The 72,089-nt window shown below is 31.1% G+C and overlaps 6 protein-coding genes and 1 pseudogene across 6 annotated transcripts in view; 3 read left to right on the forward strand and 4 right to left on the reverse strand.

Annotated features, from left to right (window-relative positions):
• The first annotated feature begins 2,366 nt into the window (after window positions 1–2,366).
• LOC105140526 (probable cinnamyl alcohol dehydrogenase 9) lies at window positions 2,367–6,431 on the forward strand. The gene is made up of 5 exons (XM_011047395.1): window positions 2,367–2,521; window positions 3,435–3,548; window positions 4,514–5,027; window positions 5,530–5,683; window positions 5,969–6,431. The coding sequence occupies exons 1-5, from the start codon at window positions 2,424–2,426 to the stop codon at window positions 6,175–6,177; spliced, it is 1,089 nt and encodes a 362-aa protein (XP_011045697.1). The 5' UTR covers window positions 2,367–2,423; the 3' UTR covers window positions 6,178–6,431.
• Window positions 6,432–25,227: 18,796 nt separating this feature from the next.
• On the forward strand, window positions 25,228–32,151 carry LOC105140527 (protein transport protein SEC23-like). The gene is made up of 12 exons (XM_011047396.1): window positions 25,228–26,164; window positions 26,412–26,585; window positions 27,463–27,624; window positions 27,960–28,102; window positions 28,281–28,356; window positions 28,508–28,680; window positions 28,796–28,877; window positions 29,259–29,336; window positions 29,763–29,924; window positions 30,052–30,315; window positions 31,215–31,319; window positions 31,515–32,151. Exons 1-12 carry the CDS (start codon window positions 25,403–25,405, stop codon window positions 31,659–31,661), a joined length of 2,328 nt encoding a protein of 775 aa, XP_011045698.1. The 5' UTR covers window positions 25,228–25,402; the 3' UTR covers window positions 31,662–32,151.
• Window positions 32,152–33,927: 1,776 nt separating this feature from the next.
• Window positions 33,928–34,493, reverse strand: LOC105140562 (uncharacterized; the record flags this gene model as incomplete). Its single annotated transcript, XM_011047434.1, has 1 exon — window positions 33,928–34,493. A coding segment is annotated over one exon (372 nt), but the record flags the coding sequence as incomplete, so codon positions are not given.
• Window positions 34,471–35,651, reverse strand: LOC105140563 (uncharacterized; annotated as a pseudogene).
• A 1,158-nt stretch (window positions 35,652–36,809) lies between these two features.
• On the reverse strand, window positions 36,810–38,537 carry LOC105140565 (zeaxanthin epoxidase, chloroplastic-like). Its single transcript, XM_011047435.1, has 3 exons — window positions 38,317–38,537; window positions 37,748–38,196; window positions 36,810–37,636 (listed from the first exon to the last, which is right to left on the reverse strand). Exons 1-3 carry the CDS (start codon window positions 38,535–38,537, stop codon window positions 37,086–37,088), a joined length of 1,221 nt encoding a protein of 406 aa, XP_011045737.1. The 3' UTR covers window positions 36,810–37,085.
• A 24,711-nt stretch (window positions 38,538–63,248) lies between these two features.
• LOC105140528 (Transcription elongation factor (TFIIS) family protein) lies at window positions 63,249–66,521 on the forward strand. The gene is made up of 9 exons (XM_011047397.1): window positions 63,249–64,133; window positions 64,216–64,284; window positions 64,386–64,468; window positions 64,587–64,660; window positions 64,806–64,855; window positions 64,949–64,982; window positions 65,092–65,228; window positions 65,322–65,421; window positions 65,528–66,521. Exons 1-9 carry the CDS (start codon window positions 63,714–63,716, stop codon window positions 65,644–65,646), a joined length of 1,086 nt encoding a protein of 361 aa, XP_011045699.1. The 5' UTR covers window positions 63,249–63,713; the 3' UTR covers window positions 65,647–66,521.
• Window positions 66,522–68,222: 1,701 nt separating this feature from the next.
• LOC105140529 (Putative endonuclease or glycosyl hydrolase) overlaps window positions 68,223–72,089 on the reverse strand; it is a 5,375-nt gene continuing 1,508 nt past the window's right edge. Inside the window, exons 2-3 of the mRNA XM_011047398.1 lie at window positions 70,959–72,089; window positions 68,223–69,758 (exon numbers count right to left, since the gene is read on the reverse strand). The exon at window positions 70,959–72,089 is cut by the window's right edge and continues 373 nt beyond it. Of these exons, the coding sequence (XP_011045700.1) occupies window positions 68,621–69,758; window positions 70,959–72,089 (2,269 nt within the window). The 3' untranslated portion in view covers window positions 68,223–68,620. The remainder of the gene's footprint in view (window positions 69,759–70,958) is intronic.

Genomic DNA, 72,089 nt, shown 5'->3' on the forward strand with positions numbered 1-72,089 from the left:
AAATTAAATTAAATTAAATTTTATAGGATAAAATTAAAAAAAAATTAAAATAAAATATATAATAATAGAAAGTTTGAGAACTAAATTTGATATAAATAATAAATAACATGATATTTTTATTTTTTTAATTTGTGAAAAATATTTTCCTTCTAAAATAAAAAAAATCTTGAAAATCAAACTAAATTATTTTTAAGTAAAAATATTATTCTTTTGGTTAAGTTTTTTTAATAGCATTCAAATAAAAATAATTAAAAATAATTTTTAATAAACCACTTTTTTCCAAGAACAAACAGGGGGTTCCTGATCATCAAACACGAAATTTGACAATGGTGATGTCGTTATGCTCTATGAGACATAATAATATGTACATGTTGGCTATCTTATCATTTTATCTTAGAAATTAACATTTATATAGCGTCGCAAAGTTAACATTATTTTGCAAAGTTAATAATATTATAACCGAATTAAAAAAAAAATTGCTATCAACATTTAATGATGCACTCGAAGGTAAAAATATCATTATTTAGTGTATAACTAGTTTATTGGCTATGCTTTTGGCTTGATTTTGTTTTTTAAACATAAAAAAAAAATATATAGGTTAAGAAACTTGGTATAATAATTTAAATTTAAAAATCACCATCCAACTATTTTTTTAACTTAAATTTTAAATTAAATTATATAACAGTTTTCAATGTAATTTTATTTATTGAATAAGTTCAATGAATAAAATCAAATTAATATTAAAATTGAAATAAAAAAATAAAAATAAAGAGTTAAAAAGTCTCAAGAAAGTAAAAAATTTATATTAAATGATGAAATTAAAAAAATAAATAAAAAACTTTGTTATATAATAAAAAATATATAAATTGATTTACCATCAATATAATACTAAAAAATAAAATAAAATAAAATATTATATTAAAAATTAAAATTAAAAGTAAAAGTAAAAAATTCAAAAATAATAAAAATCTTATATTTAAAATTAAAATTAAAAAAAATCCCAAATGACTAACTCTCACACGCGTGAGCTTGAGAAAAGCCCATGATATAAACTATTTTTCTTTGCTTTTTATAAGTGTCCAACCTCATATTTTATAGCTATATTGATAATAAAAATAAAAAAACTAGATTTTTTATTACTTTATTTCTCTCATTAAATTCAAATCATTAAATTAAAAATTAATGATGAGATTGGAAACTGTTTCCAAATAATGCAAATCATTCAATTAAAATAATGTTTCCATTTTTATCATATTTTAAAATTGATTATCATTCTATTTAAATTTAATAAAATTTAATTATAAACTAACTAGAAAAAACTATCTAGTCCATTTTATAAAACTAGAAAAATTAATTTATAATTTATTCAATTTAATATATATAACAATATAGTGAAATTATTTTAAACCACAGATTTTAAAACTTATTTAGATGAACTTGTAAAAGAATTTAAAAAACTTTATTTTTTTGAATAAAAGAAATTCAAGAAAAAGTCAAATGATCTAATTTTAACCGGATCTCATAATGAATCGGTCAATCAGGTTTTTGAATGAGTTTTTAATTAAGGTTTAAAAACGTGAAAAAATCAATTGGAATAAAAAAAGGAGTAATAATTCAAATTTAAAAACAAAACATATTATAATCAATTAATTCTTAAAAATAAAAAAGGACTGCTAACTAGACTCACGTCTCTATCATCTTTAAGAAAAAGCAACAAAAACCGTAAAAAGCGAAAATGTGGCTTTCTCCACTTGTACGATTAGTGGCCTCTTTATTTTTTTTATTTTTTTTATTTTAAATGTTTTTAATTTTTTAATATTTTTTAATCAATTTTAATATATTAAGAGTATCTCGAATATAAAATGTTATTTGGAAAAGTATATTTTTTAATCAATTTTAATATATTAAAATGCTATTTGGAAAAATTAAATTAATAAATTAACATTTTAAATAGTATAAATATATTTTTTATCATATTTATTTTAATAAAAAAATTATTAATAAAGTCAATTATATTAAAGTAGAAAAAAAATATTTTATTATTTTTTAATAAATTTAATGTTATTTTTTTATATAGTTACATTTAATTGATTTATTTTTTAATCACCCTACTTCTTTTATTTTGACTTAATTGGTTTATTTTTTGGTAGCCTTGCTTTATTTTTTTTATATTTTGCTTCTTTAAAGAATAATATTTTTGGAATAGAAAAAATATTTTAGCATTTTGTTTAAATATGTAAAATAAATATAAAAAAATAAAATAATATTTTTTAATATTTAACTTTTTATTTATACTCTAATATAATAAATAATTTTTAAATAAAAATACTTTAAAAGTCACCAACCTCAAAAATCCAGAAATCCAAAAATCCTCTATATAAGTATACGAGATCACTGGGTTAAGGAAGTGAAAAGCAGAGAGAATGGCAAAATCACCCGAGGAAGAACATCCACATAAGGCTTTTGGCTGGGCTGCCAAAGATAGTTCTGGGGTCTTTTCTCCCTTTCATTTCTCAAGAAGGTTATTGCTTTCTCTTTGTTTACGGTCTTTTTTCTTCTTCTATTTCCTTTTCTTTTTGTATATGGTTCTTGGTTTTCTTGATTGTATGTAGATATGTGAGTGAAAAAGATGGTAACTTTGATGGGTTATAGAGGATGTTCAACGTTTTGTGATAATGCCAAGATGAAAAAGATTGTATCTTTAGCATTTAGCACAAAGAGGGTACTGAGATTTTGTAGCTTTGGTTAATCATTAGGTGAATAAGAATTTTAAATTGTAAAAGTGTTAAGTAAATAAGTAAGTACATAGAGAGAGAGAGATTTAGAATTTAAGGGGTTGAGGTGTTAATTAAAAACTATTTCTTTTTTGGAAGTGATGAATAAATATTGTTTGAAGAATATCTTTCTGTGAAGAGTGATAGTATATGATGGATCTATTCTAAGTGGTATGTTTTCTTTATTTTTCTCTTCTTTTTTTAAGTTTGATGCGATCCTTTCGAGGGAAAGCTTATTTTAGCTGGTTGTTTTCATCGCAAAAGACAAATAATGGGGTGCCATGTCATCTTTCGAAGGGGTGATTCCATGATTTTGGTGGAAAAATCTAACAAATGATGTTGCAGATGCTGATAAAACATGATGTAATGTAATATATATTGAATGTCGTGTTTATTCTAATCAAATGGTAATTTCTTTTTGTTAGATTGTATTATGGTGTCCCAACTAGAGGGTACCTTTTTAATTTTTCACTGAATTTGGTGCAACAGATTATTTTACTGAAATTGCTGAACTAACCAGCTTATATTGATACCTGGTTCTTTACCAGCTTTGTTTTGTACTGCTTCTAGACTTATACCAGACGAATTTTGGGCACAAAATTTTTCATGAGCAATCCTGTTATTGTTGTTATTTCAAGTTCTTGCTTGTATTATTGGCAGGGACAATGGAGTTGAAGATGTGACCATAAAAATCCTGTACTGTGGAGTTTGCCATTCGGACTTGCACGCTGCCAAGAATGAATGGGGGTTTTCCAGATATCCTTTGGTTCCTGGGTATGATCTTCATATCACATTCACAAAATAGGATCTACTCGTTCTACCAGCCAAAGCTGATAATTGATTTTGTTGATTTTGTGCATTGAGAGTATGATGCAATATTCATTCCCTTTTCAAAATTTTTATTCTTATCGTTATTTGCTGAATCATGCCTGCCCATAATTACTGTTATTTGCACGTAAGCCACAAATGCAAAGCCAGGTCCTTTTTGTTGTCAAAGTTCTACTGTATTAAGGACGGCCTTTATGAAGTTCCAAAGAAAATAGCACTTCTGTTGCTTACCATCTGAAACTGCCTCGAGGCTGTCTTCTGCATCTCTACATTGAGAAATGCTGAAACACACTGCATGTGAGCATATGCCGAACATTAATTAGCATTGATTGCTTCTAAATGTGTAATGCCCTGGACATGATATTGAACTATTTTGTTACTTGAGAGTTTGTACCTTCAGATATCAGATTTGTGGCTGGCTGCAGAGAAGGTGCTTAAACAACATTTAGTCTTTATCTATACACTAGCAATGCCATTGTTCTGTCAGCTGATAGATGATTTTACTTTGATGCTGTCCCCAAGAATGCCACACCTAGATTTATAATTGCTGAAATTGAATTCTTTGTTTACCTCATTTTTAGTTCTTTCCATTGAATACATACAGACAAAGAAATGTTCTGCTGAGTGTTGGATGATTGGCTAAGATATAGTGTGCTGTAAGGATTTTATTCCTAGGTTTATGATTGCAGATACTGAACTTACGCTTAACTTATGTGCAAAATACTCTTGGGACTTAGTAATTTCCTTGTGATACAAATGGAGTGAAGGATTAAAATCTGACCTTTTATGTATGTGGTGCCTGATGCACTTTGTGTTGGACATGATGGAGGTATAGCAAATTTTGAATTTCTTCTTGTGCGATTGCTTGTTAAGTAATGTGGAAGATAATAAATGCCATTGCTTTTCTGCAGGCATGAAATTGTTGGTATTGTGACAAAAATTGGAAGCAATGTGAAGAAGTTCAAAGTGGACGATCAGGTTGGTGTTGGAGTAATGGTGAACTCTTGTAAGTCATGCGAGTATTGCGACCAGGACTTGGAGAATTACTGCCCTAAAATGATATTTACATACAATGCCCAAAACTATGATGGGACAAAAACTTATGGTGGTTATTCTGATACAATTGTGGTTGACCAGCACTTTGTACTCCGTATTCCTGATAGCTTGCCTGCTGATGGGGCTGCACCACTATTATGTGCTGGGATCACAGTGTACAGCCCAATGAAATATTATGGAATGTCTGAACCAGGGAAGCATTTGGGAATCGTAGGACTGGGGGGGCTTGGTCATGTTGCTGTGAAGATTGGTAAGGCCTTTGGTTTGAAAGTTACAGTCATCAGTTCATCATCAAGAAAGGAGAGGGAAGCGCTTGATAGACTTGGTGCTGATACATTCCTTGTGAGCAGTGACCTTGAGAAAATGAAGGTATGCGATATCACTCAAATTAATAACAGATTGAACCGCTAAATAATAACACTGTAAAAAAGGTTTTGGGTGGCTAATTAATATGACTTGTGTCCTTGTAGTTCTTATTTGCAGTTGTTAAAAGGTTCTAAAATTTTATTGATGTTTGGTACGCAGTGGATATATATTAACAAATCGGGGCTTGTGTTCAATTTGAGTGCAAGTCTAGTTCCACCTTTTGAAATTCATTCCCTCACTGAAGAAAGAAGACCTGTATGAGGATATGAATTTTGTTTATTACTTTGTTTAAATTACCCTCAACATGTCCGTGTTAACATGTGTAGAGGCACACTTGTATTTGTTATTTATAAATTGAACTGTTCCAGCTTACCCTAATAGCTTAAGATTTTAGAGAAGATACCGGTTGTAACTCAAATCTTTCACGAAGTTTAGACTGATATGTTTACTGCATGGCATTACCATTTACCAGAGATCCTGATGATTTGTGATGCTTTTTTTGCAGGCAGCATTTGGCACTATGGATTACATCATTGACACTGTGTCTGCAGTTCATGCCTTGGCTCCACTTCTTAGTCTGCTGAAGACAAATGGAAAACTTGTTACTTTGGGCTTGCCTGAGAAGCCCCTTGAGCTGCCTATCTTTCCTTTGGTCTTGGGTAAGTTTCTCAATTCCTGATCCCCAAATTCAGGGTGCTAGCAATAAGGGTTACATGAGAAGGGGTGTAGAGAAATGTTTGCAAGATCGCATGTTGATGAATCAACCTGGTCTGTGCTTTCTGAATTCAGTTCAAGTACTTTTAAGAAATGGAACTTAAGCTATAACAAACCGCCTACAAACCTCATTGTATTTCTCAGTCACCATAACCTCTAAAACGTAGCCTTTCAAACATGACATTGGCTTGAAAATCTGTATTATACCATTGACAATCTACTTCTTGCAGGGCGAAAGCTAGTTGGTGGAAGTGATGTTGGAGGGATAAAAGAGACTCAAGAGATGTTGGACTTCTGTGCGAAGCACAATATTACCTCAGATGTTGAGGTGATCCGAATGGATCAAATCAACACAGCCATGGATAGGCTTGCCAAATCGGATGTCAGGTACCGGTTTGTGATTGATGTGGCCAACTCCTTGTCACAATCTCAGTTATGAAGCCCTCGATTCCTCTCTTGGTCCTTCAGCCTAAACCAAGTCACGATATGCTTCATGTACTGTTCCTTCTCTGTTCCGAGGCATGGATAATGGAATAAGGATTACTAAGGTTTAATAAGGTTTTTAGCACCAGATCTTTTTACATTTCGTGCTCCTTGGGAGCGATAGAACATTTGAAGTTTTGTTGTCTTGGACTCGTGTTTCTATTTGTTTTAATTATATCTGATCGCCTAGTAATGTTTCGATAACAAGCACAAAAAGGTTTTTTTTTCTTAGATACAGTTGGCCATGCAGGTTTTTTTATCATCATAGTAATGGCATGGCATCCAAAGACACAAAATGGGAAGCTTTGCCCTTAATCGAAGCAGAATCGAACAAGTTTATGGTCAGCCTCTCTATTGTCTAACGGTAAAAAACAACAAATTGTCAATAAATAAATTAAAATAATGGGAATCGAACATGTTTTAAGAAGCTTCTTGGGTTTTTTCACTTTTTTTTTTACCCTTTTTTTAATTTTTATCAAGCTTCTTGGGTTTTTTCACTTTTTTTTTACCCTTTTTTTAATTTTTAAACTAATTATCATATTTTTTTCCCCAAACATTACATCTAGTTAAAATAGTTAAAAACATCACATCATTTTAAAAAAAATGACTTCAAATTTTTTGTTAAATGTCTTTATATCCTGTAGATGTTAAAATTTACAAGTTTTTATTTGTATTGTCATATTATCGAGTAAAAAAATTTTTTTAAAAAATTATTAAATCTAATAAAATCTATAATCTTGATTGTGAGTTTAATGAGTGAAGTTATGACGTCTAGATATCTTGATTGTGAGTTTAATGAGTGAAGTCATGATGTCTAGATTAATTTAATATGTCATCATTTTAATATTAAAAAAAACTAATTTTTTTTTATATTTTTATCTTAAATCCTATGTTATCATTTTAATATTAAAAAAAACTAAATTTTTCTTTTTTATATTTTTATCTTAAATTCCATTTTTCTTAATTTGAATCCCTTTCCTAAAAGAGATCCTTTCTTTTTTGGATTGGATCTATTTCCTTAATTAATTTTATATAGTATGTCAAAACACACACTATATGAATTCTTTCTTCTTTTTGTTAAAAAAAAAATAAAATGTGAATTTTTAATCATAAAAATTAAAATTTAGGATAAATTAGAATAGTTAATTATTGACTTAAAATTGAAAATTTAAAAATTAAAATTTAGGATAAATTAGAACAGTTAACTACTTAAAATTGAAAACTTCTCAATATTATACCTTGAAGATGCATCTTGAAATTTGCTTAAGGTCAAAACAAGCTTTTTATTAATCACCCGGGTTGTTTCTGGACCCTTCAAGATTACTAAGTCACTTTAAAACAATTCTTATCTAATTAAATTTAAGACTAGGATTAGATAAATAGTCAAGTTAAGATTTTTTTTTTAAAATAATTTGATTGTCGAACTTAGTTTTTGCATAATTGAACCCTTTTGAGCCTAAATTGACTCCGATTGCTTATTTATTTACAATAGTCAAGTTAAGATTTTTTTTTTAAAAAAATTTGATTATCGAACTTAGTTTTTGCAACCCTTTTAAGCCCAAATTGACTCCGATTGCTTATTTATTTATAGAAAGGATTGAATTGAAAAATATAGAACCAAAATAAAAAAGATATGGAAATAAGTTGCAACTTTGAATTTTTGCAAAAAGTCTATTTTGGTCCTTTTGTTTTTGTTTTACATATGACCGGTCTTTTAAGTTATTAAAATTTCTGCCCAATATCATTTCCCTCGAAGATAGAAAATTCAAAAACAGTTAAAGTATAGTAGACATGAATCTCTATCTTTTTATGTTTTGAAAAGACAGAAGTTTATTTTAAAAATAGATTTATTTTATATTTTTGCCTATCTTTCCAACCAAATATTTTTTAATATTTGATGTATTTGTTCTTTTTTTCATATGACAGTAACGAAACGCATCCAAATTCTCTGGAAGGAAGAGGACGGAAGGGAAAGATGAAGACGACTCAGAAAGACCACTTGCTTTTGAAGATTGACATGATGAGGACTCTAAATTTCATTAGGAGCCGCCAAGGAAAAGGGTGAGAAAGACTGAGGAGGACGTAGTGACATTCAACAATAATGAGCATGAGCTTCAGCTGTCAGCTTGCTCCACCTTCGGAAACAAGTGTTCTGGTGATCCTATAGGAATTGAAGGGTTTACAACATGTGCGAATGAAAATGATTTGTTGAGGTCGCCTCAACCTCACATACAATCCACCCCCTAAGCTAAAGCAAACAAATTCAAGATATAATAATTTTATTTTATTATTATGTAATGAAAATGATTTGTTTTTTTATATTTGTTTTATAAAAAATAATTTTTTAAATTTTTTTGTGTTTGTTTATTGCTAGTAAAATTGATTAATAAAAAATACTTTCCGGTCATAAATAAAAAAAATTGGCTTGATTTATAGAAAAGTATTTTCTTTTTATATTTGGTGGAAAACACTTTTCAGAAGTTGTGAAAAATTTAGAAATGATATGTTATTTACTGATTATATCATATTTGATCATCAAACTTTTGATTGCTATATATTTTGTTTTGATTTTTTTTTTAATTTTATCCCTTAAAATTTGATGTAATTTGATTTTTATATCAACTTTGATATTTATTTTTATGATTATTATTTATTTTTATTTTATCATTTTCCTAATTGAAATTCTTTATCTATCAGTTTTGGTTTTTACTATTTTGATTACTATTTATGTTTTTAAAAATAATTTATGAAATTATATTTTTATTTAAATTTCATCATCATTCAACTTTTTTATCTATTAAATTTGATCTCTATTACTTTAATTGTTATTTATTTTATTTGAGATAATTTATAAAATAATTTATTTTTTAATTTTATTCTCATTCAAATTTTGAATTTGTAATATTTATTTCTTATTATTTTAATAAACTTGAAAAAAATATTAACAATTTATTTTTTAGCTCTTTTTTCATGACATAATAAAACATTGAAAATTGTTTTTTAGTTTATTTTTCATGATACTATCAAAAATAAAAAAATAATTCACTTTTCAGGAATTTGTTTTTTAAAATAATTACTTAAAAAAATATTTTTTAGTAAATAAACAGGATATAAATAAGCTTTTGATTATAATTAGAAAAAAAAAAACAATATTAGACATTGCAAAACAAATGCAGTAGCCGAACAAAAAATTCACCCATGTACAGAGGCATTGGTCCAACCAATAAGGAGCCATGGAAAGATCCAATTGAACAACTTTAAAAATTGAATGCTGTTGTTACCTTATCATTTTCCATGAAAAACACTCTTAAAAATAAATAATAAAACTAAAACGTATTATATTTTGTTTAGCAAATGCTAGTTTTGTAGTCAAGCTGTGGGTGGAGTTTTAAGTTATTTCTTAACACAAGAAAAGAAAACAATGGTGCTAGGGAAGTGTTCTCATGTATCATATATTTTTTTTAAATTAAAAAATATTTTTTATACTTTATAGGATAAATTAAAAAATATATGGATTGATAAATAAAAAAAGAGTTGTTAAAAATAATTAAATATAAATATAAAAATTTAATTTTCATAATAGAAACATAAAATAGATGTAAATGAATATGTTTTACACTAATTGTCATTTTATTTTTATTATATGTGATTTCATTTTAGAGGTTAATTGTTATTGATAATAACAAACAACTAATTTATATAGAATATAAAAGGAAGTAAACTAATTTATATATAGAATATAAAAGGAAGTAAATTAAAGATAAATTAAACTAATTTCATGGAAACATTTTAAACTAAAAAGAGAAAGAATTAATTAATATTTAAATAAAAAATTCTATTAAAAAAAATAGACACTAATAGGCCTGACAAAACAAGTCAACCCATATATTTGTGTAGCATTATTTTGTATTTTTTTTCAAGAGTGAATGACATATCATGCATTGAATGTTTTTTATTTTTATTTTTTAATGATAGGTAGTTGGTTAATTTCTCAGGTCACTAATGATAATTAGAAATATCTTTGAGAGAGTGTGATTGTGATTATTTAAAAAAAAATATTAAAATATTTTTTTAAAAATTATTTTTTAATATTAACACAAAAAAATATTAATTTAAAAAAACACTTATATACAAACAAACAGTGCTTAGATTAGGGCACTTTCTCTATCCAAATCCAGTGCTAGGGATATGATGTTTAAGATCGTCCCTTTAAATGCCAATTCTTCGGTTATTCAATGAAGAACTTATAAATTACATGTTGTATGAACTTGAACAACTTTTTAATGCCTCTACGACATCTCTTAAAGATCATAAATTGCTGATGCCGAATGGTTTTTTAATGAATGAAATTACAAACAAGCTTATAAGAGGAGCTTAACTATGATATGACAGAACTTAATTAGAAACAATCATTGATCTTCTATTCCTCAGCTAAACCAATGCCAAAAGAGAATCTGTGATTTTGCTGTAGAATATGTAATTGCTAAGAAACAAGCTCTCATACTGTCATACTGTCCATGAACATGGGGGTCAAAGAAAACTTTTTCATGGCATACAACTATTAATCGTATTAGATCAGAAGGGTTACTTGAGCTTCTTGTTGCTTCATCTGGCATTGCTTCTCTTTTATTTCCTGGTGGGCTCACAACTCATTCAAGGTTTAAAATTTTTACCAGATCCTTCCTGTCATCCCAAGGGGAACAAAAGAAAATATTATAAATGCTGCTTAAAAGAGCCCAACACTTCGGCTAAGTTTTACAATTCTCCTGCTTGAAGAAAATATGTGATTATCAGCACATGGGCTGAATCCTTTGGAAAAAGAACAGGCGGACCAATTTGCTCGATGTATATTAATGATTGGTTATGGAAAATATGTGATTTTCCAATTCCTGATGATGAAGATGCAGTTCTTATCAAAATTCCTCTACTTCTTCAGCTTGATCATTTAGGTAATCTAATTGCATTTATGGTTTCAGCCATTTATCCAAATATTGAAAAAACTCATCTTGACACAAACCATTTTATAGAAAAGGCCATAGTAACATAAAAAAAGATTACACTTACTGAAATCAATGATTTCATCCTTAATATTACACAGGGTGATTATCATATTTATTTCAGCTCCAATTCTGTTGGAATATCATCTGCTGAAAAGGACGAGACAGATTTATTGTATTCAACTGAATTTATAAATCAGCTTGAGTTTAATCGTGTCCCATCTCATCCCATTAGTTTAAAAGCAGACACACCAGTTGTGTTGCTTAGGAATGTTAACCTGTCTGCTGGTTTATGTAATCGTACAACGCTCAACTTGCTGAGCAACTCAAATTATAACATTGGGAATTGGGTTTTTATTCCATGGATTATATTTCCCATAAATGATGAAAAATGTCATTCATTAATAATAATAAAAAAGACAGTTTCTTTGAAGAGTCTTTTTGAAAGAGTAAGTATTCGCACATGGACAATTGCATGTTGTTATCCAAAGGGTTACATCAAACAAGGGCCTTCAAATCATACCATGCGACCAAGAAGGGAAGGCATTAAGTTATGCTAAGAATAATTCTTGTCTATTAAGACATGCATGCTGTGTTGTCTTTGGAAGATAAAATCAATCAAATAAATTCTATGCATGGATCCATTTGAGCATAAAGTCTCTCCTTAATTTCTTTATTCTTCCTTTCTTATTATCCTACTTAAATCAATATTTCCTTCCTTGCAAACTCATCAGCTTCAACAATTTAATGCTTTTCATCTATGCCTGCAGAACACACGTTTTACATGCAAGGCTTCTATTGCTGACTATGACCTTTTCAATGGTTGGTGGTTCGAGAATTGTCGAAGTTGCAACAAATCACTCTCAAGAACCAGTAACAATCTAAAATGCATAGAACGTAGCTCTCCAAGCTCCACTCCTATTTGATGCAAATGAAAGGGGCCAAGATTCCAGCAAGAGTTGCAGCAGCTACAGATTTCATAGTTTTGGTAAAGGGGGCATCCAAGCCGAAATCAGGAGCAGTCTGGCTACAAGGTTCTGAAATCCATCATCTTAATGCTCAACTTTATACGGATTAAGGTGAACATTACTTGCCTGAGGCAAGTTACTGGGGAAGAGAGGAAATTGATACAAATGAAAGGGACCAAGATTCCAGCGAAAGGGACCAAGATTCCAGCAAGGAGCAATGTGTTGCAGCAGCTACAGATTTTGCAGATTCCAGAGGATTGAAATATTCTGTGCAAGCCAAAATTCCAACAATGCATATTGACGTGAATGTTCCAGCAAGGCAGGTTGACAAGGAGGCAGTTAATTAATAATCGATGAAGATCATCTTATATTTCCAAGTGGCAGGAGAAGCTAACTATAACTGTTTGTTCTTATCTTAGTTGGTAGTTATCTAGTAAATAACTGTAATATGTATTTCTATTTAATGAAGAATGCAAGTCTGGATTGAATAGATTGTAATTAAAGTTCTTTGTCTTTGGTGTGATTTCAAAATGAGAGTGATTCTTTTGAGTGGTGTGAGGCTACTTGTTTTCTTTTCCTTGTAATCTTTATTTTCTGCAGTAAAACATCAGACTTCTTCCCTTTTGTTAATTCTTTCTTTCTGCTATCTTCTCTGCTGAATTCCAAAATTAGTAAACCTGGTCATTCTTGATTTTGTTTAACATTACTATTCCATGGTGAATACTAAACACCAACCTTTTGGATTTCAGGTGCAAAATTAATTGTGTTGTGACAAATGGAAAAGATGTCACAAACTTTTTGCTTTCTGACAAACCTGCTGAAAATTTCTTTAAAGCCGCGGCTCATCACTTTGTCTATGATAGAAAGTTTAGCAATCCTTATACCGTCCCCCCATAAATGCTTGAAGTCCTCAACAAAACCAAAATTCTTCAGATGCGTTTTGGAGCCTATATATCAGCACTAAATAGGTGTGACATCTATGTAAAAAATGTGTTTGACGACAGCTCAGACCTGTCACCAACCAACCCCGCTGGACAAGCTGAAGAAGGACCTTCAGAGGTTTCCCTTCCCATAACATCAGTTGATACATTGTGTTCAACACCTCCAACACCTACTGTGATAGTTCCTTTCAATGCTAGCTTTGTTCAAATGCACCCATCTTCTTCACCTCAGATCATAACATCACTTCTTGCCATAAAAAAACTAGACAGCTCTCTACCACAAGCAAAGAGAGCTCTGACCTTCACTGATCCACCTGCACAAAACATGTAAGCCTACCTTTCTTACCTAAATTACGATGAAACATCAGGAAAAAAAGAACTAAACATACTATATAGCTTTCTAACCCTTGGCAAAAGATGTCTAAGGATTTGTACTTTTTACACCTTCAATTCCTAGAAATTTAAGCAAGAATGCTTTAGATATATCATTGCTTGCTTCATAAAACTCTAATGATCTTTAATTGCATGCATTTATCATTATTCGCTTTCAGGTTCTTCAGTTTCTTTCTCTGTATAGTTAAGACTTGTCTATCACGCTAGAACTAATAATAAGCGATCCTTGTGATTACAAAGTGTTATATTGCAATGCTATAAATCGCACCATGTGTATTAACTTTTATTACTACATGATAACATTTTTTATTATATTAACAAAAAATAGAATTAAATTAATGCATTTTATTTTTTCCATCATATTGATCAAGGAGATGATGTTACATGGCTTTATCAACAATACTTTCTAGTTCACACACAACCATCTTATTGAATTCATTTTAGTAAAGCAGTTGAACATTTACCAAATCACTTGGCAGTTGCTAAGCTTGCGTACAGGAATATATGGCTAAATAATAAGAAAATATTTAGCATATGATATATGACAATGACTTGACAGGACCTTTCATTTCACTATATATGAACTATATATTTTGCACCATCTTACGCCAGTTCATACAAGATTGCAAAAGACCCCCACAAACTCTACGACGTTGGGTTCAATATTTTAGATTGTTAAGACTGGTTTTTTGACCCTGTAAATTAACAACCACACATCAGACTCGATGCATGGTACTAGATGTAAAGACATCTGGGCACGATTAGTGTTGCCTTATTCAATAAATGTGGGCACTAATGGGTGCCACTTACAACAGCAATTAATGCCATTTAATTTTTTTTGAAAGATAAAGGGATTGATGTTTATTTATAAATGCATAGTCCTAGGATACATCATAAAAAAAAATAAAAGAGGGAAATTGATCTCATAAAATTACGAGGAATAGTGATAGAGTAAATAAGATATTTTTTTATTAATAGAGAGATTTCAGTTATTTTTCTATTAATAGAGAGAAGTTATAATTTTTACATTACTTAGTAAAATTTTTCTCTACTTTCCCGTGAAAATAATCTAATTGGGTGAATCATGTAAATTCTTGAATATCACTTCTCATGTTATTTTATCCTTTGCCTTTTGCCTTATTGAGTTTGTATATCAATATCCTGACAGTGGTATCAGAGCTTTCGGATTGGTGTTGTTAACACACAAAAGTTATTTGTGTATACGGTTACTATTCACATCTATGACATTATTCACCTATATAACACTATTTATCCATATGGTACTGTTCACATACGTTACTGTTGGCGTATAAAGAAAGTCAGTGCGGTGACTAAATACAGTATAGGAAGTTCTATCTAAGAAGATTGGATTTTAAGCGGAACCGTTTGCAACCCATCCAATCTTTCCTGCGAACTTACTTAGTGAAGTATTATTCACATGATATTATTTTTATATATGTTATAGATCAATGAAACATTGATAGTTAAATAGATCACGATGAATAAAATGATAGTAAAGTACGAGATTGAGAGGTTCAAGGAAAGTAATTTCTTATTATGGAAAATGAGAATGAAAGCACGCTTAAGGAAAGACAATTTTTTGACAGTAATTGGAGATAAATTTGCGAAGATCACTGATAATGCAGAATGGAATGAGATACTCTAATAAAACTATACGAGTTTAAGTCTTTGCATAATAAGATTTTCTTACAGCGGAGACTTTATATCCTTCGAATGACATAAATCACGTCGATGATTGACCACATCAACATAATAAGAACTCTATTTTCACAACTCACCATGCTGGGTCAATAGATGGAGGAAAATGAACATACAGAGCTTCTAATTCAAAGTCTTCCTGATTCGTCAGCTTATTATCAACTTGACCAATAATATCCTCTCAGAATATTTAGTCTTCGATGATGTTGTGGTTGCTATTTTAGAAAAAAAAAATAGGCGCAAAAACAAAGGAGACAGAAATAGCTCAAACCAAATAGAGATGTTGTTGGTGTCAAGAAGACGATCAACGGAGTGTGGCTCCAGTAGGAGTCAAATGTAAGAGAGGTTCAAATCAAGAAGAATGTGAAATGCTATAATTATGGCAGAAAAGGGCATTTAAAAAGGGATTGTTGGTTTAAAAAAGGTATAGAGAACATCATAGAGTCATCAAAACCTCAAGGAAGTGTTGCAAGCACCTTAGAAGATGGGGAGATTTTATATAGTGAAGCAGCGACAATCTCTATATATAGAAAAGAGCTCACAGAGATTTGATTAATGGATTTAGAAGCAATATAACATATGACTCCTAATCGAGATTGGTTTCATATGTATGAACCCATCTCTGAAGGCTTAGAGTTTAGGGGTAATGATCATGCTCTAGAAATTATTGGCATTGACACCATCAAATTAAAGATGTATGATGACTCAATTTGCATTATTTCAGAAGTGCGACATGTGAAAGGCTTAAAGAAGAATCTTTTATTTGTAGGACAATTTGATAGTCTTGGTTGTAAGATTCAACCAAACAATGAAATCATGAAAATTATCAAAGGAGCGCTAGTGGTTTTAAAGGCAAGAAAGATAGTTAAAAACTTATTTGTGTTAATGAGAGAAACACATTATGAGGCAGAGACGTTAATCATATAAGCCAATCCTGCAAAAGAGAAGACGATGATGTGGCATAGAAAACTAGGCCACGTGTCAGAAAAACGTTTGAAAATTCTCTCTGATCAGAAGTCATTTCCCGGGCTTACAAAGGCTACTTTACCTTTTTATGAACATTGTGTTACAAGTAAACTATACGTGTTAAAGTTTGACACATCAACAAATAAAAGCAAATGCATTTTAGACTAGATTCACTCTGATGTTTAGCAAACACTAGTTATATCATTGGGAGGAGCAAGATACTTTGTATCATTTATAGATGACTTCTTTAGAAGATGTTGTGTATATCCAATTAAAAGAAAGGTATATGTACCCGCAATCTTTAAAATCTGCAAAGTGCGAGTAGAACTTGAATCTAAAAAAAAAGATCAAGTGTTTGAGGATTGATAATAAAGAAGAATATACTAGTGATGAATTTGATAACTTTTATTAACATGAAGGTATCAAAAGACCATTCACAACGATATACACTTCATAATAAAATGGAGTGGTTTAACGGATGAACAAAACTTTGTTATATAGAACAAAAGCAATGTTGAAAGCTATAGTTTTAGAAAAATCATTCTGGGTAGAAACAATCAATATCACATGTTATATGATAAATCAATCTCCATCAACAATAATTGAGTTGAAGACACTGATAGAGATGTGGACTAGAAAGTCAGCTGATTATTCTTGATTGCATATATTTGGAAGTTCTCTATACGTGATGTACAATACTCAAAAAGGTAGTAAGTTGGATTTAAAATCCAAAAAATATATATTCTTAGGATATGTTGATGGAGTAAAGGGGTATTGCTTGTGAGATCCCACTACCTACAAGGTAGTCATTAGCAGAGATGTTATATTTGTAGAAGATAAAATGCAAATGAAAGAAAATAATAGCATTTTAAAGGAGACTATAGTAATCCTGATAGAAAATACTCAGAATCATATTTCTTCTAAAGCTGAACCAGAGCATGAAGAAGAATAACAAATAGAGTTTGAAACTCCTAAAGTTTGATGGTTAACTCGTGAAAGAAGACCATCAACTTAACACTTAAAATATGTTACTAAATGCAACATTGCATACTATCTTCTAACAGAGGATGGAAAGCAATCAACTTTCCATGAAGCTATCAAAAGCACATATATATCTATATGGATGATAACAATGCAAGAAGAGATTGAAGCTTTATACAAGAATAACACTTGGGATCTTGTTTCGCTACCATAAGAAAGGAATGTTATTGACAACAAATGGGTTTAGAAGATAAAAGGTGATGATAATGATCAAATGAAGCAGTAACGTGTAAGATTGGTAGTGAAAGGATATGCTCAGAAAAAAGAAAAAAGGGATAGACTTCAATGAGATATTTTTCCTAGTGGTACGACTTACTACAATTAGAGTAGTCTTAGAGCTCGTTTGGCTCTGCGGCTGCGGCAGCGTTTTTATTTAAAACGCAGTTGTAGCTGTTTGGTTAGAAAAAATGGAGGGATACTATTCACTGGTCCCATATTTTTTCTGCGTTGAAAACGCAGAATTTGAAAAGCAAGAATTACTTGCTTTTTTTCACTGTTCACGCAATTGCACTGTTCATTATATGTTAAAAAATTATATGTTAAAAAATTATAAAAATTGTAGTTCTTGTCGGATGTATGTAATAACAATAGTTAAATTCATAATATTAAATTAAAAATCATTAATATTAATATATATATTTTTAAATTATTTTATAACCTCAATTTCAAAAGCATTTTTAATCAAATACATTAAATTATTTTTTTTTCAACCTCAATTTTAACCACAGTTTTAACCAAACACCTATTTTTTCAAATCAACCTCAATTAAAAGTACTTTTTATAAAACAACTTTTTTCAAACCACAACCACAACAGCTACCGCAATACCAAACACACTCTTAGTGATGTGTGCTATATTTGATCTTCATTTAAAGTAGTTAGATCTAAAAACTGTATTTTTTCATAGAGAACCTAAATAAGAAATTTATATGATATAAACAGAAGGTTTTACTGAAACAAGTAAGGAGAACTTGGTTTGCAAGTTCAACAAATCTCTATACGGTCTCAAACAGGTGTTAAGGTGTTGGTATAAGATATTTGATTTTTTTATAATTAGTTTTGAGTACAACAAACTTAGTTCAGACCAATATACGTATTATAAGAGGTTTGAAGAAGATGATAATTTCATCATTCTGTTGTTGTACATGAATGACATGTTGGTAATAGGCCTTAACAAAATTCGAGTCTAAGAAATAAGGGCATAGTTGGCTTAGGACTTTGATATGAAAAACTTAGGACCAACAAACAAGATTTTAGAAATGTAAATTCATCAAGATAAAAGTAAAAGCAAGATTTGGCTTTCTCAGAAGAATTATTTGAAGAAAATTTTGCAACGCTTCAACATGTAAAATTGTAAGCCAATTTTCACCTACCTTACTATTAACTTTAAATTATCCTTAAGCATGTCTCCTAGCAATGAAGTAGAGAAGATGAAGATGTCTCGAGTATCGTATGCATCAACAGTTGAAAGTTTAATGTTTGTCATAATTAATATGTATAAGACCAAACATTGCACAAGTAGTAGGAGCAGTTAATAGAGACATGACAAACCCTGGTAGAGAGTATTAAAATACTATTAAGAGGATCTTGAGATACATGAAAGATCAAAATTTATCGTCAGAGGTTATGTTAATTCAGATTTTGCTGGTGACCTTAAGAAAAAAAATCCATTACAAGCTATATGTTCATAATTACAAGAGGAGTTTTGAGCTGAATCTCTAAACTTCAAACTGTTGTAGCATTATCCACAATAAAAGTTGAGTATATGATAGCTACACAAACTTGTAAAGAAGCAATATGGATAAAGAAACTTATAAAGAAGCTCGACACAAACAAGAGAAGATTTTTTTTGTATTATGATAGTCAAAGTGCCTTGCATATTATAAGGAATCCAGCATTTCATTCAAAAACAAAACACATAGATATTTATTATCACTTTGTTCGTGAAGTGGTGGAAGGTGAAAATGTGGGTTTTCAAAAGGTTCACATAAAAAAAAACCCAACAGATGTTTTGACCAAACCAGTCAACACTAACAAGTATATATGATGCAGATCCTCTTATGACCTAATAGAAATGTAAACATCATGTAGATGACAAGTATAAAAAGGATACAAGAATCATAGATGATCAAGTGTAAAAACTTGATTAAATCATCACAGTTTTCAAGTGAGAGAATGTAAAGACAATTGGACACTAATAAATGTTGCCTTAGCCAATAAATGTTGGCACTAATTGGGTGCTACTTACAACACCAATTGGTGCCACTTGTCTTTTGCAAGACAAAGACATGGATGCTTGCTTATAAATAGACAATGCATCCAAGCTTTAAGATACACCACATGAGAGAAAGAAGAGGAAACTAAGAGAGGGAAAGTGATCTCATAAAGTTATAAGGAATCAGTGAGAGAGTAAGTGAGATATTTTCTTTTATTAATAGAGAGATTTTAGTTGTTTTCCTATTAGTAGAGAAAGATTGTAATTTCCACATTACTTATTAAAATCCTTATATACTTGCAAGTGAAAATAGTCTAATTAAATGAATTATATAAATTTTTATGTGTCATTTCTCATTTTATTATATTCATTATCTTTTATTTTATTAGATTTTTATGTTAGTATCCTAATATTCTATTAATGTATAAAACATCTTATCCACTTTATAGCTTAGTTTTAACCATAATTTTATCCATCCATTCCACTAGCATCACCATTTTCAACTACTGCCTTTTTGTAAAAAAAAAAAAGAAAGAAGCCAAGGGTACTAATTTCAGCCCTCATTTTTAGATTCTTCTTCTATCAAACAATTAGTTTTTGTGCTCCAACGGTCGTCAAATTACGTTGATAGATTGACCGTTGTTGCAGATGCCGTAAATCTCCAGCAGCAAAACGATCAGCACCAACGATGTTTTGCTTACTATAATATGAGCCTCCTGTGGCTTTTCTCTTGCTGTTGAACCAGATTTTGCTATGAAAACTGCTCTTTCAAAATAGATGCCCTTGGTTTGTTTAGGGTTCATGCAGCCTTTTGTTTTTATCAGCCTTTCAACTCATCAAACAATGTTTCATTATACTGCAGTTGCTTTTGGAATGATAATGCATTGCGTATTTACTTTAAATTAACTCCCTTCATATTCAGTTTATTGAAAAGCTCTACACATCAACTTAAGCTATCCATCATGGATGCTCACAGTGCAAAAAAAACTATTCTACCATTAAGCAAAGAAACTATAAACGCGTTGGTTATCTATCATAGATGCCCACAATGCACACCCCTTAACATTTCACTGTAGACCAGCCGTGCAAAAACTTTCTTTCACTTTGACCCTTTCTTAACCATATTCAAAGTCAATTGAGTTGATTTATTAAGTACAGCCAAAATTAAAAGCTAAAATATAAAATTAAAAGATAAAAAATTTGAATAAAAAACACACTACAAATAAATGATGTTTTCAAAGTTTTTCTTTTTAGTCTAGGATTTGATTGGTCCACTTTCCTATTTAATTTTGTTGAAAAATTTTCTTTTAAATAACCGTTATTTGTTTTTAAAATACATTTATTTCTTAATTTTTTACCTTTTAAAATTATTAATTATGTTTTTTTAATTCATTAATACACATAATACTTAGGGTCTGTTTGGAAATATGGTTGTTATTACTTTTCAAATAATTTTTCATGTTAAAATATATGTTAATGATTTTTTTATTTTTTAAAAATTATTTTTGATATCAGTACATCAAAATGATTTAAAAACACTAAAAATATATTAATTTAAAGTTAATTAAAAAATAAAAAAAAATTAATTTTTTTTACAAACACTTTTAAAATGCAGAAACTAACAAAATTTTAATTTATTTAAATATATTTACAAATAAAATTTTTTATTTTTGCTTGAAACTTTTTCAGATGTAAAAAAACTTGTCTGTACAACGTTTTTTCACTGAAAAATAAAGTCTTGCCCACTGCAAAGTACGGGTTGCGGTGGCTACGGCAACAAGGCAAGCTCAAGGGTAATAGAGAGAGTTTCCTTTCATTTTCCCCCCGAGCGTCCGAGCATTTATTTGCGATGCATGAAAACTAAATCCAAGGTAAGGCAACTTCTAGATATAAGAAAGAAATTAGATTATTTTTTTGAAGCATTAAAATTATAGAAGTTTAGAGAAAAAACAAAACGTCAATAATCTTAAACTCTTTCAAATAAAGGTTAAATTCCCAAGCCTAGCGATTGACACAGGCCGCCACCTGTCCAATAATGGCCTCTCGTCACCCTCCGCTTACGACGAATTGTTAGTAGTAGATGGCATGCCCGGGTGTTGTTCTGTGTTTATAAAATAAATATATTATAATTATAAATTAGCACTAAATAAATAATAAAAATTAAAGAAGTGGTGGAGTTAATATTTTATTAATAAAAAAATTATATTGGTGATAAAAAATTTAAAGATTAAATAGAATGAGTTATAGCAATTTATAGTGTTTTGTTAGGAAAACTATAGTATTTTTCTATATAATTTAGTTTTATTTGTAAAAATTAAAAAAAATTACAAAATTAAATTCTTAACCATCTCAAATTACAAAATCAAAATCATCAAGGATAATTTTGAAAAATTTCATAATAATAAAAAAAAATATATGAAAAACACTATAACAATCCATAATATTTTGTGTGGAAAGCTACAATGCTTTCCCAATATGATTTAGTTTTATTGTAATTGTAATTCTCAAACACCTTAATATTAAAAAAAAAATCAACGAAGATAATTTTAAAAAAAGTCATAAAAAAACATGTAGGGAAATATTGTAGTAATCTATAGTGTAATAAAAAAAATTATAAAGCTAAATTCTCAAACAGCTCAATATTAAAATTAAAAAATTGATAAACATAATTTTGAAAAAAATTATAACAAAAAAAACAATAAAAATAATCATGTGGAGAAACACTATAGCAATCCACAGTGTTTAATATTGATAATGCTTTTTTAAAATTTATTAATTATTTTATTAATAATATTAATTATAATAAAAATAATAAGATTTATAACAGAAATAATACTATTTTTAATATTAATACTTTTAATTATAATAAAAATAATAAGATTTATAACATAAATAATACTATTTTTAATATTAATACTTTTAATTATAATAAAAATAATAATATTTATAACACAAATAATACTATTTTTAATATTAATATTTTTAATTATAATAAAAAAATAACAATATTTATAATACAAATAATAATATTTAGAAACCTAAAACTATAGGACCTTGGATCCTTACACGGGATCCAAGAAAATTGGGTCCACCCTAGGACTCATTCACCTTAGGTGCTGATGCATCTTGGTTTCAAACGATGGACCCATTAGCCTTGAATCATTTGCTTGATCCAAAAAAATTGAATTATAACGCAGGATTCATGAGAATTGGGCTCTTCATGGAACACAATAGCGTTGGGTCCTAACACAAAATCTAAGAGAAGCGGGTCTTGATGTTAGACCCAAGCGAATTGGGTTATGACGTAAGACCTATTAACCTTGGGTCTTGATGCAGGACCTGTTATTCTTGGGCCTAACGCATGATCTAAGAGAATTGGATCATGGTGTAGGATCTATTACCTATAATAATAATATTTTTAATATGAATACTATTAATTATAATGAAAATAATAATATTTATAACATAAATAATAATATTTAGAAACCAAAGACTCTAGAACCTCGGGTCCTGACGCTAAACCCAAGAAAATTAGATCTTGATGCAGGATCCATGAGAATTGGGGTTCGTTGTAAGATCCATTAGCCTTGGATCCTGATCTAAGATCCAAAAGAATTGGATCCTGACATAGGACCTATTACCTATAATAATAATATTTTAATATAAATACTATTAATTATAATAAAAATAATAATATTTATAACACATATAATAATATTTAGAAATTAAAGGCTTTAAAACCTCGGGTCATGACATCAGACCCAAGAGAATTGTGTCCTTCATAGAACTCATTAGTCTTGAGTCCTAACACAAGACCTAATATAATTGGGTCTTGAGACAAAATCCATTAGCCTTGGGTCCATTACCAATGAGTCTAGATCTAGTGGAGCGGGTCTACAAACTCTAGTATGTTGGTCTACACCTAACACGGTGGTCTATAAACCCAAGCGCACGATTCTACAAACCCCAAATACTAGGTTCTGCAAACCAACTCGCCTGAGTCTATAACTAGGTGCATGGGTCTTGCCATAACATTTAGGGTATGCAACTCTAGCGCTAAATGTGTGCAGCTTGGGACATGATTGGCAAATCGTGTGTCTAGGGTTTGCTTGTTCGTACACTAAATTTATAGACTTGCTTATTAAATTAATATATTTTTAGTGTTTTTAAATTATTTTAATATGCTAATATCAAAAATAATTTTTAAAAATAAAAAAATATTATTAATATATAATTTATTATAAAAAATTATTTAAAAAATAATCATAATTACATTTCTATACAAGTTTTAATAGCCAAAAACACGAGTTTGGCCCAAAACAGCTAGGGGATGCAGCCCTAGTGCCAATTGTGGAAATCTCCCGATGTTAAGAAATATATATATCGTGTTCCCCCATTGTCTATTCCGTACACTATCAATCCTCTCCGTCAATGGTACGTTAACATACAATAACCAATTCCTCAATTTTTCAAATACTCATAATCATTACAGATAAGTTAACGAAAGGTGATTAAAGTTTATAAATATCTTAAATTAAATATGATAGATTGAACATTCAATTTTCAATAGTTAATTATTCCTCATAGAATTATGCTGAAAGCAAAATATACAAGTAACATAATCATTGCTTCTCACCTGTTGTTGTTCTCCTCTGCACACATTTTTCTAGCCTCTCGCGTTACTCCTTCGCTCAACACGCTCATCTCTAATTGCATTAATTAATTTAAATATCAGAGTTTTCTTTTTCTTTTTCCTGATAGGAATTTTGTTTTTGCAAGTGAACAAATAAGTTACCGTACCAACCCAGGAGACCAGCGACTAAATCCAGTCATTGTAAGCACATCAAGTGTTAGCCACTTCACCAAATTCATTTAGGTTAATTTATATATATTTTGATTAATTTTATGGATTTTTAAATTAATAATTATATAAATTTTTAATAATTTAAAATTTATAAAATTTAAATTAGTAATTTTTAAAAAATAAATTTAGAACTTGATCAATTAAATTGTACTCTTTAAACTTAAAAAGAAATATAATTTTTTAACTCCGAAGATTTTACACTTTATTAATGATAATTAAGGGTTATCCTCGTAAAAAAATCTATGAACCAAATGCTATGAAAAAAAATAAAAATAAAAATTAAATTAATAATCTTGAATGATTAAATTTTGAAAAGGAATGCCATGACGCTCCTTGAACACTCTCTTTTAATGAACCTTAATCGTATTTAACTTTTTAAAGAGTTACAGGCAACCGTTCTCTTCTGTTGTTCTTTCTTTGTAAGACTTTTTTTTTTTTTTTTCATTTGTAAAGATAATAATAACTCATGGGATAACATAGATTTAATAAAAGTAGATTGCTATTATTTCTATCTCATTACCAGCTCCAATCTTAATTAATCTTATTATTATTCTTATTATTATTTTCATCATAATTTCGTCACTGCTACTGTTTCATCACCACAACACTATTACTGTTATTAACATTATAATTATTATCATAATCAATATTATTATCTCTATATTATTTTATTATCATAGTACTTATTAAATATTATAAAAAAATCATATTCAAAATTTTGTACAGAATAAATACTTTTATTAAAAAAAAAAATATCTATGAATATAACTAACCACACGCATGTATTATGTAAACAAAAATTTACATATTTACATTTTTTTTTAATTTATGATGTAATAAATTAATAATTTATCAATATTAATCCTACTTTATTAACATTTTACTGTAAAATTCCCCCCGAAATAAAACACGCACAACAGAAACGCCAAACAAACAAAAGCCAAACCTCTCTCCTTCTCCCCGAAACCTTCCCTCCCTCCCTCTTTCGCTCCGGTGACCCCCTTCTCCTGCGCTCAGGGGTCGCCACCCTAAATTCTAACCCCCCAGAATTCTATCCCCTCAATTATCATCGTCAACCATGTCAGAAATCCCAAACACAGATCCAGAAGGCATAGATTCAGTCCGTATGACATGGAACAACTGGCCCAGAACCAAAGTCGAAGCATCCAAATGCGTTATCCCTTTAGCCGCATCAATCTCCCCTATACGTCCACACTCAGAAATCCCTACTCTCCCTTACCCTCCTCTCCGTTGCAAAACCTGCACATCCATCATGAATTGCTTCTCGCGTGTCGATTTCACCGCTAAGATCTGGATCTGTCCTTTCTGCTACCAACGCAACCATTTTCCTCCCCACTATTCCATGATCTCCGAGACCAATCTCCCGGCTGAGTTGTATACCCAGTATACGACGATAGAGTATACTTTAGGTGATAAGAATCATAACCCAGTTGGGGAAATTGATGCTAAGTCTGCGTTTGTGTTTGTTTTGGATACTTGTATGATTGAGGAAGAATTTGAGTATGTGAAATCGGAGGTTAAGAGGGCAATTGGGTTGTTACCGGAGAATGCAATGGTGGGTTTTGTGTCTTTTGGGACACAAGTGCAAGTTCATGAATTGGGGTTTAGTGATATGTCGAAAGTTTATGTTTTTAGAGGGACTAAAGAGATTAGTAAAGATCAGGTTATGGAGCAGTTAGGTATTGGTGTTGCTGGCAGGAGGAATGTTCCTGGTGCTGGTGTTGGTGGGTATCAGCAGCAGAAGGGGATGCATGTTCAGAATTCAGGTGTGACCCGGTTTTTATTGCCGGCATCTGACTGTGAATTTACGCTCAATTCGGTGCGTTATGACAGTGTATTTTTAATTTGATTTGTAGATTGTTTGTAGTTTTAGGAAAATTGGGGCTTGATTTGGTTACGATTTGGGATGTGACTTGTTTGTTGATCAAGGAAAATTGGGAATTTTATTGCTTGGTGATTGACGAAAATTGGGATTTTTTTTTTGTTTTTTCTGTCTATTTTTTTTATTTGAAATGTAGATTTTGTGTTGTTAACTGAGGAAAAAAGGTTTTTTTGGTCATCTTTAGCTCTTGGATGAGTTGCAAACGGATCAATGGCCGGTGGCACCAGGAACTCGGGCTTCAAGGTGTACTGGAGTAGCATTGAGTGTTGCAGCTGGATTGCTTGGAGCTTGTTTGCCCGGTGTTGGAGCTAGAATTGTAGCTTTAGTTGGTGGTCCTTGCACCGAAGGGCCAGGCACGGTAATGCCTTTGAACTTGATCTAGATCTATTGATTTACCCTCTTTTTTCCCCTTAATTTAATCCAGTTTGTATTTGGCTTGTTGGTAATGTAATTATGCATTGGTTATACACATCTCCTCCCTTCAATTTTATATTATTTTCATTGAGTTGATTGCTTTCAATGTATTCTTAAATCTGATCAATGCATGCTAATCAAATATCAATGTACGTCACTCATTGCCTGATGGCTTCACATTATTTATTGGTGATATGTTTTCAGATTGAGTTATGGCTCTTTTTTGTTTCTTTTGAACGTGGTTTTAACATCAAATCTATTGCTTAATGTCCCAGAAGGATGCTTTTTTTTCTTTCTCCATGATGTTTTTTTGTTATGTAGTAATTCACTTAACGTTGGATCATAAGTCAAACTATGATAGATTTATAATGATGATGGTGGCGCCGGTGCATGTTTTGATTGCATAACTTATTAGCTCTCTCTTTCTCTGCCTTGCCCCCCCATTCCCCAGTGTTCATGACTATTGATAGGATCACACTGTACGGTCTAAAGTTAAAATCTCTTATGGATGCCGTGTTGGATCGAAATTTAGTGGTTGCTATACTTACTATCCTACATATTGATTTTGTTACACGTGGAAGAACAATCCATGTTCCCCATGACATTTTAAAATGCATAGATCAGATGCCCTTCCAGGTTCTGTGTTTGGCCTCAATACATTTCTATGCTGTGTTATCTCTATGAAGTAATCTCTTGGTGCTAGATTGAAGTGAGATTAGCTTAGTGAGATGTGGTTTTACTTTTCAAATCGAAATTTGCTAGTTTTTGTTTCATCATTTCTTGGTGATTATGAACATGCTGATCATTTTGAAGTTCTGCAGATTATATCAAAAGACTTGTCTGATCCTGTACGTTCCCACAAGGATCTTGATAAGGATGCAGCACCATATTTTAAGAAAGCAGTAAAATTTTACGATAGTCTTGCAAAGCAGCTTGTCAGTCAGGGTCATGTTCTGGACCTTTTTGCATCTGCTTTGGATCAGGTATTTCTTGTTCTTGCTTTAAATCTTATAAAGACATCTACTATTCGTTGCCTCACTAATGTAAAGTTGGCCCACTAAACCTACAGTGGAAGAAAAATATAACAATTGGAAGAGAGTGCTTATCAGAACAATTAATAAACTACAAATATTGTTTTTCCCCATTTTCCCCATTCATTCAAGTGTTTTGTTAATGAATCCATCTCTGCTTACATTAAATGCCAAGCAAGATTTATTGAAAAGAAGAAGCTACAAGCTCTTTAATTTTCGAAAAAGAAAAGACATATATGGCAGTGTCTTTACTTATCATTTTGACCTGTGACTGCTGCATTTCTTAGGTTGGGGTTGCAGAAATGAAAGTTGCGGTAGAAAGAACTGGTGGTCTTGTTGTTCTCTCAGAAAGTTTTGGACATTCTGTGTTTAAGGACTCCTTCAAGCGTGTATTTGAAAATGGAGAACATTCACTTGGCCTCTGTTTTAAGTGAGTCATCATTGTAAAACAAATTGTTGTTGTTATGGAATTGATGTTTGATCTTGCTTACTCTGAAGTCTGAACAGATAGATGCATAACGTGCTTTGTTTTCCCCTTAGTTAGCTTCCGCATGTACTCTTTCCTGGACTGTTTAGGCTTTGATATGATTTCTCTTATATATTTGCAGTGGAACACTTGAGATTAACTGTTCAAAGGACATCAAAATTCAGGGGATTATTGGACCTTGCACCTCTATGGAGAAGGTTGAACCATCTACAGCCATTGATTTTTTTTTTTGTTTTCTTTATTTTGTTTTTGGATCTTATGCAGGCAGAAAATGTGATTTTGTTCTTTTCTCTTCATTAAATTAAAGCTAGATTGGTTTTGATACTAACTATTACTAGACCCTTGCAGAAAGGACCTAGTGTTGCCGATACTGTTATTGGTGAAGGGAATACAACAGCTTGGAAGATGTGTGGCCTTGATAAGAGTACTTGTCTGACTGTCTTCTTTGATCTTTCATCAAGTGAAAAGTCAAATAATCCTGGAGCTATGAATCCACAGTTATACTTACAGTTTCTCACAAGGTATGTGATGGAGAGTGTCCTCTGTCTTCTTTCTTTTCTTCTCTATGCTATGCCAACTTCTTTTTTTGACAGCATCCATCTGGTAATCACGTACTGTATTGTTGTTTTATTGCAGTTATCAAAATCCCGAGGGTCATATGTTGCTGCGGGTCACAACCGTCACTAGAAGATGGGTGGATAGTGCTGCTAACTCTGAGGTTCGTTATGTTCTATAGATATGGCAGATTTGTTGTGTGAGGTTATGTTCAGTTGTTGAGGTGCCTCCTTGTTTGCTTGATTGAAAATAAAAATAGTACCATTTTGTTGTCTTGTTTAGGATATACAATCTGTCAGCTTCTTTGCTTTAGTTAGATATGCCCTATAGAATCCAGGTGATGCAGATTTAAACTTTGATTATGTAGTCCTTTGAGTCCTTTAGAATTTGTAAAATGTTTCCCTTGTTCAAGAGCCTGTATCATTAGATGTATGGTGTCTGGTCTCTCAAATGCTAAGTTTATTCGTGTATCTTGCACCGTTTATTGAAAATGGATCAACTGAGGAATTAGTGCTTATATGAATGAATTTTTCCACACTTGCAGGAATTAGTTCAAGGTTTTGACCAAGAGACTGCAGCTGTGGTAATGGCGAGATTAACATCTCTGAAAATGGAGGCAGAGGTAGTTCCAAAATTTATTTGTTTTGCATTTCTTATTTGGTTTTACGTTTACTGCATATGCTGTTCTTACCTGAACTTTTCTTTTTCTTAAATATCCAATTGGCCATGGTAATGTTGTCGATCCTGTTTGTTGTCAGTTTGTTACTGTTCCATGTCTGCCTAAATAAGTACAAGGAGGTAACTTGTTTTGTATTTGAATTTTTTCCCAAGGATTACCTATTGTTTCAATATTTATATGCCCTCGTTTCAGCAGATGCTTTCTTGTAATGCCATCTTCTCTACCATCCTTTATTTACAGTTTTCTTGGTGCTAATTATGTCCCACTTTGTAAAAGCAGCAATTCATTGTTGATTCCTTAGCAATTTTTTTGCATGTAGCTCCTAAGATATTATTTCCTTACTCACTCTTGCTGGGGTTTCTCTCACAGGAAGGATTTGATGCCACTAGGTGGTTAGACCGAAATCTCATTCGTGTCTGTTCCAGATTTGGTGAATATCGGAAGGATGATCCAACATCCTTTACATTGAACTCGTTTTTCTCTTTCTTCCCTCAGTTTCTGTTTAATCTGCGAAGATCGCAATTTGTACAGGTAACTAATTGACATTGAGTCCATCTGCTATTCTAATTCTCATTTTTGTTTTATGCTTAAATTGAAGTATTTTCACATGTGTGCATTTTAAGGGTTTGTTATATATTCCTTTATTTGATTTCATCAGGTTTTCAATAACAGCCCAGATGAGACAGCTTATTTCCGCATGTTGTTAAACCGTGAAAACATTACCAATGCCGCTGTCATGATTCAACCATCTCTCATATCATATTCATTCAACTCACTGCCTCAACCTGCATTATTGGATGTCGCTTCTATTGGTGCTGATCGTATTCTCTTACTTGATTCATACTTCAGTGTTGTCATATTTCATGGAATGACAATAGCTCAGTGGCGTAACTTGGGTTACCAGAATCAGCCAGAGCACCAGGTATGCTGCTCGTTGCTTTGTGGTACCTTCACAGTGGCCTAAATTTGAGATGAACTTAGAACCCTAAGCTATTTATTCTGCAATGGCATGTAAGCCATATATCAGGTATTTTGATTACCCTTTGGCTCTTATGGGATTTTGAGTCCTTAGGAGCAAGGAGCAACATTGACAGTTATATGAATGTTCATTGCTTGAGGATCTCCCAGATGTGAGTTTTGCTGTCAATTATTGACATGATAATGAAAATCTTGCTCCTGTATCTATCTAACCTCTCAACTCAGAGAGCATGTTTTGAAATTAAAACTAGCTAGATGTATAGAAGATGCTGGGATATGAATCCCTCCATAAATTTACTTTTTGATATGGATGTCTGCAAATTTTCTTTTGTTTGGCATCATACTTACCATGTGCAAAACTAGGAGAAAATGTCAAGATGTGTGTTCTATGAGTGCATGGGTGATGAACACGGATGTAATCCTGTTGATTTTTCCTTTAAATTTCTTGGCTAGTTTTATTTTTCAAAAACTTTTTTGATCAAATTGGAATTTGAATATGGCTAGAATTTTACCAGTGGACCTTCAGTCTAATTGGTGCCTCCTAGTAAGGAGGTCCTGAATTTTGAGTTACAGAACTGTTGAATTAAAGAAATCAAGAGGAATTCAAGAACTGTTGGGTTACAGGTGGCGTTTTGTATGGATTTTCTTAATGTATTGTTAATTATTTATGCCCCCAGGTTTTTAGTAGAATTATGAAGTACTTAAACTCTTGTTTTAGCTATTCTTTCCGTAATTAGTGCCCTAAAGCCAATTCTGTGGGATGTACCGTGCAGATATGGGAATGTCTTCGGTTCCTTCTTTTGTTAACTCTCATTGTAACTGTAACACTTCCTTTCTCTGCAGGCATTTGCACAACTATTGCAAGCACCCAAAGAAGATGCTCAAATGATCATTCATGATCGTTTTCCTGTTCCTAGATTGGTTGTATGTGATCAGCATGGATCCCAGGTTAGTTTTTTCTTGCTCCCCCTCCTTTGCTTCAAAAATTAATTCATTGCCCAATGAGCAATAAAATACTGTGATATGTAGTTTTGTTGACTTCATATTGGATGCCTTGAATGGACTGCTGCATTTAGTGCGCACTGGAAGGTTTGTTATTTCATAAAACTCACTCTCTTCCTTTTCTCATGTCATACTGAGCAGGCAAGGTTCTTATTGGCAAAATTGAACCCATCAGCTACATACAATAATGCCAATGAGATGGCAGCTGGGTCGGACATAATATTCACAGATGATGTAAGCCTTCAAGTTTTCTTTGAGCATCTTCAGAGGTTAGCTGTGCAGTCTTGACAGTTCTACTATAGGTTTTCACTGTGGAGAAATCCCCTTGGAGTGTGAGATCTGTATACCTTTGTTTATCCTTCCTCTCCATTCCATTCTCTCCCTTTCTTTCCATTGTTTTAAGCACAGAAGATGGAACCCCATGTTATTTCAAAAATAATGAGAGCTTATCATTCTTTGGGGGTGCCGGGAGGTATCTGGTCACTTGAAACAATAAGGAACACGAAGTTCAGTTAAGTTCTAGAGAAAGGAGAGGATGCTGGAATCGAGAGCAGGAGGGATCCTTTTTTCAGTACTGGGGCCGATGAAAAACATACTTTGACAGAACTTTTATTGTTTCTTATACTCCTGTCTTCTCTCAGGTCAAATGTGTTTTGTATTGAGATTTTAAGTTATATACTGAAATGGGATTGATGCTCCAAGGTTGAAAGGTTCAGGAACTGGACGTTTCATTTTTGTTTTGCTCTAAGAAATACACAATTTCCATACACTCCCTCCCCCCCTCTTTCTGTTTCTGCGTTTTGTAAGTATACAGTTGTTGGGCTATGACGTTAGGTTTCTTTGGGCAGCTCGACCTTTAAAAATAGCAGGAAGATTCTTCCATAGCATGTATGTTTCGAGTCACCCCAGAATGGGAGGAGAAAGCGTGGAGAGACAACCTTGGGGAGAAATCCTTTCATTTAGTTTTTCTATATTTCAAGACAAACAAGAGAGCTTTGTTTCATACAACGTGTGTGTTTTTAATCACTGAAATTTTAGTGCCTCAAAGTTTCAAGTTTTTGAACTTCAGAAGGTTTTTTTCTCTCTTTCTATAGCCTAATTTAGATGAAACTGATTTTGAAATTATGGTAAATATATCCAATTAAATTATAGAAAAGTGAAATGTAAATATATCAAATCAAATTAATTTAGATGAAATTGATTTTGTTCGCAGGTACTTTTTGAAACTTGCAGTGGTATCATCAGGTTTGACGGAGTGGGGGGAGGGTTAGTGATGGTTTTTAAATTTTGCTTGAATTTTATTTTTTACAAGTTAACAAATTAAATTAACAAAAACCGAGTTGTTATAAAGTTGGAATGCACATAGACTCTTATTAGAAGTGAAAGATATTTGCTCAAGGGGGTGCTCTCAAAAACCAAGCGGGGGGCAATAAGAAGTTTTCCTCTTACTCGGTCTCATTTTATGCATACAAGTATACCATCCCTTTTTTTCTTTTTCTTTTTTTGTGGTTAATTGCAAACTCATATAAACTTTATTATAGAAACACTTATTTTTTCAATATAAAATTCAAAAATCATTAGTATATATATTATATATTCACAAGAAAAAAAATATGTTACAGTATGCTATAATAAATCTTTTTATTATAAATGCTTTAATTTTAAAAGAGAAAATATATTTTTAATGTAGGGTAAGATTTTTTTTGAAATAATCTTTTAAATTTTATTATTTAATATATATATTTACATGAATTGTTTTAAATTAGTAGCATTTAAAACATCCAAACTTTGATGAAAAAACTTAATCAGGACACAAGTATGCATAGTTTGAATTGTTTTAAATTAGTAGCATTTAAAAGATCCAAACTTTGATGAAAAAACTAGATGGAGTCCAAGATTGGATATGGATAGCCACCATAAATCAGGACACAAGTATGCATAGTTTAGTGATTCTGTATTTGGTAACTTCTTTTTTGTGAAGGTTCAAGTATTACTAATTTTAGTTTTCTTAGTTATTATGTAATGGGATATATAAAACTATCTCCCATTGTGTAATTTGAAGATAATATAGCTTCAAAAATATATTTGTTTATTTATCCCATATTTGATTCAGTCAATAATAATATTGGTAACAAAATAAGATTAGCACACACTAATTAAATCTTAAAATAGAAAATAGTTGTTTTTCAAAAATAATATATGACAAAATGAGTTAAAATGACTTAAAATAGAAACATGTTTGGTAAAAATGACTCAAATCAACTTTTTCAAAGAAAAAATGTACTATAAGTTATAATTCACAAGTTAGAATTTAAAATTTTCAACTTTTGATTAAAAAAAAATTTAACCTAATTTTTTCACAAAATTTAATTTAAATGAAAAATTATTTCTAATACTTAAATTTTTTTTACAAATGTTGTACCAAACTTAACCTTAATCTTTCTATTTTCAGTGTTAAGGGGGAAAAAAAAAATATATGCACACTTTGATGCATGAACCTTCACCAATACATCCTTCATAGACACTCCAAGTAGCTACAATATTTAATCCAATATAATTTAATAGACTTTCTAAACGGAGAAAACAAATGCAACAAAGTATAACAAAAACATTAAGAAGAAGAAGAAGAAGAAGAAGAAAAGGTTACTTTGACCAATGCTGTGGGTCAATACTTTTGATTTGAGAACGTTGGACAACTTTGTTCTCAAATAGTCTCTTCCTATGATGTAACTTGTAATATGTTGGAATTTAGTCCTCCTTACCAGAGGACACAGCAGGGAGATTTCCACAATTATAATGCACAAGTCCAGCAATCCAACCAAAAACATACTTATAAAATACTCCATCCCTCAAGAACTTCATCCACCATTTTGCTCCGCCTTGCTGCTTCCACCCTGATATATACGACCCTGTGACCAGACAAGCGGCACGCCACCTCCTTTCCTTGACATAATCATCAATGGCTTTAGCCATGTCTCCTTGAACAATCAGTCCCCCATTTCTTATAACGGAATTGCCAATGTGTCTGCCCAATACCACAGCATCTTCTAGTGATGAACCACCACCTTGTCCTAGGTCAGGTGTCATGGGATGCATAGCATCACCCGCTACTGTGATATTTCAGTTGCTAAGATTTCCAAATATGATGCCCCATGGATGCCTAAACATCAACGGTGCCCATGTTATTGTCGAAAGATCGGCATGTCTGTCCACGTCTAGGTATATCGAGGGAAAATTTTCTGCATATTTTTCAAGTACTTGTCTTTGAATTTGCCCTGGCTCTCCTGTCATATTTTCCTCTGAAATGGACATTTGTTCATAAATTTTCCACTGAAATGATCTGGCTTGACCCGACATTTGTGCTGGCTAAAATTAGAAAGAAAAAAGGGCCAAGAATGCTGACCTTCGCAGACGAAAAACCAGTAAAGTTCCATATTATTTAGAGGAACAAAACCAGCCCTTTTGCCCACATCCTCAAACCGCTGAACTTCTTGCTTAAATCCGTGGCCTTGAGGAAAACCTACCAAACCGCGCACCGCTGATCGCCCTGAATAGACTGGTTCTGCCAGTCCTAACCAACGTGCTACTACCGAGTGCACCCCATCGCAGACTATCAGAACCTAAGACTTTGATTATAGTCCCATCTTCCAAATGCACTACAGCAATGGAAGCACCACCTCCTTGTTCTTGACTTTCAATGGCAGCTAGCTTGGAAGAAAATCGAATTGAGTCAGTTGGCAATTCATCTGACAGTGCCTCTAACAATGCTTTACGGTGAACTGTCCTCGGTCCTTTTTCAGTGAAGAGGGATTGCTGAACATCTCCTGTACTTTCGTTGGTTACATATCTCCTAAATTACGAGAGAGAGAAAAAAGTAGAATAGAAATTAATCAATCTTACAAAGAATATGTCTTAAAATTCAAAATCAAGAAAAGAAAAGAATTAACACACACACGCGCGCGTATATATAAGTGAAACAATTTATTACTTGAATAAAGGTGCGTAGACGGGGGTGAGCTTATGAGAAACACCGAGAGCATCAAGGGCAAGCCAAGCTGCATCTGTGGCTCTTAGCCCTTGTGATCTCTCTAATACCAAAGCTCGAACCCCAACTCTTTTCAAAGCCACTGCTGTGCCAACCCTGCAATGCCTGCTCCGACTGTCACCACATCCTCCATCATTTCCATCTCTTCCTTCATCTATGTCTATGTGCATAGCATGATGGGTATTTATAACCCTACTACTTGCGTGGATTGCCCTTGGCCCGCGAGCATTCATTCCGTATCATGCAAGTAATTAATAGGACGTGGTTCTTGTTGTTTTTAAAAGTATTTTTTATTCATAAATATTAATAATATTTTTTTATTTTTTTAAAATTATTTTTAAAATTAATATATTAAAATGATGATTTAAAAATATCAAAAACATATTAGTTCAAAATAAAAAAGAAACTTCAATTTTTTTTAGGAAATACTCTTTAAACGCAGTGCCAAACGCGGTCTGAATTAAAAACGCTGAACGCGCGCGGCTGCCTTTGGGAGGCAATGGTTACCAATTAATGCTTTAAAATTCATTCATCGATATCATTTTGAATTGTAAGTGCTCCTAATATTATTATTTTATGATCAGATTCGTAGATCAACTCTATGTAAGTCTATCCGATAGTGTATTGGATAAATTAACCTAATCCATCCCTTTTTTTTTATTTTAAGAAATTGAGGATTTTTTTAATAAAAAAATCAGAGTTATTAATCACTTTATCTAAGTGCTTTTTAAAATATTTTAATTTGTTTTTAAAATATATTAAAAAATATATTTTTATTTTTAAAATATATTTTTAATATCATAACATTAAAACTTAAATTTTTAATATTTCCTGCTTAACACAATTCCAATCCGAAAGAGACAAATATCTTGGTAAGCTAGCTAAGACAGCTTACAAGCAGGATTAATATGAAAAGATTCTAATAAGATTTTGAAATCGACAACGTCTATTTCCACAACTGTACGCTCGTCAGAGCCAAGACAATTTTGGATTTTCTTGTTGTTTGGGACGTCGTCTAGCACATCATAGTATCATATTTCTTTTGACACCAAGCAAAAATGGGTGAGACAAACATCGTTTCAAAAGTCAACAGAATTCCTCTCTTTAATCAAAAATCCTTTCTGTCAAAACCTAATAACAAGATTTTTATTACAACTAATCCTTAACCAGCACTTGCACAAACGAGGGAACATATCTCTTTAGATTGTAGCCAGGAAAGAAGGAATGAATGAATACATATATATATATGGTTGAAAAGAAAGGAAGAAAAGGCCTCCAAAATGATTTTTAAAGTAAATTTCTGTATTAATAGGAAGTATAAAGAAACATATCTTTTTTATCTTATTATTTTTATATTTTTATTCCAAAATAGTATCAAAATGCTACTTTACAACCCACAATGCTTCCATCCATGCCAAGTTATCCCAACTTTACAAATTCGTTCTCAGGTGTGGTCTTTGTGCCGATAAATATTGAGAACCCTTAATCATCTAATCTGCTCTCCTAGATTGAATACACCTAGCAACATCATTTAAAAAGATTCCTTGAAGGAAGAAACCATAAAAAAAACAAAAAACCATAGTCACATAATTTCTGTTGTGATAAATAAATAATATGGACACAGCAGGAAGTTCTCCAGAGTCATAATGCACTGCCAAAGTTGAAATTTAGTCCTCCTTGCCAGAGGACACAGCAGGAAGTTCTCCACAATCATAATGCACAAGTCTACCAACCCAACCAAAAACGTACTTGTAAAATACTCTATCCCTCAAGAACTTCACCCACCATTTTGATCCGCCTTGCTGCACCCACCCTGATAAATACGACCCTATGACCAGCCCAGCAGCACGCCACCTCCTTTCCTTGACATAATCATTTATGGCTTTGGCCATGTCTCCTGGAACAACCAGTCCTCCATTTTTTATGACCGAATTGCCGATGTGCCTGCCCAATACCACAGCATCTTCTAGTGCTAAACCACCACCTTGTCCAAGGTCAGGTGTCATGGGGTGCATAGCATCACCCGCTACTGTGATATTTCCCTTGTTAAGATTCCCAAATATGATGCCACATGGATGCCTAAACATCAATGGTGCCCATGTTATTGTCGAAAGATCCGCATGTCGAACCACGTCTAGGTATACCGAGGGAAAACTCTCTGTATGCTTCTCAAGTACTTGTCTTTGTATTTGCTCTGGATCTCTTGTCATGTTTTCCTCTGAAATGAAAGTTACTTCATAAATTTCCACTGAAATGATCTTGGCTTGAGCCAACATTTGTGATAGCTACTAGCTAAAATGGAAAAGAAAAAAGGTTTAAGAGTGCTGACCTTTGCAGGTTAAAAACCAGTAAAATTCCCTATCATTTAGAGGAACAAAACCAGCCCTTTTGCCCTCATCCACAAACTGCTGAGCTTCTTGCTTAAACCCGTAGCCTTGAGGAAAAATTGCCAAACCGCGCACCGCTGATCGCCCTGAATGGACTGGTTCTGCCAGTCCTAACCAATGCGCTACTATTGAGTGCAGCCCATCGCAGCCTATCAGAACCTTAGACTTGATTATAGTCCCATCTTCCAAATGCACTACAGCAATGGAAGCACCACCTCCTTTTTCTTGACTTTCAATGGCAGCTAGCTTGGAGGAGAACCGAATTGAGTCAGCTGGCAATTCCTCTGCCAGTGCCTCTAACAACGCTTTACGGTGAACTGCCCGAGGTTCATGTCCTGCAGGGAAGAGGACTTGCTGAACATCTCCAGTACTTGCATTGGTTACATATGCCCTGAATTGTGAGAGAAAAAAAGTAGACCAGAAATTAATCGATCATACAAAGTATATATGTCTTAAAATTCAAAATCAAGAAAAGAAAAGAATTGATGTATACAGTGAAACAATTTATTACTTGAATAAAGGATCGTAAATGCGGGTGAGCTTGTGAGAAACACCAAGAGCATCAAGGGCAAGCCAAGCATTCGGAAATAGGGATATGGCTGCACCGGTGGACCTTAGTCCTTGTGATCTCTCTAACACCAAAGCTCGAACCCCAACTCTTTTCAAAGCCACTGCCGTTGCCAACCCTGCAATGCCTGCGCCGACTATCACCACATCCTCTGTCATTTCCATCTCTCCCTTCATATATGCCTATGTGCATAGCAAGATGAGTATTTATATCCCTACGTGCTTGGATTGCCCTTGGCCCCCATGCATTCATTCCGTATCACGCAAGTAATTAAAATTGAAAAACGTCGAACGCGGCCGCCTTTGGGAGACCATGTTCACAAACTAATGCTTTGAAATTCATCCACCAATATCATTTTGAATTGTCAGTGCTCCTAATATGAGAAGATTCCAGTAACATTTTGAAGTTGCCAGCTTCTATTTGTATAATATTGTTATGAGTATAAGTACGTATGAGCCAAGCAATTTTGAATTTTCTTGTTTTCTGACACCTGAACTATATCATCACGTTTCTCTTGAACATAATAATGAGGCCCGACACCAACTGATAGGTTGATTCAGATCTTCAACCGGGTTTGAAGGAGACCAGCCTGTTAAAGACCCTTTTTAAAAGAATCCGGAAAGGTTAATCTAAAAATAATTAGGCTATCATATGTTCTTTATTAGACCGGAAGATATTTGCTTATGTTGGTATTTCTTAAAAATAAATAATTTTTCTATTAAAAAACAAAATAATCAATCCATAAAAACCTAGCCCCCACGTACTTTGATAGTCTGAGTACACCTAGACTCACATATTTTTAGAGTTGAAAAATATTTGCTTGTGTGGGTGTTTCCCAGGATAAAGTATTTTTTTTTCTTAACAAAGGAAAAAAATTAATTCAGAGGTGTAAGGAATTTTTTTTGGGTGGGTGTTTCACATAGGTAAGGAAAGCGATCGGAGATTTTTCTTGTAATCAGTTCAATTTTATTTAATGTGTGTTTGTATTTATTTTTATTAGTTATCGGTCATTATCAAAGTTATTACATAGACACTTAAAAAATATTTTATTTTTTAATATAAAATTAAAAATTTATTACCATATATATTATATATTCATAAGAAAAAATTATATTTTTTTAATGTGAGACAATAAATCTTCTTTTTTAATACTTCAACTTAAAAGTAAAAAATAATATCTTTTTAATTGTAGAATAAATAATCTTTTAAAGTTTATTATTTACAATATATATAATCTACATTTAAATATTTATTTTTATTTTTCTAGAATGACCCGAGTCCAAGCCCCTTAAATTTTTTTTAATAAAGTTTTTTAAATTTCATCTTTTAATATTATTTTGATTAGAAATTAGATTTTATAATTTATTTTAATTTATTTTTTATGAGTTTTTATCATAGTTTTACGATCTAAAATATAAATTTAACATATTAACTCGGATTGATCCAATTTGTTCTTATCTCAATATATATATATTTTAAATTTTTTTAATCAAATTATATTTTTATTAATTATTCAAGTTATTTTGAAATTTATTATGTTGATCAGATCAATTCTTGCATTGTTTTAGAAAACATTTCTATTAGCAATATTTAATTTTTTTTATATTAAAAAAAATGATTCAACTTATAATATAGAGCCACCAACAATGTTTATACAAAAGAACAATTTGAAGTGAACAATTTACCCTTACCCTTCACATGAAAGTTATAGTGATTTTATTATTTTTATTTATTTGATAAAAATTAAATATAAAATATTATAAATTTACATAAATTTTAAACTTAAAAAAATTTAAAATATATTAAAAAATAATATAAATTATATTTTAAAATTTTACTAAACATGATTGAGGTTATTTTTAATTCAAAGCCCGTTGTTCTTGGAGTTCTCAAAGTCTGACCTTGACCCACCCGGATATGCATATGCCGTATCTGAAAGGTAGGAATGTGAGGGAGAAGACATTGAAGGCGGCCAAGGCTTCCTTGGGGAGACCTTTTTTGACCTCCTGATGTTTTAAAATTCTTAGGTGTCTTGTAGATTCCAATATCATTTTGTAATCGACAACTTCCATTTCCGCCATTGTACATCTGAGCCAAGCATTTTTTATTATGATTTTTCTCTATATTCATATATATTTGGAAACGTTATATATATATATATATATATATGTTTTCCTACTACTAACGTAAAGATTAAAATAGAAACTCAAAGGAGGAGGGAGGAAATCTTACCTTTACAAGAACTGCTCTCTTAATTGTTGCAATTTGCATGGGCATGGAAAGGCTTGGAAGCCTATCTGTGTGCACGAAGTCATAACCTTAATGGTGTTTAGTTTTAAGACTTAAAAGGCCCTCTATTGACTTGGGCCATTACTTTCTATGCAGAAATGTCACTCAAATCAATTTTATAAGAGAGTGAAAATGACATGAGTTAAAATATAAAAACAAGATTTCATTCAAATGTAAAAGGCTAATTTTCTATTAAAATATACAATCCAAACAGAAATAATTTTCTTATTGAATTAAATGTTAATTTAGAACTCAGTCAACTTAAAATTTATAAGGGTTTTGGTTGAAAAAATAAATATAATTTGCTTTAATCTGATAAAAAAATTTATGTCCTAATCATCCTTGAATAAAACTCAATCAAAACTTGTTGACTTATATTTTAAAAAATTATTTAAAAAAACATTGTTTTCATTATTTTTTAAAAACAAAAAATTGAAGAGTCAATCTATTTTAATATATAATACTTGGTGATTCTCATATATATATATATATATATATATATATATATATATAGTTGTCATGTCTAGTCAAGTATGGCTCCTATTCCTGTAAAGCGTAAAGCTTCGTGGTCTATGAACCTGATTCAAGCATTCTCCAGGAGGAGTCGGATTTCATTCGAAGCAAGTATCTTATTCATTTCCAGTACAAGAACTTCCAGTTCTGTATGGTGAGGCTTCTGCTTCACGATGAAACTCTAAGCATATGTGTAATGACCATCAATTATTCTTGTATAATATTTAATCCAAACATCTTGGGTAGGCTTTGATTTTTCTGCAAAGGAGAATCGGATTTTAGATTTGATTGACAACCTACCTCTTGGATATTCTTTCATGTAGTGGTATCTTGAACAGGAGAAAATTAATTATAAATGCTAGAACGCTTGTTCAAATTATATTTTACTTGTTTGTTTGTCCTAGCTTGCCGTTCAAAATATATCTAAAATCCCCTCGCAACACATCCTTGCATGTGGGATATTGTGGAGCTTTACCATTTTTCCTTCTTAAAATTCTACTAACTCGTATCATAAATTCACAATCACATTTTAAGATTAAGCTCTAGATGATAAAATGGAGTTCTTATGCTAGTTAGGGTTGGCTTTCGCATCATTTTGTCAAACCCATGCATCAAATAAAGATTTAAAATGTGCTCGGTAATGTTACCAAAAATAATTTTTAATTATTTTAATATTAGCATATAAAAATTATAAAAAAATACTAAAATAACATTAATTTAATATTTTTTTAAAAATAAAATACATTCAAAATAAAAATTATCAAACTCTCAAACACTTATTCATCATGTAATTCAGTAAATATTAAGTTGCATCCATTTATATCTTTACTATCTAGGAAAAATTTCTTATTATAAATTTATTAGGCAAAATTTTTTTTAATCTAATTCAGGATCTTCATACCCATCAATATAAGATAAGACATTGCAATCTTAATTTAAGATTTTGTTTAAAAATAGATATACTCTTCCAATCTAGTATTTATATCATACAAATAATTATGTCATAGAAATTAAAAACTGATTCTATAATTTGATGATGAATTGAACATTATCCTTACATATAGCTTAAAAATTTAATGATCAGATCTATTATAGAACTTAAATTTTTATATGTTTAATTTTTTTAATTAAAATAAATATTCAGGTCAACTTATGTATAATTCAATTAATCCTATAAGTTTTAAAGTTAATAATCATATAAGTCTCCAGTGGTTTTAAAAGATTTTAAACTTATAACCATTAAAGAATAAATTCAAAATTGTTTAGTTGAGTTATTCTTTTATAATTTTTATTTTTTTTATCAAATGTGGGGTTGGAGCAAAGGGGTTTTTTTTTTTACTGAATTAATAAATATAAATGTTATTTGATGACAAAAACCATCATAAATTTATGTGAAGTCACAATACGTAACGAAATAGTAATTCTTTACATTCAGAGGACTGTCTTTCAATCAAACGTTGCGAGAGGGAGGCAACATATTTTATCAAGAGAAAGACAACAACGACACTTGTTTACATTTCTGTGAAAAGACAGTGGAGAAATCGCCAAGGAGATAAATTTGACCTTACAAGGCCAATCAAAAGTTTCCGCTATGGTGGAGGGCACCTTTTGCGTAGAAAATTACAAGGCTCAATGAGCTGAATGAATGGTGCCTTGCATGTGTGCTTGCTGAAAACTATCTCTATAGCTCAAGCATTTAAAGGCTTCAGAGATTTTCCAGCATTTGGATAATATCATACACATTCAAAGAGAAGAATATCTCCATTTATAGTATTTAACCAGTGGATTCCAGATCGAGCTCGCGTGCATATATATATATATATATATATTCTTATCATTTTCCATATTATATTAGAAATTTATGTTTTAAATTCAAATTTTAATTGAATTGTAGATTAGAAAAAAAAATTATCTGTGAGAATTTATTTTTTATCCCCGAATCTATTATTTTAGTGTCACTTCAATTGCTAGAATTAAAGTAATATTTCACAGTACCAACATCTCTATAAATCTTGTCAAAGTCATGTAGAATGTTCAAGATGAGAAAAAAGAAAAAGAGAATAATTATTCAACAAATGAAAAACATTAACCTTTTCATATGAGTTATGTCCTTTTTATATATGATTAGAGGAGGCAGTTACTTCCTCTAATAACTTGGACTAGATCTAACCCAATAACCAATATCTCTCATTTGTTCATAAAGAACTGAATCTCTTTAATACATTATACTTCAAACTTGCACAAGAATTTCATACTTAATGAATTGATCATGCAACCTGAAGCACACAATGAAAAGAGCTCTAATATATAAACTTAATACAGGCCATATAGGAGATATCAACCTTATAATTAATTATTCCTTAAAGTGTACTAATATACCCCAGGCATTTTTAGTTACACATGACTTAATATAATTCAATCTCTTAAGAATTTTATATGCAATTCATCCTTACAATTACAAGTATTCTAGATCATATCAAATCTATTTAAGTCACATGGTCCCGATAAATAATAGGTGTAAAACTAAAATTACTATTTCTTTCACTCTCATATCAATCAAATTTGAATTAACTAGCTTTTCTAAGAGCATTTCTTTAAGTCGAATCATTCCATGACTATAGAATATACTTCTAAAGTCGCGATTATGTATTTCTTTAAGTCGAATCATTCTATGACTATAAAATATACTTCTAAAGTCGTGATTATTAATACATCATCTCATGATATAATCAAAAGTCATAAAAGGTAAGATTTTGAGATATTATATATGATCCTCAAGACTCACATAATTAAAAAAAAAAAAAATAGGGATCCATTCTTTATTCTTGTAATGGTCGCTAGCATATGTAGTATGAAATATATGCTGCTGTGGAACTTACTCTCTTTTTTTTAAGATAAAAAATGTATATATTTGCTCTTCTTGTTAGAGGAAATATATTATACGAGTCTTAGTCTTGTTGCTAAAAATATAGATTTCAAATCAGAAATTCTCATTTGCTCCTTTTTCATTAGTGGTAGATGAATAATTTCATACTCGGTTTCAATTATAATAGACATATGAATAGCGGTAATTCATTTATGCCGATTCTTTTATTTAAGAACCTCATCTTGGTCCTAGCTAATGTGACTTTTTTAATAATTATTTTGAGTTAAAAAAATTTCCACTATGCCCAAGTTGCTTATTGAGCATTAAAACTCAAATAGTCTTATCTTTACTCATCTTACAAGTGCTAGAGGTGATTGCTCATATGAGTAAGCCAATTAAATTTATCGACATACTTTAACAAATTATACTATACGATACTCAATATAATTCATGAAACAAATGATGAATAAAGTGATATTCTAATGACATTTATTCATTACTTAATCATTATAAACTTTCATATGATCCTTAAAACTAATTATATTACTAATTACATTTTATATAAGATAAAGGATCTCACATGTCTAACAAATACATCTCTTGTTATTAGTTTTGTGAATGGATTTGCAGCCATAGAATTTCTATAAATGTGTTTTAGGATCATATCTTGTTTAATAATTGCTTCTCTAATGTAGTGATATCTCATCTTGATGTGTTTGGTCTTTCCATGGTATTTTGGATCTTTGGTCTCAACTATTGCAGTAGTGTTATCACAGTAAATTATTGCTGAGTTTGATGTTGATTTGACAATTTTCAAATGATACAGGAAATTTTTTTAACCAAACAGCATCTTGTGTTGCTGCAAAACAAGCTACATACTCAGCCTTCATAATAGATAAGGCTATGCAGGATTGTTTCTTACTCCTCCATAGTATTGCACTATCATTAAGCAAGAAAGCATATCCTGAAGTTGATTTGGATTGGTCAACATCTCCTCCTTAATTAGCATCAAATAAACCAATATATCATAAGTCTTTCTTTCCTTAGTAACATAACATGTAATTTGAAATTTTTTTCAAATATCATAGAATTCTTTTGACTGTCATCCAGTATTTCTGACCAGGTTTGATTGATAATGGCTAACCAGTACAATAGCATAACTTATATCGAGACGTGTGCACATCATTGCATACATCAAACTACCGACAACACTAGCATAAAATACTTTGTATATTTTCTCCTTTTCTTTTTAGAGTCTTAAGACGTATATCATAGTTTAGGTTCAAAATTTTAACAACATGAGTGTCTATTGGTTTGCTAACTTGCAAGTGATAACGCTCTAACATATTTTTTATGTTAGTTTATTTAGTTAAAACTAAAAGCCTTTCAGCACAATCTCTTATGATTTTCACACCAAGCATATAGCCAGCCTCACCCATGTCATTTATTTTAAAGTTTGATGATAACTATTTTTTAGTATTATCAATCATCTCTTTGCTATTTTCAAATATTAAGATGTCGTCAATATATAAGCACAATATTATAAAACTATTGTTAGAACATTTTAAATTCACCCCATGATCTTCTTCCATCATTGTAAAACCATCCTTAAGGATAGCTTGATGAAACTTAATGTTCCATTGTCTAGAGGCTTGTTTAAGACTATATATGGATCTTTTAGGCTCGCAAACTTTGCGCTCTTATCCTTTAGTCTTAAATCCTAAACGTTGATCCATATAGATCTCCTCATTTAGTGCTCTATTGAGAAACGTAGTTCTAACATCCATTGAGTATAACTCTAAGTCCATATATGCGATTATAACTAAAATGAAGCGAATTGACGTAATCCTCACAACTGGAGAGAATGTATCTTCATAATTAAGTCCCTCTTCTTGAGTGTAGCATTTCGCTACTAACTGAGCCTTACATTTCGCTACTAGCTAAGCCTTATAACATTCTATTAACCCATCCACCTTACATTTAATTTTAAGAACCCATTTATTTCTAATGAATCTTCGTCATGATAGTAAATCAACTAAGCCCCAAACTTGATTAATTTTCATCAACTCCATTTCTTCTTCTATAGCTTTAATCCATTCTCCTGCTTTAGGACCAAATAGAGCATGACTAATGTTTTAGGCTCTTCATCATCTTGTGGAGCAATCATGAATGCTTCCTCCCTAATCTCAAATTGATGACGATGAATTAGTTCATGAATACTTCATTGAGGTTGTGATTGCTCATGATCTTGCTCCATGAGAATAGTAATAGATAAAATATCACTTATACTATTTCTAGTAGGATTAAAAGTTTCATCTAAGTCCTTTGCTGAATGGCTTGCTGCGCTATAATCTAGATTTTCTATTTCATATAATTGAAAATCTTTTTCAATCTCATCTGTCTTTGGAAAAACCTTTTCTAAGACTAAAACATCACGTATTCAATCTATGTCACTCTTCTATTAGTTTTTTCACTAATAAATACAAATCCTTTAGAATGTTTAGAATATCATATAAAGATACACTTTTTCCCCGCTAGGACCAAGTTTTTCATACTCATGGGAAGTATTATGAATATAAGTTGCGCATCCTCATGGATGAAAATAACTTAGATTAGGTTTGATGTTATTTCATAGTTTATATGGGGTAGATGAGACAGATGTAAAGGGCACACGATTAAACATGTAAGCAACAGTTAATAATGCATCTCCCCAAAAGAAAATTAGTAAGTTAGCTTGCGCCATCATTGACCTAACTATATCAAATAAGGTTTTATTCCTCCTTTTTGCTGCACCATTTTGTTATGGAATATAAGGAATAGTTAGCTGTCTAGCTATACCCTTTTCATTACAAAATTTTTAAAATTTTTTAGACAGATATTCGCGTCCTCGATCAGCTCTTAAAGCTTTGATCTTGGTACTTAGTTTATTCTCCACCAAGTTGGTGTATTAAATAAAGTAATCCAATGCTTTAAACTTATATGAGATCGAATAAACATGATCAAACTATGTAAAATTATTTATAAATATGACGAAATAATTTCCTCCATGTCTTGCTCTCACATTCATTGGGCCATAAATATCTGAATGAATAAGTTGTAATGGACTACTAGCTCTTTTAGCTATGTCAAATGGTAATCTCGTTGCTTTTTCAACAAAGCAATGGTCATAAACGAGCAATTCCTCTTTAGTAAGTGATCTTAAAAGACCAATTCTTCCTAATCTATGTAATCGATCTTCCTTAATGTGTCCTAATCTAACACGCGAAGTTATGATATTACTATCATTAATAGTGATGGAATTTTAAATAATATAAATTAAAGCATCATAATTAATAGATACATTAACAATGTCTAACACCATAAAACCATTTAATATAAAACCAGAACTATAAAAAATATTATTCAGATGTATTTTTACATAACAACCAACAAACACAATATTAAAGCCCAATTGGAGTAAAGCAAGAACAAACATAGGATTTTGTTAAACTTCTGGAGCATATACTACATTATGAAGATAAAGTGTGCGACTGCCCTGCAAATCTAGTTTGTAGATACCGATCCTAAGCACAATAACGGAAGAATTGTTCCCCATATATATGTATCTACTTCTCTTTAGAATTTAATAAAAATTTATAAAGGTTGTTCGATCCCTTGCTATATGGTCAGTTGCTCCTGAGTCTATAGTAAAAAAAAACAGATTCAACAAGCATTAAACAAACTGCTAACGTATAAGTTAGAGGGATGATAATGGTTAAATATTACCTTTGGCTTAGTGTAATCACGAGCAAAATGACCAGGTTTACATAATTAAAACAATTTATATTATTGCCTTTCTTACCGTCGTGTTTCTCACGTTTATGCTTATATCCACTACTACATGCTTCTATTCCTCTCTTATTATATTTAGGACCTTTAGCCTTACCTCTTTTATATTTAGAATCATATGCTCCACGCATCTTTGTCTTAGATATAAAAGCCTCGTTTATAGGCTTTTCAACGTGAAGTTGATTTTCTTCAAGCTCGATATGATGAGCAACATTGTCAAATGTCTTGATGTTGTCATTGTGGGTAAGGTTAATATGCATGTGTTCCCAATTACTTGGTAAAGAGCGGATAACTGCTTGGACTTGTTATTCATCAGTCATGTTATGCCCAGCACCCCTTAATTAACTAATTATATTAGACATGACTGTAAGATATTGCCTCATCATTTGGTTTTAACACTTCTTATAACCATCATGCTTGACCGCTTTTTATGATCGGCTTGTTTTAACTCGCAAGTGCACGAGTGTGCGATGTAGCAATTAACTCGGTAAGATCGAGGTCATATCCACAAAGAGCTAGATCTGGAAATTAAGCTAGGTAACAAAAAAAAACTCAAGAGAAAGTAAATTAACAATAACTTGGTTGAAAATAATTGATGGATTTGTTTTCAAAGATGAAAAAGTGTAAATAGATTTTAAATGACAAGAAAAAGTAAGTCTTGGTCCAAATCAATTTTAATGGTGATGTATTAGTGATTTCTTCAACATATATAAGATAACTCAACCTAATATCAACGATGGTGATATTAGACCGGAAGATATTACAATGAAGATTAGAAAGATGAAGATTGATTATTGTTTAAGAATGAACAAGTACTTTCATATTAAGTAAGACATTGAATCAAGCAATCTCTATACCAAAACTAAAGTTTGTGCATAAAAATTCAAGATTATAACATTACCTAAATGGTTTCTAAAATTTCTTTGCAATAATAAATCATTCATGAAGAAAATGAGAAGATAAACATTAAGATTCATTCATATCCTAAAGAACTCACCTCAATCACCATTATCCTTGATTTGGATCGAAGAAAGAGTTTAGCCAACCATGATTATATATAAGAACACTTCAATAAACATGAAATAACTTGAATAAAATAGAAATAATAAGTTTTACAAACTAAAGAACCGAAATCTATAAAGAAGAACACAATACAATTTCAGAAAAAATTCAGACACAAATCTGACTCTAACTTTGGACAACAATTTGACCCTCTTAGAAGCTTTTTTTTTTTAGAAGTCTATTAGAGACATATTTATAGGAAATTCTGTCACCTTTCCAGATCATTAAAGAACAGCTCATTTGGACACCTGAGTCAAAAGTTATGGGCAAAACACCGAAAGGTGTTCTGAAAAATCAAATCAAGAAAGCTTTACAACTACTTTGGTGCACGTTTTTCTTCCTCATTTATGAGGTATCTCCTTCTTCTTTTTGACCCAAAATAATGTTAAAATATCCCCTCCAGCTTTCCATTCATGTGCTTGCCTTCTTGGATCAATGGATTACCCAAAATAAATCAATTGTTATTTGTTGTGTGGACATGTAAGATCATGGATTGTGTTTGGGTTGATTTGGGGTTGATTTAGGGCTAATTTAGGGCTGAATTTGAGCATTAAATAAGTATACAAATGTACTTATTATTTGGGCTAAGATTGACATTGAAACCTTGAGTGTTTAATGGTTGAAATTTGCACACAACATAAGGCAAGTTTGGGCTTGAAATAAATCATATGATATTCTTTTCTAGAATTGGAATAGAATTGATTTTTGGGACAAATTTGGAGCACTTATTTGAACCAAGATTTGCTTCAATCTTCAACTAAATGTCTCTTCAATTCTTTGTTCTGAATTCCGACGTTGAATTTTCTGAATTAATTCATTTAAGCTCCAAAAACCTATCGAAACATTAAAACAAACTTCATTACTAAAAAACACATCAATTATTATAAAAATAACCAAATAAAAACAATAAATACATATGTAAAATAAGAGACTTAATGACACTTTTGATGCACAATCACATCACATTTGAGGTTTAACTGACGAAGTCTAGTAATAGAGGTTCCTTTATATTAAATCTTTACTGTGTCCCAAACAGATTGAGCTAAACAATGCCTTTCAAAATACAACATTATATTATTTCTCATGCTACTCAACATCAAAATAAAAGCTACACAGTCCTTACATTTCTAAGTTTGATATGTTTCCATATCAAGCTTGTGCTAAGTGGTGTTTCCTTGCTCAGGTTCAGCCATTAGTTATGTGATTGTTTCCAGCATTTCTTACTCTTCTATGAGATACTCAATCTTATGACGCCAAACATTATAATTATTTTCACTTAGTTTGTCTCTGTGATTCAAATCAGCAATAATACTGTTAGATGCAGCTATATTAAGTGTTATTGACAATAATTAAAAATATGAGTATTTAGTACAATTTAATTGATATATTTTACCACTCCATTCTAAATTAAACAAATAATAATCTAACACATACAATAGAAATGAAAAGAATGTTAAATACTTAATCAATTTCTATTTCTATGGTCTAATTATTATTGAAAATTTAAATGAGTGCAAATTATAGTTATTAGTTTCAATTAACAACACCCACTAATATGGTTGTAAATATCATCATCATCTATATATATATATATATATATATATATGATGTAATTAAAACTTAAATTACATAAAATATACAGTTCATAATAAACAACCAGTTAAAAAAATACAATATTAAGAATAATAAATTTTAGAATTATTTTATATTAAAGGTATATAAGTACAGTCTCTAATTATATCATCCACTTCATCAAAGTCATCTCCTCTAAGTTCATTCTCCTCAAACTATGGAATGAATTTAGCAGCAGCATTAAAACGACCTGTGCTTCTTTCAGTGCATCGTATATCCTTTTTAGCAACTGACATTCCCTCTCAAGTAGCATTTTATCAACAAGATTGTGGAAATCTAAGGATTCCAACTTATATTCCAACGATTGTCGTACTGGCATCCATTCCTCAGGTAGAGAATTAAGAACGATTAACATTTGATGTTATCTGTAGAATTCATAAACACCACTCATATCTAATCTACTCATTTAATGATGCATATAATCAATGTGCTCTTGAATTTTATTAACAGAACTAAAGACATAACCCAATAAATGATCAATTTGTTGTTGCCTATTCACTACAACAAAATATTCCAAAAGCACATGAATATTATGCTTAATATTTAATTAAAGCATGTATCATCATATATGTTTAAAAAATATACAAAAATTAAGCAATTTATTTTAACAGTAAATAAATTAGGACTATAATTAGACAATTTTTATTAAAAATAAATTAACATTAATTATCTTACTATTATTATTAATATTAATATTAACTGCCGAATGGTAGTTACACATCTCTTAAAAGATGTGTTCTTTCATTTTTGTTTTCAACTGCCAAATAGCAGTTTACATCCTTTTTTTAAAAAAAACTGTTCTCTCAACTACTAAAAGGTAGTTTCCAATTGACTACGAAATTGTAGTCAAATGGATATGGCAGTTTCCATTAGCAATTCACATTAAATTGATGGTTTTTTTTTTTTCAATAACTATATGACAGTTAATTAACCGCTAAATGATAATTCTAATTGGCTTGCTTGGTTATTGGGTTAGGTTAGGTGCACCAATGATAGATGAGTCAGATCCAAGTTATTAGAGGAGTTACAAAAGAAAGTAACATCCTCCTCTAATCATAAATAAAGAAACATAACCTATATGCAAAGGTTAATGTTTTTCATTTGTTGAATAATCATTCTTTCTTTCTCTTCTCTCATCTTGGACACTCTACATTACTTTGACAAGATTTATAAAGATGTTCGTATTGTAAATTATCACTTTGGTTCTAGTAATTAAAGCGGCACTGAAGTAACAGATTCAGAGATAAGAAAGTGAATTTTCACAAGTTTTCCTTTCCAATCTACATTGATATTAGAGCCATAGTTTTTAATATTATTTTTTATGCAATATATTTGTTATTACATGAACGTTAGATGTAAATTTTGTGTTAAGAGAATACTTTCATTGAGAATTTTGAATTTACAAAATTTCATGAAGTAATTTAGTTATGAATTTATCTTTTCTATAATTAATTAAAAAAGACTTTAGTTGTATAATTCAATTATCAATTCATTGTGTGAATTGATAATGGAAATGGAGATTAGAAACTACCATTTCCATTTCCATTTCCAATCAACTACAATCATAGTAGTCAATTGGAACTATCATTTAGCGCTTAAATAACTGTTATATGGCAGTTAAAAAAAAACTACCAAATCCGTGTGAATTGGTAATGGAAATGTCATTTCCATTTGATTATAATTTCATAGTCAATTGGAAACTGCTTTCTATAGTTGAGAGAACAGTTTTTTTTTAAAAAAAAAAGACATGACCACACATTGTAACTACCATTTGGCAGTTGAAAAATAATAATGAAAGAACATATTTTTTAAGGGATGTGTAACTATCATTTGACAGTTAATATTAATATTAGTAATAATAATAAGATAATTATTATTAATTTATTATTAATATAAATTGTCTAGTTGTGGTACCAATTTATTTAGTATTAAAATAAATTGCTTAATTTCCATATTTGTTTTAACATATATGATGATACATGCTTTAATTAAGTATTAAATATAATTATGTGATTTTGGAATATTTTATTGTAGTAGATAGGTAACAACAAATTGATCATTTATTAGGTTATGCCTTTAATCATGTTCATAAAATTTAAGAGCATATTGATTATATGTATCATTGGATAAGTAGATTAGTTATAAGTGATGTTTACGAATTCTAAATGAAATATCAAATGTTAATCATTCTCAATTTTCTGCCTAAGGAATGGATGTCAGTACGACTATCATTAGAATATAGGCTGAAATCATTAGATCTCAACAATCTCGCTGATGCAATGCTACTTTAGAGGGAATATTAGTATGCCAAAAGGGGTATACAATGCACTGGAAGAAGAGCAGGTCATTTGGATGCTGTTGCTAAATTCATTCCATTGTTTGAGGAGAATGAATTTGGAGGAGATGAATTTGATGAAGTGAATGACATAATTGAAGACCTTACTTATGTGTCTATAATATAAAATAATTATGAAATTTATAATATTGTATTTTTTTGGTAATTAGTTGTTTATTGTAAATTATATATTTTATGTAATTTAAGTTTTAATTACATTATATGCATGCTTATATGATAATATTTGCAACCATATTAGTGGGAGTTGGTAGTTGAAACTAATAATTATAATTTTGCATTCATTTAAATTTTCAATAATAATTAGATCATACAAATGAAAATTGATTAAGTGTTTAATATTTTTTTCATTTCTATTGTATGTGTTAGATTATTATTTGTTTAATTTACAATAGAGTGGCAAAATATATCAATTAAATTATACTAGATACTAATATTTATAATTGTTGTCAATAACACTTAATATGGCTGCTTCTAAAAGTATTATTGCTTATTTAAATAATAGAGATAAACTAAGTGAAAATAATTATGATATTTGGCGTCATAAGATTAAGTATCTCTTAGAAGAGCAAGAAATGCTGGAAACAATCACACAACCGATGGTTAAACCTGAGCAAAAAAACACTGCTTAGCATAAGCTTGATATGGAAACATATTAAACCTATAAATGCAAGGATTGTGTAACTTGCATTTTGATGTTGAGCAGCATAAAAAATAATATAATGTTGTGTTTTGAAAGGCATTATTTAGCTCAATCTGTTTGGGACGCAGTAAAGATTTAATATGAACGAACCTCCATTACTAGACTTCATTAGTTAACCCTCAAATTTAATGGTTATAAGAAGCGCCAAAAAGCAAATAATGAGGCAACATCTTACAGTCATATCTAACATGATCAGTGAATTAAGGGGTATCAGACATGAGATGTTTGATGAACAAGAAGTCTAAGCAGTTATCCACTCTTTGCCAAGTAATTGGAACACGTGCGTGTTAACCTTACCCACAATGACAACATCAAGACATTTGATGATGTTGCTCATCATGTAAAGCTTAAAGAAGATCGACTTCACACTAAAAAGCCTATAAAGAAGGCTTTTATATATGAGACAAAGATGCGTGGAGCATATGGTTCTAAATATAAAAGAGGTAAGGCTAAAGGTCTCAAATATGACAAGAGAGGAATAGAAGCAAGTAGTAGTGTTTATAAGCACAAAAATAGGAAACACGGCGGTAAGAAAGACAAGAATCTGAATTGTTTCAATTATGGTAAGCCTGGTTACTTTGCTCATGATTGCACTGAGCCAAAGGTAATTTTTAACCATAATCACCCCTTTAACTTATACGTTAACAGTTGTTTAATGCTTGCTGAATTTATTCCTTTTTGGACTATAGACTCAGGGGCAAACAACTAAATAGCAAGGGATCGAACAACCTTTGTGGAATTTTATCAAATTCCAAAAGGAAGTAGATACATATACATGGGGAATAATGCTTTCGCTGTTATGCTTAAGATCTATACCTGCAAACTAGATTTGCAAGGCAGTCGCACACTTTATCTTCATGATATACTCTATGCTCTAAAAGTTCAATGAAATCTTATATCTATTCTTATTTTACTCCAATTGGGCTTTAATATTGTGTTTGTTGGTTGATGTGTAAAAATACATCTAGATAATATTTTTTTATGGTTTTGGTTTTGTATTAAATGGTTTTATGGTGTTAGACACCATTAATGTATCTATTAATTATGATACTTTAATTTATGTTGTTCAAAATTCCAGCACTATTAATGATAGTAATATCATAATTTGGCATGGTAGATTACGACATATTAGGCAAAATCGATTACATAGATTAGCAAAAGCTGGTCTTTTAGGATTATTTACCAAAGAGAAATTGCATATTTGTGACCATTACCTTACTGGAAAAGCAACTAGATTACCATTTGATAAAGCTAAAAGACCTAGTAGTCCATTACAACTTATTTATTCAGACATTTGTAGCCCATTAAATGTGAAAGCAAGACATGAAGAAAATTATTTCATCATATTTATAGATGATTTTACATTGTTTTGTCATATTTATTTGATCTCACATACGTCTAAAATATTGGATTACTTCATTCGATACACCAATTTGGTGAAGAAGAAACTAAGTACCAAGATCAAAGCTTTAAGAACTGATCGAGGATGTGAATATATGTCTTAACAATTTAAAAATATTTGTGATGAAAAGGATATAGCTAGACAACTAACTATTCCTTATACTCCATAAAAAAAATGGTGTAGCAAAAAAGAGAAATATAACCCTATTTGACATGGTTAGGTCAATGATGGCGCAAACTAACTTACCAATTTCCTTTTGGGGAGATGCATTGTTAATTGCTACTTACATGCTTAATTGTATACCCTTTAAATCTGTCTCTTCCTGTAACAACCTAGCCCAACATGTTGGATATTTTCCGCTTTGGGCCTTCTAGTCCACCCATTTCTGGGTTTCAACCCAGGTCCCCCTCACAGTTTTGTTCCTAGCAACCATACATGGCCCTAAAACGCGTCCAACATATCGGCAACTAGCACCGCTTATAAGGCCCTGGCTCTAGACACTTGTTTTCGATGTGGGATCTCACAATCCCACATCTGAAGACGAGTCGTCCTCGGCTCTGATATCAAATGTAACGACCTGGTGCAACATGTTGGATATTGTCCGCTTTAGGCCTCCCAATCCACCCATTTCTGGGTTTCGACCTAGGCCCCCCTCACAGTTTTGTTCCTGGTAGCAATGCATGGCCCCAAAACATGTCCAACATATTAACAACCAGTACCGCTTATAAGGCCCTAGCTCTGGACACTCGCTTCCAATGTGGAATCTCACACTTCCACCCCATATAAACTATGGAATGACGTCAAACCTAATCTAAGTTATTTCCATCCATAGAGCTGTGCAACTTATATTCACAATACTTCTTATGAATATGGGAAACTTAGACCTAGCGGGGAAGAAGTGTATCTTTATATGATATTCTGAACATTCTAAAGGATTTGTATTTATTGGTGAAAAAACTAATAGAAGAGTGATATCCAACATGTTGCACGTAATGTTGTATTCTTAGAAAAGGTTTTTTCAAAGATGGATGAGGTTGAAAAAGATTTTATGAAATGAAAAATCTAGATTGTGGCGCAACAAGCTATTCAACAAAGGACTTAAATGAAACTTTTGATCCCACTAAAAATAGTGGAAGTGATATTTTATCTATTCCTACTCTCATGGAGCAAGATCATGAGCAGTCTTAACCTCGAAGAAGTATTCATGAACTAATTCATCGTCATCAATTTGAGATTGAGGGGGAAGCGTTTATGATTGCTCCATAAGATGATGAAGAGCTTAAAACATTCAATCATACTCTATCTAGTCCTAAAGCAAGAGAATGGATTAAAGCTATGGGAGAAGAAATGGAGTTGATGAAAATTAATCTAATTTGGACTCGGTTGATTTACCGTCAAGATGAAGATCCATTCAAAATAAATGGGTTCTTAAAATTAAATGCAAGATGAATGGGTTAATGGAACGTTATAAGGCTCGGCTAGTAGTGAAAGACTATACTCTAGAAGAGAGAATTAATTATGAAGATATATTCTCACTAGTTATGAGGATTACTTCAGTTGGCCTCATTTTAGCTATAATCACACATATGGACTTAGAGTTATACCAAATGGATGTTAAAACTGCGTTTCTCAATGAAGAACTAAATGAGGAGATCTATATGGATCAGCCTTTAGGATTTGAGACTAAAGGACAAGAGTGCAAAGTTTGCATGCTTAAAAGATCCATATATGGTCTTAAGCAAGCCTCTAGACAATGGAATGTCAAGTTTCATCAAGTTATCCTTAAAGATAGTTTTACAATGATGGAAAAAGATCATTGCGTGTATTTAAAATATTCTAACAATAATTTTATAATATTGTTCTTATATGTTGACGACATCTTAATAGCTGGAAATAACAAAGAGATGATTAATAATACTAAAAGTGGTTATCATCAAACTTTGAAATGAATGACATGGGTAAGGCCAACTATATACTTGGTGTGAAAAACCATAAGAGATCGTACAAAAGGCTTTTGGTTTTAACTTAATAGACTTACATTAAAAAGATGTTAGAGTGTTATTACATACAAGATAACAAACCAATAGACACCCCTGTTGATAAAAGTTTGAGCCTAAGCTATGATATGTATCCCAAAACTCTTGAAGAAAGGAGAAAATATACGGAGTACTTTATGCCAATGCTGTCGGTAGTTTGATGTATGTAATAATGTGCACACGTCTCGATATATGTTATGTCGTTGGACTGGTTAGTCAATATCAATCAAACTCTGGTCAGAAACACTAGATGACAGTCAAAAAAATTCTACAATATCTAAAAGGAACTTTAAATTACATGTTATGTTACCAAAGAAAGAAAGACTTATGATTGACTGGTTTCTCTTATGCTGATTATGGAGGAGATATCGATTAATCCAAATCAACTTCAGGATGTGCTTTCTTGCTAAATGATAGTACAATACTATAGACGAGGAAGAAACAATCCTGCATAGCCTTATCTACTATAGAGGCTGAGTATGTAGCTTGTTCCGCAACAACACAAGATGTTGTTTGATTAAAAAAATTTCATGTATCATTTAAAAATTATCAAATCAACATCAGACCCAGTGATAATTTACTATGATAACACTACTGTAATTGCTGAGGTCAAGGATCTAAAATACCATGGAAAGACTAAACATATCAAGATGAGATATCACTATATTAGAGAAGCAATTATTAAACAAGATATGATCCTAAAATACATTTCTAGAAATTCTATGGTTGCAAATCCACTCACAAAACCAATAACAAGGGATGCATTTGTTAGACATGTGAGATTCGTTGTCTTATGTAAAATGTAATTAGTAATATAATTAGTTTTAAGGATCATACAAAAACTTACAGTGTTTGAGTAATAACTAAATGCCATTAGAATATCATTTTATTCATTATTTGTTTCATGGATTATATTGAGTATCGTATAGTATAATTTGTTGAATTATATTGATAAATTTAAATTCGCTTACTCATATGAGCAATCACCTCTAGCACTTGTAAGGTGAGTAGAGATAAGACCATTTGAGTTTTAATGCTTAACAAACGATATAAGATCATTTGAGTTTTAATGCTTAATAAACAACTTGGGCGCAATAGAAACAATTTTAACTCAAAATGATTATTAAAAAAAGTCACATTGGCTAGGACTAAGATGAGGTTTTTAAATAAAAAAATCGTTATAAATGAATTCTCGCTATTCATATGTCTATTATGATTGAAGTCGAATATGAAATTATTCATCTGCTACTAATGGAAAGAGAGTAAATGAGAATTTCTAATTTGAAGTTTATGTTTTTAACAACAAGACTAAGACTCGTATAATATATTTCATCTAACAAGGAGAGTAACAATATACACTTTTTATCCTAAGAAAAGAAAAGAGTAAGCTCCACTATAGCATGTATTTCATACTGCATGTGCTAGCGATCATTAGAGGATTAAAGAATGAATCCCTTTTTTTTATTATTATTATATGAGTCATGAAGATCATATCTAAGATTTCAAAATCTTTCTATTTGTAACTTTTGACTATATCAAGAGGTGATGTATTAATGATCGCTACTTTAGGAGTATATTTTATGGTCATGAAATGATTCAACTTAAAGAAATACTCTTAGGAAAGCGAATTAATTCAAATTTGATTGATATGAGGCGAAAGAAAAGGTAATTTTAGTTCTACACCTTGTAATTTTAAGGATTGATTGAGTATAAAATTCTTAAGGAATTGAATTATATTTAGTCATGTGTAACTAAAAATACGTATTAGTACATTTGAAGAAATAATTAATTATGAGGTTGATGTCTCTTATATGTCTTATATTATGTTTATAAATTGGAGCTTTTTCACTGTGTGCTTCAGGTCGCACTGTCCATTCATCAAGTATGAAATTATTGTTCAAGTTTTAATTATAATATATTAGAGAGATTTAGTTCTTCATGGACGAGTGAAAAATATTGGTTATTTTGTTAGGTTTGGTCTGCTCATAATAGATAAGCCTAGTCCAAATTATTAGAACAGTTACTATATATATGTATATGTTGTTTTCTATATTATATTAGAAATTTATGTTCTAAATTCAAATTTTGATTGAATATATAATATATAAATAGGAAGGGCATATCAAGGGTTTTTAATCAACGTAAATTAGCTCTAGTCTAAAATTAAATTAAAATAAAATTGATTAAATTTAATTTATTTTAGCAAATTATTATTGTTAATCATTATAAAAATTATTTTTATGGGTTGATAACCATTTTGTTTTTATATTATTATTACTTGATGATTCATAAATTCAACTATTATTTGATTATTAAAGTTGTATTTGCTTAATATCTTGAGAATATATATATATATATATAATAAAATTATATTTGATTAGAAAAAAATAAAATAAAATAATTTATTTAACAATTCTAGAGTGAATATATATCTTATTTGTCTCTGCTATTTTTATTTGTTATATTTTAATTGCTTGTTTAGGAGGTCTTGTTTGACATAATGGTTGAACCATTATTTTGATAGTTTTAAATTATTTTTATTATTTTTTTAAATTATTTTGATATGTAATATCTATCCTACTCTAAATAAAGTAATATTTTTTATATTAACAATTTAAAATAATACTAAAACAAAAAAAAATTTAAAACCAAAACAATTTAATTGTTTTTTAAAAAATATAATTCAAACGTATATCAAACACACCAAATACAATAACTAAGCATAATTAAACTTACTAGCTTTTTAAATATTGAGATATCAATACAAGCGGATTTGTTATCTATATTATTGTTTTAAATTTGAATTAAAAAGAGCAAACAAGATTTCTTCATATTTATATATATATATATATATATATATATAGAGAGAGAGAGAGAGAGAGAGAGGATGGTATCAAACATGGAAGGTTTGCTTAAGACAATATTGAATTCAAATTCGATCTCCGTGTATAATCCAATTACCTATATAATGCCTTAAAACAAAATCATGTCATTATTTCCTGGGTGGATCGATGCATTTAATTAGATAATGAGATGGAGCTCTCTAGCCTGTAAGCCTGGCCTGTACTCTGAATAGCATAATAAGCTAGTTTGGTGCCAAAAAGGCAACTGCATTGAGACTCAGTCATGATCAAGTCTTTATTACCATTTGTCTGTTTTATACACTGTTTTAAGACTTGACCCCACTTGATTTGTCGACTAGGTGATTTGAAGTCCAGGGGTTTTTAACAGCTGGATTAAAGATTTGTTTGATATTATATTTTAAAAGTATTTTAAAAAATATTTATTTTTTTTATTTTTTATTTTAAATTGATATTTTTTATATTTTCATATCATTTTAATATATTGATGAAAAAATAATTTATAAAAAATAAAAAAAATATTATTTTGATGAGTTTTAAAATAACAAATACTTTTAAAACTAACCACAATCACACTCCCAAATACATTTTAAAATTTATTAATTTTTATTTTATTTTTTTAAAATATTATCATTTAAAATAAAAAAAAATTAGATTAATATAAGTCAATTTATCTAAACAATGATCTTGAATTTATTCCAAGTGAAGTTCAAAAACTATAATTTTATATCATTTAAAATTTCATTTTACATTTTTCATGGACATGAATGAAAAGAAATCAAAATAAAAACTTATGTATTCATTGTTTTTATTACTTTACTCATAATATTTATTACATTTTATCCAACTTAATTATATATTATTTTTTTTATTAAATACCATTACTTGATATTTATAAAAAAAACAATCTATTAATTCAATAATAATTTTTTTTCTAGAAAAGATATTGAATATTTTAAAGTGATTTAAGTGATTTAACTATATATACTCTATGTTATATATTTATATATGTATATATTAAATATAAAGCTAAAAGATGGGGGAAAACATCATCCCATACCCACTAGCATGGTAGATTATTATTATAATTTATAATTTTTTTCCTTTCATTTTCACCTTCTTCCTTTTTTGGTTACTAATTTTTTTAATTTATTTTTTATATTATATGTTTATTGGAATTTAAAGTTGATAATTTATTTTAATTTACTTTTTATATGGTTGTCATAGTATTAAAAACAAATCTCAACATCAAGTTAGTATAAAAAAATATCATAGTAATGCAATATGATCTATTTTTTTTAAAAGTTTATTTAACTAAAAATAATTTTAAAAAAACTAGATTATTAAATTTTATGAAGTCAATGACCCAATTTACGAGTTTGACGAGGTAACTTTAGTTGCCTCGATTCATGGGTTTAGCAGGGTATCTTTTTTTTGTAATAGAATTTGATCATGTGATCTTTTATTTTTCTTTTAATAATATAGTTAAAAAATAGGTTATAAAAAAACATGTAATTAAGTTTTAGAAAATCCATGAGTCTGTTCATGGGTTATATAAGTTTAATTTTTTTAATTTTATTCTTTAATATTGAGCTGATTAAGAATTGAGTTTTATAATTTGTTTTGTTTATCTTTCTAAGTTATCATACCCTTAAAAAATATATCTTATTATTGGTTTAATGCTTTGATTTTGTGATTGATTATTCTTGTTATTATATAGTTGGATAAAAAAAAGTTTAGAAAAAAAAAGTTATTAATTCCAATGGAGTTTATTACCTAATTTGTGGATTTGACATGTTGACTTGAGTTACATGATTCGCGGGTTTGACGAGTTTACCTATCAAACCTGATATATTTTTATTTATTTAATTTTTGATCCTTTAATTTTTTTCTTTATTCCACTCTTCTTTATATATTAGACTGGTTATGAAATATAATTTAATGTTTATTTTTACATACTTTTTATAGGATTATCATGATCTTATATATATATATATATATATATATATTAAGGTTGATTCTTAATTTTGAAAGCTTCTATTTTTATCATGAAATTAAATATAAATAATTTTAAAAATTAACAAAGTTATTAAACTCATTGAAATCCATGATCTAGGTTGTAGGGCGATTGAAGTCAATCTAATTCAGCATCATTTTAATATTTTTTAAAAAATTATTGTTTTAAAGGTTTTTTTAAAGATATGCCATGTTTTTATCAGTTATTCAAGTTATTTTTAAACTCATTAAATTAATTGATTTACTTTGAATTAGCTCCAACACGGTTTAATTGAAAAGTTATGCTAAGTATAGAGCCAAGTTGACAAATTTTAAGATCAAATCGTTTGATTTAATTTAATAATATTACAAAAAAATCTTTTATTTTTTTTTAAATAGTCCAACTCTCAGCATAATACCATCAAATTTACCTATGCATATTCTAAAATATGTATTAATTTAATAATATCATATATGATAAATATTTATTTGGTCAAGTAACTTGGTGTTATATAATATAAATAAAATAATAAATATTTAATATATTTTAAAACTAAATTAGAAATATAAAATTAAAATGAACCCATTATAAAACTTTTTATAATAATTAAAAATGAGGTAATGGTATTGAAGATTCCAAGTGGCCTCACCCATCCAATGGGTAGAAGGTGAAAACCGGTTCATCATTATTGAAAGCAAAAGAAAACACCATTCTCTCTCCATCCATCCACTACTACCCAAAGTTGGCTTTTTTTAAGAGGAGGAGACCAGATCATAGAATGGCATACGTCAGCAAAACCGGAAATCGAAAGGACAGATATAAAATAAGACGGAAAAAAAAAAACCGGCAACCATCTTTATTTTACATAGAACATACCATAGTTTGTCTCAACAGCCCAAGTCAAAAAATTAATCTAAAATCTTAGCTGATTTTTTTTTTAAGAAAATGAAAATGGATTCAATAAATCTTATTTTTTTTTTAAATAATATTATTTTCATTAAGTTTATTTTTTTTTAAATAATATTATTTTCATTAATACATATCAATTCAGGTTGATTATCAAATTTATATTTGATATTACAATGTAAAATAATTTTTACTTATATGTATATATGGAAGATTTTCTATTTTTTTTTATATGAACGCATTAAAATAATTGAAAATATTAATTTAATAATTCTTTTAAACAAAACACATTTTTATAGAGGGTTCAAAAACGGAATTTACCGGGCATGCTATTGGCATGGTCAGATTTAATAATTTTGCTTTATTTCTTTTTAATATTAAAACCATGTTATTTTAAGTGTAGAAAAAAGAAAAAAAGAAATTCCTTTATGCCATTAATCATTCACAACTCAAAAAACAAACACAACAATACTATAGAAGTTTCTCCTCTAACACAACCCAACTTTCTTTCTGTTTAACTCTTCCTTCTAAAGCTCAAATCTTTTTCCACTTCCATTGATAAAAAGACAAGCTTTTGTTGTTTGAAAGCTCATTATTTGATGAAGAAAATCTTGGTGAAACTTTTTGTTACAAGTTTTGAGGCTATGATCAAAATGGGTTTTGTTTACAACAAATTTTTTTGTTCTCGTCTCGTCCAAATTTTCTGTTTTGTATCCTAATCTTGTCTAGATCTGTTGATGGGGTGTTCAGTTTTTTTCTGTTACTAGAAACAAGAAAGCCCATTTGTCTATATTTTTGGCAGGTCATAGTGATATAAATATATATTAAGACAAAGACTTTGTTGAATTCTGAAGAATTAAAGTTTGATCTTGAGAGAGGGGGAGCAAGAAAGGATGGATATTGATGATTTTAGATCAATATTGGAGAGTTCAGGTGTTGATGTTTGGACTTTTATTGATACAGCAATTGATGTGGCTTCTTTGGATTTTGGGTCTGAATTGAAGAGAAGGAGAGATGATATTGTGGCGAGATTATTTACAGCATCAAGCTCATGTAGTAGATGCAGGGACCGGAGTTTTGATGATATTGATATTAACAATACTGCTAATGGGAATGGAATGAAGGATCTTGCAGAGAAAGAGAGTAGCCATGAGGAAGAGAAAGGGAGAAGGGTGTATGCAGATTCTCCAGTAACACCAAGGTCCGTTAATGGTGATGGTGATGATGAGGAATTGGATCCGTTTGGAGGGTTGTTTGATGATGAGCCGAAGAAGATTTTGGATATCAAGCAACAGCTTGAAGATCTTGACCAGGTTTTGATATTTCTTTTTTTGCTGCTTTTTAATTGGGGGGGTGTTTGGTTTGACTTTGGTTTCTTTTTGTGTTGTGGTTTAGCCTGAAGATTCTTTGGTTGATTTGCTTCAAAGTTTAGCAGATATGGATATCACATTTCAGGCACTTAAGGTGATTGTTTGAACAATTTTTCAACTTTTATTGTTGCTGTGTTTGTTCTTGTTGGTGAATTCTTGTTGCTAATTTTCTGGTTACTGTTTAATGATGTTTAGGAGACTGATATTGGAAGGCATGTGAATCGATTGCGAAAGCATCCATCTAATGATGTTAAGAGATTAGTGAAGCAACTTGTCAGGTATTGAAGATACCAAGTTGCAGAAAATATGAGTTTCTGGCAGTTTCTTGTATTATCTGCTTGAATGAAGTTGCAGTTAAAATGTTTTTCCTCTTGTGGACTTGGTGATTGTGTCCAGAAAATGGAAAGAAATTGTAGATGACTGGGTGAGGTTGAATCCACACGGAGAGCGTGCGTCCTCTGGTTTAATGGGTAACATTTATCATCATCATCATTATCCAGTACTTCATTCACAAATTTTCTTTTCTGGGAAAAACTGGTTATAAAGTGGAATAGAGAATTAAAATTGAAGGGATTAATGAGTTACAAATGGATGTTAACGAGCATGTTTCTGCAGCTTACGGGGACTCACCTCAGCAGAAGATTCCCCAGAATGGTCGTCACCAGGTGAAAGACAATCTTTCCTTGTGCCATTGAAAAGTTGTTGAAAGTGCCAAAAATTCTCCCTTCTGTTTCCTTTCTAAGATCCTGTTTTTTCAGGTTCCTGATTTTGCATACTCTCCCATTCCTCACAGTGAGTGAAGAATCAGTTTCAAAGTTGGATTTGGTTTATATTTCATTGTCCTTTTGCCTTTGATTAATCTGTTGTCTGCTTCCCTTCTATTTGCTAATGTCTTATGTAGATGGGAGTTCTGGATCAGATAGGAATAATTCTGAACCAGAAAGAAAACCGAAACTGGCTCCTCCTCGAAATGGAGCTCTGACCAAACCTATTCAAAAATCAGTTCCTGCATCTTCATCTGCTCCTCACAATGTACAGGTATCAAGCTTGCGTGTTCTGAAGATCACACATAGTCATTGTGATCACCATTTCACTGATTTTTTCAAGGACTTGATATCTGTGGCTTTGTAGAGACAAAGAGAACAACCGAAAGAAAGCAAATTTGATGCTGATCAAAAGTTTGCCTCGGCAAGTAAAAGGCTTCAAGCGAATTATAAAGAAGCTGAAAATGGTTTGATTTCTGTTCTTTGTTTTCTGTGTGAATTTGGTTTTCTTAAGTTCACATTGTACTGTGTTACTCATTGGTAATTGGTGTCATGCTGCTTTGCTTTGTGAAGCCAAAAAACAAAGAACAATTCAAGTGATGGACATTCACGAGATACCGAAACCCAAGAATAAGAATACCTTCTTTGCAAAGAACAGAGGTGGTGGTTCTCATCAAGGGAGGCACTGGTGATTTTTGTCAAAGAGATCACACAATGACCTCCATACTTGAAATCTAAGGACCTGTGGGGTGCACTGGAAAGCCTGAGTCCATTTTATCCTTTTATATTGTTTCTTTAAGAGGGGAAAACCTCAAATTTTTTTCTTATGATAAGAAAAAACCCTTAATATAGCTCATTGGAAAGTAGGTTTTTGAGGTTCTCATTTGAAAACAAAAGGAAAGCAAAATTCCTTAATTGGCCCTCATCCCCCATCATAGAAAGAACCCTTAAAGAAGCTCATAAGAAAATAGACTACTGTTGAGGTATTCAACGACAAACTGCCATGTGAGTGATGAGACTAGTTGGCCTAGTTGGACATTGTTTTTTCGGCATAGATAAAGATTTTCTAAGGTTTGTCTGGATTCTTCCATCATTATCTTGAGCTCAACAAGGAAATTGTTTGCATCTCCTAGATGATACAACGACACCAAATGCTTACTTATGATAATGATAATGATAATTAAAGTTCAAGGACTTTGGTAGGTCCAAGATGGTGGGGATTAGGTTGTTGATGATGGGGGAGGAAAGGTTTGCACCAGCCATTATCCTATTGTTAATGAGTTTCTTGAAAAAGAATGGAGGGGGGAATGCAAGTTGAATTGCCTTAACAGGCTGCCCATTGCTTCTTGTTGGAGACTGCTTTCCTTGAACACTTGGACTGCTATGCCTTGGGTGGGTTTCAATTCCTTTTTGAATTTCTGTTATATGAATTAGCTTTTTCTTCCTTTTTAACTGTTTTTTAGCAGAAAAGTTAAAGGCTTCATAGCTGTTTTCCAGCCATCAAGTAAAGTCACCAAGCTTGTAATGACAGGGTTGATCTTAGTCAAATTGCCTTAACAGGCTGTCCGTCAAATAAGGTTATCAAGCTTGTAATGATACGCGGCAACCTTGTAATTTACCAAAAACAGGGGTATGATTAAAAAAATAATAATAATAAAAGCCAAAGTCATGATATTATCTTTTTATTTTTTCACAATAATATATATCCAAAAATTGAAGAACATGAAATTCCCCTTCCTTTTCAAAATAAAATAAAATTATGGGATCCGAATTTGGGACTTTATACTAATTAGGAATATTTTAAATGCATGAAAATATTTCTAAATTGCTAACCCATGAATCATATTCCTAGGTTCAAATACGGATCTTGATTATTATTGTAACTTAATCCTTCATGTTAGAAAATCTACAATTTAATCCTGTAACTCTCATGGAGAATTAAAATAAAAATGTTTTTGGTTTTTCTCTGGATCCTCCCTATATATATTTTTTTAGTAGAAATTTAAATTGTTAAAGGGCACATTTGGAATTTAAAGGAACCGTTAATGAGAGTTGAGGGACTGAGTTGTCTATTTTTCAAACACAAAGGACTAAATTATAATCATGTTTAGAATCGAGGGATTAATGAATAATTTTTACTCGTTTGTTTTTCATCAATGCCAACTTCAGCTACTGTATACAGTAGAGCATGAGGTAATAATGCTTATTTTTCATTTTTTTTTTCCAATCTTGAAGAGGATTAAATTGACTAGACTCCCACTCATCAAAATCTAGCACTGTTACTAATATGTAAAGAAAATTGAGTCTTTTGGATAATGTTTGATGAGAGAGACTTTTTTAGGAATAGTTCTGTATTGTGCTCATTGATGCTGATTGAATGCAAAATCATGTATAACAACAGGAACAGGGCACAGAGAGCACTGAATATGGCTGTGTTTACATCTTTCCTGCTGCTTTCATCATTTGAAAACAAATCAATTACGTAGTAATGACAACCAGCTTGGCAGGATGCAAAAGAAAAATTAACTTTAATCAAACTAGTTTAACCTAATTAAGATCAATCAACAATTCAATCAGTTCAGTCAAAAATCATGTTCAATTTATTATTATTTTTTTAAATGATATCAATTTGATTTTTTTTTAAGAAATTAAAATTATTAATTTAAATTAACCCGCCTAACTTCCAATCTTTCAACCCAACTAGTTTAACTTCTATCAATACTGTCAAAAAATTTGCCTCGTGACTTCCACTCATCGACTGTTATTATTCAGTGCAACACAACAACTACAAGACAGAAGAGAAGACCACTGCTCTCCTACTGTATTGGCAAATGAACTGAATCATTATAGATTGGTCCTAACTAGTCTATCCACATGCATGGCTCTGATCTGTTAACAAGGTCTTTGGCCCTTGGTTAAAGGGTGCTTAAGCTACCAAGGTAATCTAACCAACTTTACTGGTATGGCAAGCGCTTTGAAACAAGAAAAATCTGACATAATCTTTCCCATATGTGATAGATGCTCATGAAGGAGTTGAATCGGAGAAACCAAGCTACTTCATTAAAGCACAAGGAGAAAGAATATTTAATAACAATTAACAGATAGTTAGGTTGAAGAAAATCACAGGTGAAACCCTGTTAATCGACCTGGAAAGAAAAACAAGGAACGCAAATATAGAAGTAAATGAAACTAACGGGCCACAAGCATAGACTTTGACCGGAGATTTACCTAGTGTGGATGGGAATAATTCCTCATTTACAAAAAGATCTATAAAGCAAAAGTATATTGATGGTGGCCATCCCAATTCTCCATCTGGAACAAAACCATATATACTGACTGCGTCAATAGGAGAAAGCCTCAAGGTTCCTTGCATGTAGATTACATCTGTGCAAGCTTAGAATATAAAAGAGATATATACATTATAGGTGACTCAAAGGTATTATATCCCCACCTATAATTATTTCCCGCGAGCACAAAAAATAATCGATCATCTCTGGGGCATCAGTTATCCAACCTTGGTAATAAAACACTTGCTGAAAAATGGAGCTAAAGCATAAACAAACCCAGGGAGTGTCTAGAATTCGCAGCTAAATACTGAAAAAAGGAATCTCACCTTTGCTAACACTCCACAGGAAGACCTTGGTTGCATTTACTTCTTAAGACCTATCAACCTTCCACCTTAGACTCATTTGGTTTCTTCAAGCTAACTAATATGCCATCAACTAGCGGCTCTGTTTTGCTCTCTACAGGATCTGCAACAAAAGAATAGCTCTTTTGAGGTCTTTGTGAAGTTTTGATCTTCGTGCCTAGTCTGGATGAATAAGGTGACCTCAAACCATTTGCGAAAGAATCAAGCACGCTTTCCAGATTTTCTGGCTGATTCTTATCATCACCTTCTTTACTGTCATCCCATGAATCAAGCATTTGCAGTAGCGAGCTGTTTTCATCAATAAATCCAGTCTTTGCCTGCCCAACAGGACGAGTTACCACACCAGACTCTTCTGAATCTGAAAATTCATCATCTGAGAGAGGAGATTCATATTCAGGATATGGTTGCCTCATTCTTTCACCTCTTCTTTTCATCCCTATTGCTGATTGCATTGCCATTTTTCCAGAACCCATGTTGTCAACAGGACCAAGTTCTTCCCATGTAGAGTCCAATTCATCATCCTTCTTTGATGCATCAAACAACTCACTTTCTGAACTTGTATTATCAAGAACAGCTCTGCTTGTGCTTGAACGTGTAGCCATTTCATTGCAAGGAACGATAAGACTGGATTCTATTTTCACCCCAGGCATTATCTGAAGGAAGGATGCCAACTTGGGGTAACCGAGCTTTTTGGCATCAAGGTTATAGCCATACCTCTCAAGGAACAGCTTTCTAAATGCGTCCATATTATATCCTCCAGGAAATTCCTTCAATATCTCTTTGACAAGCTTTTGACAGTCACCTAGTATCTCACTCCTAGACCTTTCAGAAGGGTTTTTAACAGAGACAGGTGAGGACACTCCAGTGTGAGAAATGCTCTGACTCTTTTTATCTCCATTTCCTGGTTGTCTCCGCAAGTCAGACTCTGACAGGGAGCTCATAAATATAGAACTCAGACCATTTGAAGCACGAGAATCACCCACAGTACTCTGTGCAACAAACCAAGAGAGCTTGAAAGGGAAAGCTTCTGATGGGCATTCTTCTACCCATTTCTTCTCCGATATTATCATATCCACCAGTTGAAGGACATCACTTTCACTCAGAGATCTAAGAACCAAAGGTCCTTCCTTTTGTAGATTTTGCGCTAACTGTTCCCTGACAAATCACAGAAAACAGAAGTATTAACATATGACACTGGCTGCAACTGCAGTTTTTCTTTTTCTACATGTTCTGGATATAAAAATCAATATTAACATACTACTGTACCAAGCTCACGAGAGTTCGAAGAATAAAAAATTGAAGCTGCCAAATGAAAAGGAAAATTGATAAATTTCACGGAAAATGCAGAATGCATCATGTGGTTTGGAATTTTTGCGCTTGATGACTATTTCAGAACGTGTTGCTCCAATGTCCTTAGAGTTTTGTCTATAATCAAAGTATGATTAACTTTTCTGAAAAAAATATGCAACATATGAAAACGAGCTAACTCAAATCCTCATCATTAAATTTTAAAATTTAAAACTTACAGTTACAAAAGGAACACAGATACATTTCCAATAATATTACAAAAGTGAATAGTGAACACTGAAAATATTATGTGCAATTGTTCGTTATTTAGGTTTGATACACCTGTTTGAACTTGCCAATATCCTATATAACTGAAAAAAACTATGCAAAGAAAAGCTTGTCATGTTCTTTGATACATCTCGTATGGCTCTGACATGGCATATCAGCCACATAGATGCCACCTTAGCAACCAACCAACACCAGAAAGCAAAAGGAAGTGCAGGATACTGAAATGCTTGCAAATAAGTCTCTCACTAAGGTGCAAAAGCATCAGATCAAGAGATGTAATTTTGCAACTTTTTTTTTTCCTTTTTAAGGTTATTCACGTATTAAGATTAAAACATTTCATCAACCTCTAAAAATCAGCCCTTTCTAGAAAATTGAAAAGAAAAAAAAAAAAACCTAACCTGTTTAAGGATTTCAACTTCTATAAGAAGAACAGGACCTGCCAAAAACAAAGTAGATTTCACGAGATAACCTAGCAAGTTTTCCGAGTCTTATAAAGATGGAAAGTTTTGCTGGATGAATAAAAAAAGTCAAAATATCAAGAAACAAGAATAATTATTTTGCAAAAAGTAATTTTTGGAGAAGAGGGATATAAGGAGTTTGATATACTTTTCCTGATGCCTTTCAGGTCTTACTATATGTGGGTTTCTGATTTTATATTTAACCTCCTCACTTTGGTAAAGAGAGAAATTGACCCACTGGATGACAAAAAAACTAAAGGAGTTAACTAGCTACTATTACTAGCACTGTAAAAATAGAATAAAACAAGTAAAATTCATAAACCTGGTCCTGGATTGTGAGATGACAAGTGATCCTCTCTTCATGACAATAAAAGATTCCATTTCTCTCCAAAACAAATCCTCAGAAAAAACCTCAGGTTTCCTTGCATCACTCTTCATGTGCCCATGTATTACAGTAGGTTGATCATTTGATGCAACTGCACTATCTCCCCCAAATTTACACCAATCCAATATCCGGTTAAACAAACCTGGACTTTTCCTCAATATTTCAGCATGTGGTTCAGAACTTGTAGCAGTTTTATTCTCCCGAGTTGTTTCCACAGTGGGATCCACTGGATCATCACCCTGAGATGTAGAATCCACGCTTTTTTTCTCAACATTCTTTTGTGGGCTCTCACCAGAACGATCATGTTCTGCCAAAGTGTTCTCATTTTTCTTCACCAAGTTTTCTCCAAAAGATTCCACCAGAACAGTATCGCTTTTCAATTCTGAATCATCAACCTTTCCACCATACAATCTTCTCCAGAATTTCCTAAAAAAGCCCACTTCAGTTGAAGAAACATGCTCTTTCACAGCAGGCAGATGATCCTCAATCATCTTTGCATTAACCGTTTCTGCCTTTTCAGCAACTGCAGGGGGTTGTTCCATTTGTTTTGAAGGCTGGGGCTGTACCATTTGTTTCGGAGGTTGTTGAATATTCATTTTGACAGACTTCTCAGCAAGAGAGGGTTGGTGCATAATTGTTGGGGCCGCTTTTAAATTTGGCTTAGGAGAAGAAGGCAATGACAACTTCCCATCCACAGACCCAGAAGTATATATGTCCTCACGATTTGACTTTGAAGATCTGGTAATGTGTTGCCTTCCATTGTCAACAGCAGTAGGTGTAGACTTGCACGGATTGAGCTGAAATGGTTCAGGAGCTTTTGTAATGGCACAATGTACAACAAATCTACCATCACCATCACTCTTGAGCCTCATTATATGTGGCATGGATAAAAGAAAGCGGGAGAACTCTTTATATCCATACAAGTCTTTATCAACAGGCACACTACTTTTTGCCAACTCGCTTTGAAGGTCACTAATTAACATTCCTTTTGGACATGAACTCAAAATGTGACAAAGCTGCTTCATAACTGCTTTTGGAATTGGACGAACTGCAGACTCTGAACTAGCC

The sequence above is a fragment of the Populus euphratica genome, unplaced genomic scaffold, assembly GCF_000495115.2.
Source record: "Populus euphratica unplaced genomic scaffold, PopEup_1.0 scaffold107.1, whole genome shotgun sequence".
NCBI classification, from domain to species: Eukaryota; Viridiplantae; Streptophyta; class Magnoliopsida; order Malpighiales; family Salicaceae; genus Populus; species Populus euphratica.

Coding starts and splice junctions, on each gene's coding strand:
- LOC105140565 (XM_011047435.1), bottom strand. CDS start 38,537: ATGGAAATGACAGAGGATGTGGTGATAGTCGGCGCAGGCATTGCAGGG. Junction 38,197..38,316: donor ATTTACGATCCTTTATTCAA/GTAATAAATTGT, acceptor CTCACAATTCAG/GGCATATGTAACCAATGCAA. Junction 37,637..37,747: donor CTGGTTTTTAACCTGCAAAG/GTCAGCACTCTT, acceptor CTTTCATTTCAG/AGGAAAACATGACAAGAGAT.
- LOC105140528 (XM_011047397.1), top strand. CDS start 63,714: ATGGATATTGATGATTTTAGATCAATATTGGAGAGTTCAGGTGTTGAT. Junction 65,229..65,321: donor CTGCTCCTCACAATGTACAG/GTATCAAGCTTG, acceptor GTGGCTTTGTAG/AGACAAAGAGAACAACCGAA. Junction 65,422..65,527: donor TTATAAAGAAGCTGAAAATG/GTTTGATTTCTG, acceptor TGCTTTGTGAAG/CCAAAAAACAAAGAACAATT.
- LOC105140527 (XM_011047396.1), top strand. CDS start 25,403: ATGTCAGAAATCCCAAACACAGATCCAGAAGGCATAGATTCAGTCCGT. Junction 26,165..26,411: donor GTGAATTTACGCTCAATTCG/GTGCGTTATGAC, acceptor GGTCATCTTTAG/CTCTTGGATGAGTTGCAAAC. Junction 29,925..30,051: donor GAAGATCGCAATTTGTACAG/GTAACTAATTGA, acceptor TGATTTCATCAG/GTTTTCAATAACAGCCCAGA.
- LOC105140526 (XM_011047395.1), top strand. CDS start 2,424: ATGGCAAAATCACCCGAGGAAGAACATCCACATAAGGCTTTTGGCTGG. Junction 3,549..4,513: donor AGATATCCTTTGGTTCCTGG/GTATGATCTTCA, acceptor GCTTTTCTGCAG/GCATGAAATTGTTGGTATTG. Junction 5,028..5,529: donor GTGACCTTGAGAAAATGAAG/GTATGCGATATC, acceptor CTTTTTTTGCAG/GCAGCATTTGGCACTATGGA.